General features: G+C 39.6%; 1 protein-coding gene and 1 long non-coding RNA gene across 5 annotated transcripts in view; one reads left to right on the top strand and one right to left on the bottom strand.

Moving 5' to 3' along the window:
- Positions 1-350: 350 nt before the first annotated feature.
- LOC140935443 (uncharacterized) lies at positions 351-33,198 on the bottom strand. 4 transcript variants are annotated; one of them, XM_073384991.1, is made up of 22 exons: positions 33,041-33,198; positions 29,959-30,156; positions 29,226-29,297; positions 28,489-28,614; positions 27,547-27,618; positions 26,575-26,683; positions 25,885-26,036; positions 25,005-25,049; positions 24,659-24,781; positions 23,619-23,735; positions 22,169-22,246; positions 18,234-18,300; positions 15,356-15,862; positions 14,630-14,722; positions 13,558-13,612; positions 12,941-13,053; positions 12,230-12,354; positions 11,253-11,400; positions 8,471-8,569; positions 3,601-6,239; positions 3,029-3,084; positions 351-2,618 (listed from the first exon to the last, which is right to left on the bottom strand). In XM_073384991.1, exons 2-22 carry the CDS (start codon positions 30,079-30,081, stop codon positions 2,378-2,380), a joined length of 5,160 nt encoding a protein of 1,719 aa, XP_073241092.1. In that variant the 5' UTR covers positions 30,082-30,156; positions 33,041-33,198; the 3' UTR covers positions 351-2,377. The 4 variants fall into 4 exon arrangements, with proteins under 4 accessions (XP_073241092.1, XP_073241094.1, XP_073241093.1 ...); XM_073384993.1 differs by having other exon boundaries at positions 13,558-13,609; XM_073384992.1 differs by lacking the exon at positions 33,041-33,198 and adding an exon at positions 31,905-32,221.
- Positions 33,199-53,457: 20,259 nt separating this feature from the next.
- LOC140932673 (uncharacterized) overlaps positions 53,458-55,432 on the top strand; it is a 3,667-nt gene continuing 1,692 nt past the window's right edge. The window contains exons 1-2 of the long non-coding RNA XR_012164982.1: positions 53,458-53,576; positions 54,332-54,376. This is a non-coding gene — a long non-coding RNA (uncharacterized lncRNA). The remainder of the gene's footprint in view (positions 53,577-54,331; positions 54,377-55,432) is intronic.

Here is a 55,432-nt window from a genome sequence, read left to right as displayed (position 1 = left end):
AGGGGAAGGGGAAGGGGGTGGGTAGACTCGAGTGTCTCTCTCTAGCGCGCCCGTTCTTTTTTGCGCCAACTACTTCCAACTATTTTCCCCCTGGGGGGTGGGGGGGATGGCTTGAATGGCTTGTTCCAGGCGTTCAGGTAGTGGGGACTGCGCAAAGAAAAACAGAGCGATAATGATAGTCTGTTTACTTTTTTCATATCGTGATACAGCACTTAACAGTATCATAACAATCCCTCGGGACGTCGTGTCCAACAGACGCAAACGTGCTGACTACAGAAAGAGAAATGCGCTTGTCAGCGAAAATCATGACACAACACAAAGGGCAATAAAACTAACAACAGGCAGCTAACAACTTGAAAGGTAGGCCTTTATTACATGCAAAAATAAATGATTGTTAAGTCTATCAAAAAGCAGATTAATTGTAATTACTGATTAACTTCAACTGCTAATTTGTTAAAAGAGGCTGAAAAAGAATCTACACCTCTTATTTGTTTTCAAAATCGATTTAAAACGTATACAATCAATTAAGGAAAGAACAATGACCACTAAAATGATTATAAACTGACGACAATCTGGATACTCGACGAAAAACATGGGACTACCATTACTATAAAAGGCCGACACTTTTGGTTGAACTTAATCATGATGGTTCCTAAATTTGCTACAAAATGTCACATGGCATGGACGTTTCCCCCTTGTAGACTACACATAGTTGGCAAATGCAGCTTCTATTTCTTGAACACACTGCTAATTCACCTTAGGTCAAGTGATAAATACAAAAATACTATACACATTCCCTATGCTTACAATTTCTGTTCGCCACGGTTCGATAAACGACGAATGCGAGAGTACATGAATATTTAACTTAATTAACATTTAAATTCTGTGAAGTGAGATTGAAAACTGCTTGCTTTAGAAGGCACATTTCTTAGAAATAAATTTAGCAACATTTTTCTCTCTTTGACGTACATGTCGATTACACACGTTGTCACTTAAGGTACGCACTAAAAACCCGGAACACCGGAAGAACCCGGAATACCCCCCTGCACCCGTAAGACTCAGCACGAATGAAAACGAGAGAGACCTACCCCCTAATCTTTGTCAACTGCTCTTTCTGTTTGTTTTATTCCTTTCACGTATTCTGATGTGTCTCGTGTTCCGCGTTTTAGTAAGTGCGGCCATTTTACAACACTTCACACAAACTATCTTGTGGATGACTGTGATATTCATTTCTAAAGTTCCCAACCACATTTATTATTGTTTGTTTTCTGCACCATATTAAATTCCCAGAAAAACTGACTTTTTCCCAATTACTGTATACTTAGACTACGAGCAATCATGGATGTTTTTTTCATCGGATCGATATAAAGCAATAAAAGAGGTAAAGGCAAAAGCCACAAGGAGCGAGGTAAGCAACCCAGAAAACAAGAAAGAGTGTCTAAGTATTTCTATTATTCTCGGTCCTCCGCCTTCGTTCCTCGCAGCTTCTCACTCACAACCGCGCACTTTTTGCGCTAAAGATTGTGTATAGTAAAAGTACGAGAGTCTAATGAATCCCGCAGGATTGTGATACAAAATTAATGTATATGCAATGGTTCGAATTTCTCCTTATTGAAACCTTTATCTTCCTTTTATTGTGTATGCTAATTGTTGATCATGATTTTGAAACAAATGAGAATGAAATTCAAACCAGGGGAAAAATTGAACCAACGCGTATACTTAAAAAAAGTATGTTTATCAGTGTTGGAATGAATAACATGAAACGCATGCGTGCTAGTGCCATGATAAAAGGCGACCCTAAATAGATATAATGACATATTCAAAGTTTGCGGCAACCGACGAATTTGATTCGTTTCTTTTTTCATTGTAGACTTTCGACAAAAACATTAATAGACCGGATTTAGAGTCACGTTTACGGCAAACGACAAACGTGAGTTTGTACCAGGTGACCAAGATTTTCCTTTTGCTTGCCGTTCACTGTCATTATAACTACACGAACATCGGTAGATTCACACCAGTTCTATCCATAAGAATTGTTTTGAGCTGTTTTTAGCTGCTCATTTCCTGTTTTGAATCTCACTTTTGCCGTTTGCCGTAACCGTGACTCTAAATCTATCTAATATCTGTTTGACCACTCCACAGCGTAGTCATTTTGAGAATCTGTGGATTCTCCCAACATTACGTTGCCTGAAGTAAAACACAGAAAGCCAAATTTGATTTGTCTCTTCTTAGAGTGTAGCATGTCAACAAAAACCATTAATATCTAAGTTGCACTTCCCCATCATACCATTGTATTCTTTCTGCGATCGTGGTGGAAAATCTGCGCGCTCTCGCACCATGGCGGAAACTGAAGCAGCTACACAGCAAGCCGTAGACGTCAACAGTTTGATTCCAGAGGTTGAGAAAGTTTTGCTATGGCATTTTCTAGAGTCATTCTATGTCCCAAACTTTTAACACCTAACTCTCTCAGTTCGGACTTTTTAAGGTCAGGCAGATGAATTCCTTGGATGTCGTTCTCTATGAACGTTTCCTTGTACTGTGACATTTGTATAGAATCCAGCCAGTTACAGACGTCACTGCAGTCCCAGTCTAACACTGCCTTCTCCATCTGAGGTTCCCTGAAAGAAATCCGCCAGAGAAAAAGAACTTCAGTACAGTAGAAATACCCGCAAAAACTAAATGGGATCTATGCACAAAACTGAACATATCACAGACGACCATCTGATGTAAATGAGAACAGGCTAACGAGCCGATTTTATCCAATATTGAATACTAGTAGTAAGCGACGTTGCGATCTACATCTCAAGTCACATCGTGAGAAAAACGATGATGCTTTCTATTTATCAGAATGTATATTGTTATCACCGATGTCATATGTAACAGGTGTTTAAACAACAAAATAGTCCTATTTTTCAACTTGGAATTTATCAAATAAATAAATAAATAAATAAATAAACAAAATGGGATCAAGATCACACCAAGGTTTTAAAGTATAATACGGCACAGAAGCCAGACTATGTATACTCACTTCGGCTTGGCATATCCACTGAATATCGAGGAAATGTCTGTATAGCCGACGGCACCCTGGAAAGGGAAAAATAATTTCAATGATATCAACCACATCTATCTCCATAGTATAGTTCGCTCGCCTCCCTCCCTTGATTTCAAGCAAGATTAGCCATATTAAAATAAGCAAGATTCCTCGACTAGATCTAAGCCCAATTTAAATACACAAACACCAATGAAAAACCAAGCGAGTTTTCGCATGAAAACATGGAAATAACATGTTATATTCATACGTCAAGATCACGCAGCCAAAAAATATTTTAGTGAAATAGTTTGGTATTTATAATTGGTGTTTATTTCATAAATAGAACATTACATGGCCCCGCGGAGATACGAAATTTCTCTTCTCGTGTTGAAAAACATTTCACAAATGAGCCGGCGAACCAGTAAAATTGTTCAGCAAGAGAAGAGAAATTTCGTATCTTCGTGCGGCCATGTAATATCCTCTGTACATTTTTTTCAACAAATAACCCCGCCCCCTTTTTTTTGGAAAAGTTCGGACTCGCGGCAAGCGTTTTAAAACAATTACTTTACCTTATCGCTATCGTCGCTTCTTGCAGATGATGGTGTACTGCCGGCGTTATCTTCTTCTGGGGTATTTAAAGACACCTTGGGCTCCCTTGGGGAAAACTCTGGTGGGGGAGGTAGCGGAGGGGAGTCTAATGCCGTGTATGGTTCATCGGCATCTGTAAATGACAGTGGCGGAGGTAATCCAAAGCTGTTATCCCCGTTATCCGAATTCACTAGTACAACAGTGTTCGATACAGTATCGGTTTCTTGCACGTTCCCTTCCTTTTTAAGAGGCACGTTTTCTGGCGTGCCTTTTCTCGCAGTAGAATCGGTTATATTTATTTTGACAGGTTCAATGGGATCAATATCATTGTAGTCAGTTTGGGGAGAAGTTCTCGTTGGGTTCGGCGATTCCGCGGGCTTCTTTGTCTCGAAAGTCAGCTGAATTTTAAAGCCTTTCTTGGTCGTAATAGTCTTGTTAAACTTTTCGGTTTCAGACGCTTTCGGAATGCTCTCCTCCGACTGAGACTGTGAGCTACTCTCGTACCATGCCTTAGGGGACGCATTTTCAACCTTCTCTTGATGATCTGCAGGCCATACAGGTGCAGGAGGAACAAAAACGTCTGAGCTCGAGTCACTGCCACTATTCCAAGAATTCAAACTCCAGTTTTCGCTCTCTGCTTCCTTCCGAATCACTTCATCTAATAACATTACAGTTCTGTCCTCCTCGGACAACACTGGAGCAGGAACGTCGAAAGGAACGCTACGACCCGTGTCTCTCCCGTGGGCGCTATGCCTCAAATCCGGTGACGTAAAACGTTTCTTGGGCGCTACAGGAGGCGAAGGCTTTCCACGAGAATTTACACCTCTTGCCTCCAGATTTAATCCTTGGTTAAGAGTCTTTTCAGAGGAACTGGGCCGTCTCTCGACACCAGCTTTGTTTACCCTTTGCAAGGTAGATGACGTCACACTCAAGTCAGTATCTGAATGAGGCTGGGCTGAAATGCGAGCTGCGCGCGCAGCAATAGCCTTGGCCAGAAGATTGCTGTGTTCATCGGCCAAATGTCGTGAGTCACCAGGACCCGCCGGTGCGGGATGCTTTCTTACTGGTGATTCAGCCTTAGAAACATTGCTGTCGTCTTTCACCGGTGATTTAAGCTTTAATTTACTCGCGGCCAACGCATCCGTTGTGATTAATCCGGTGGTAGCAGGTGTCCCAGGAATGTCCTTTTTCGCTGTAATTGGAAGAGTCACTGGTGGCGGGGGTGGAACCGGGCTACTGGTTGAGCTAGCACGGGCGCTAAGCTGGATCTGAGACGGAGGGGGTGGGGGTGGTGTAGGTGCAGCGGGCACTGCATTACTGCTAACAATGCGCTCAACACTAACTGGTTCTGACATCTGCCTCTCTAACCTGTCACTTTTTATTAAAGTGGTTTGACGTTTAGCCTCGGAGGAATCAAGCGAGAACTGTCTGTTCATGTCGCGTGTCTGGGAGGTTGGGTTTGTGCTGCGACTATAAACAACATTTGACGAAGCCAAGCCAAGCCCGTCCTTTTCCGAATCGTTACGTTCAACTTTCGAGGAAGAACTGGCCGTTTGTGAATTTATAAGCGTCTTTTCACTGTCACTTATAGGTTTTTTGGGCGAGCGTGTGTCAAAATCAAACCGTCCGTTCTTTAACGGTGATTTACACCCGCTCTCTTCTTCAATGAATGTCTCTTCGAGAGAGCTCATTATTTCCGTACGAACCTTCTCCGACGCTTCCAACTTCTTCCGGGGATTGACTTTTGTCGGAGCACTAGATCTCCTTTCTTTGCGTTCCGTTAATCTGAACGAAGAATCAACACTATCTGGAGCCGAATATTTCCGACTCCTTTGAACAGGTTCCATTTCCGTGTCCGAGGACTGCTGACTCATCCTCTCGGCTCGAGCGGCCACTGCTTCCTGCAAGGCATCAGATAAACTGGGCGGTTTTCGCGGCACAGGGGGTTTCTCCGGAGACCGGGGTGCGCTTTTTTGAGCTGCTGTGCCCGTTTCGAACACCTCTACAGGCGTTGCCACAACGGTTAGCTCGGATTTACTTTCGGATGAGTCCGCTCCTACGACGGTGGCTACAACTGTTTGAAGTTCGTTACCGCTTGGTACAGGTGAATCTGGCCCAACGTAACTGAATGGTCTATTATAGGCCATGCTACGATCCGCCTCATGCGGATGAGAGCCATACCCGATCATGCCATCAGCGTGGTTAACAGTTTTGTCTAAATTCGGTGTTGATTTGTAGGTCGAAGGATGTTTTGAAAGATAGCTATTGTCGATGGACGTAGAACGTGGGATCCTAAATTCACCAGGAACATGTGGAGTGGCCACAGGGATGACAGTTGAAACAGGGCGCTTGTTTAACACTGCGTCGTACTTTGGAGGCACGACGCTCTGCATTGAATGAGCTCTCTCACCAAAAGCAGCATTCCCTGTACTGAGATCAGTGGTTGACTTTCCGCGCAGCTTGTTTATGTTTTGGGGTTTTAGCTGTACACCAACCGGTCTACGAGAGTGAGGCTTCTGTCGCTGAAGAGTAGACCAGCGGTTCTCTTTTGACACTGTAATGACGCTGTCTACTCGGTAGGAAGCGGGGTCTTCGTAGCTGCTGTCGCCCATACTCATTTCTGTAGAAAAACGAAACAAACAATAATAATCAACTTCAATCAAAACAGACGGTATACACACAACGCCAAACTGATAAACAATTGGTTCTCGGCTCCGAAATGTACAGCTACTAAGATGGTGAAATCTAATGACAAAACTACTCATCCGAGGGCAAATTTAGGTTTTAAGGGCCTGGTAACATGGAGGTGGGGGACCCCAGATAGGTGAGGTAGCCCATTTAGGTGGGGTAACCCGCCTGTTCGTATAACCTCTCAAAATGGTCATCCCACCTATCATGTAAACATGATCAAATTAAAATGAGATTTTATATGGACAGGCGGGTTAACTCACCTACCTGGGGTCTCCTACTCCCATGTAAACAGGCCCTTATACTCTCTTATATTCTCTTGACACTAACTACAAGAAGGCTACCAGAAAAGAAGCTCAGAAATGTGTGATGACGGGGCGGGGGTGGGTTGGGTTTTTTCAGACTACCAGAAATGCGCACGCCCGTGCAAATTTAGTATAATAAAAATGAAACGAAGACTATAACAAAACTGTCAAATATTCACGGGTCGGTCACAGTGCCACGTTTTTGTCCTTAACACATTTTGACGTCATCTGTGATAAAGGCTGATTTGGCAACAGAACGGAAACGTCAGTTGACGACGGCGCGCGCAAATTAAACAACTAGCTTGACCAATGGCACAACGGCAAATTCGGCACCGGAAGTCGTGTTTTACTCCTTTCCGCGCGTTTTGCCGTCGTCAACTGACGTTTTCGTCCTGTTGCTACTGAGCAGGCGCGCGAAAACATAGAACCTACTATTTGTTAATTAACTGATAATTATTGACCCAAATTGGCTGTGAAGAATGAAAAATCGACGGAATAGCAGTTATTATTAGTTATTCCAGCATGCGGTCAATGCGGTCATGCGGCATGCAACCCGGTTCCCTGGACCCGGTTGCGTAAAACGCCCGTAACAACTACGGTATACGTACGTGCACTCGTAACTTAAGCGAGTTGCATTAAATCACTTATGTGGTCCACTTAGGAAATTCACTTAAGTGGTTGCACTTACGATTTTCGTAAGTGTTCACTTAAGTGTCGTTTATGCAACAGAAATTGCGGGTGTTGCATAAAACTTTTTTTACGGGAAAAATAGCATGTAAATTTACGGGACCTATGTAGATCCCGTATCCTTACTGTTATTACTAAAATTAAAGAGAGCTATTACTGAGAAGTGAAAAGAAAATAGCTTTTTCTTTACTTAATTAGTTCTTACGCACTTTATTAACCTCCGATGTACACTTTAAAGCCGTCGTTGAGAAAAAAGAACAATAATCATTTCGGTAGATATTGAAGTAAAATAAGGATTGCATGCAAATTTTATTTCAATGAGAGACTTACAAGTGTTAGAAACGACTAGACACTTTCTTTACTTTCACCAATGGTTAGTTTAAAAAATAGAATGAGTCATTCTAATAAAGTACTACATCAAAGTTACGTGTGCCCTTAAGTGAGCCCGTAAGTTACCAAGTAAAACAGAAACTTACTACACTGCTAAGTGTGTTCCATGCAACACCCGTACGTGTACCCATACCGGATTCGTAAGTGACGTACTTAAGTGGGCACTTAAGTGCAGGTTTTATGCAACCGGGCCCAGGGTTTCATGTAAACAAAGTTTACATGAAATCGTGATTTTACTTCAATATCCACTGGAAATGTTTGTTGTTGTTCTTTTTTCTTAACGACGGCTTTAAATTGTACATCAGAGGTTAACAAAGCGCATAGGAACGAAATTACGTAAAGAAAAAACAATTTTTTTACTCCTCAGTAAAAGATCTCGTTAACTTTAGTAAAAACAACAGAGAAACGGGACCTACATAGGTCCCGTAAATTTACGTCTTAACTTTCCTGTAAAAAAGGTTTTATGCAACACCCGCAATTTCCGTTGCATAAATGACACTTAAAAGGATACTTACGAAAATCGTAAGAGCAGCCACTTAAGTGAAATCCCTAAGTGGACCACGTAAGTGAGTTAATGCAACTGACTTAATAAGTTACGAGTACACGTACGTATGCCCGTAACTGTTACGGACGTTTTATGCAACCGGTCCCTGGTTCGTGCAAAACGAAACGACTCGTTTGCCTCTTTTCCATTTCTAATTTGCTATATACAGCCATTCCCTATTCATGAACGAGCTTCTAATACGGATGTAGTGAATAAAATGACAGGATGGCTACTAACCATAAAGCGACGGTCGACTGGACGAGAGTCTACTCATGCGACCAAGTGTCAGTGTTGTAGATGGATCACGGTCAGGGGGAGGCGGTGGGTGTCTGAAACCTTCAAAATCACAATGTATGACACGTAAGCAAAGGTGTGCATAATCATTCTTGCAATACAGGGGCTGTTTACAGGGGGAGGGGGGGGGGGAAGATCCTAGCACTACAGGGTGTCCCAAAAGTTCGTTACTCTAATTTCAAGCACTATAACTTTTGTGCCAAACGTTACTTCTCTATCGAGTACATGTATTCAGAATTTTAGTACCTGGCATGCCTTTTTTTTTCGCACAATCTGTAGCCGTTGCGGCATGGAGTCAGATGATCCTTTTTAAGCTTTTTATCACCTGGTGCGCACGAGCCAGTTCAACCCTCAAACAATATTTGTTTAGTTTAGGCAGCTAAAACATATATGTATATATATTTTGGGCATTCATCCGAAAAAGATAATCATCCCAGCCCCCTTCCTTAACAAGGCTTTTGTACTTCTTTATAAATTTGAGACGAGCTGAGCGTTACTTGGCAGACTAAGCCGAGGTGTTTTTTTTTTTTTTGCCATCGCAGGGACCTCTGATTTTAAAACATTCGCTTTTCATGACCCTTTCTGGACTTGGCTTCCTCGTCGAGTCTCCTTTTTTGTATTTAGCCTTCCTTAAAACTATTTTAGCTGCTTTATTCAGGACTTTTGGTCTTCCCCTTCGTTTCTTGCCTTCAAAACCTTCATTTCTCAACGATCATTTTACCACCCAACATTCGCATTTTTCCAGTTTTTTTAGCCGTTTCTACGACCGATAAGCCAGTACATCGAGGTATACATGCTTATGCCATGACATAGCTGAACGGTTTTGTGTTAAGGGGGTTTTTCTCTTTCATTATATTCACAAAAAACAACGAAGGAGTTTGAGCAATTCGGGCTACTGAATACAAAAAATATGGGGCTGGAAAATATACTCGCGCACGCGCACCTTTGGCGCGGAAGTACACAAATCGAATATTCAAGTCAAAAGATGACACAACAAGTACAAATAAATAAATAAATATCGTTTATTCCACTCTCTTGAATTAACAAGCAGTTATAAATAACAATAATACTACATTAAAGCTATGTATTAATTATACAACTACAAAACTACTTAAAAAGATAATCATGACGGATACATAAACGACAAACATTTAAAAGTAAAAAAGTTCTCTGATCTCCTAGTTCTCGTGAACTTATTGAATGGTCGAGAAGAACCAGGCCTAAGGTTATAAGGATTACTGAGTTCTTTGTACAGCAGTGGACACCAAGCAGGATAATGGGTGGTCACGGGTGTCTGTCATCTCAGCCATAAATTTACGACATAGGAGCTCGCGTCTGTTGGAGAGTGTGGTTTCGTTGGCTAACGACAATCCTTGACTGGGCGAACTGTTAGGATATGTGATTATAAGGGCCCTTTTTTGCACGGACTCTATTCTATCTGACAGATAGTCAGGAATGTCTTGCCACACATGCACGGCATATTCTAAAATCGGTCTAACACTACTTCTAAAGACTTTCAACATGTCTTGTTCTTGCACGCCAGCTCGCTTAAATAGTCTGAAAGCGTAAAGTTTCTTTGATGCCTTAGCTGTTGTTGCAGTTCCATTTCAAGTTCTCATTAATGATTACTCCAAGCAATTTGTATGATGAAATGCTTTCTACTATTTGGTTTCCTATATACAGGGGTCTCATTACCGTGTTCGGATTTCCCATAAAGTTCATAACAATCTCCTTACATTTTTTGGGGTTAAGCCTCATCCTGTGTTCTATACAATAATTATGTATATCTCTAGGTAAGAAATAGTGAATTAGACTGAAAGACACTTGTTTAAACGATTTGCTTACTTACTGAAATACAGACTTATAAAGTAGAGGAACGAACTTTTGGGACACCCTGTGGAAGATCCCAGAAAGTGGATCATCCAACTGCTTTCTGTATTCACTGTTACATGCAAAGGGTTGTTCTTCCTAGCAGAGAGGCGGGAGGTTCCTAGTACGAGGAAGATCCTAACACCATGTAACCTGCTTTCGCGGGAAGATCCTAGTACTACAGACAAACCAGACAAAAAAATGGCGGCGGGTCGTTCAGTGGTTAACCACGGCAATAAAGGCTTCTTCTTCTCTCCTCTTTTTTTAAAGACGAAGTTTACGAAAAATAATGGACCACTTCCTGAGGCCCTTTTCTTTAAGCGCTGGCGTTCAAGTGATTCACAGTTAGTTTCTAAAGCGCCCTGGTTTAACAGTTTGAGCAGCGTGATCCCGCGCCTTGTTTTGATCTTTGCTTTCTTTGGTTCGATAGACCCACCAACTCTTGCCAAGTTTTAAACAAGGCGTTTTACTTCTGAAATTTAATAAACCAAAAGTGCATGGTGTGAATTAGAAACAGGCCACTTCCGAGTTACCTCTAAGTGCGGAGCCATTGATACAAAACTGATTTTTATTCTCATGCAAATTTCCACAACAAAGGTTTTGCAATTAGTGAGAGTTTTCGGAAGTCGGGAATGGCCTATTGAGTAGTGAGGTACAAAGTGGAAGAGTGTAAAACGATATTCGAGTTTGGTTAAGAAAAAATGCAGAAAGTGGGAGCATATCAAATTCTGGTCAGCTGTAGGTCAAGCCTCTACTTTCGCTCTTAGCTCCTCACGCAATTCCTTTTTGTCAAAAAACGTCAGCTCTAAGCACAAAATTTAACGCTTGCAATAACTGCAGATAGAATGTACTCTACCTTGCCCGTCCACATGGTCTGTTCCATTAATGGAAGGACTTGTCTCCTTCGTTACCGTTACTATTTTTAGAGTAACTGATTCACCACTCTTTTTTATAAGATCCACCACGTGGCCATGAGTTGCAGCGGTAACATCCTCGCTGTTAACCTGAAACAGTTCGGTTTGGAAATAAGAAACCTATCGCCGATCTTTGGGCTATTTTCTGCTGTATCTGAAAACAGCGCTTACTTTTGATTTCAATATACAGGTTCAGTCTCGTCGACTGAGTGAAAAGGATACAAGGAAAACAGCCCGGTAGGGGGGTACTTCTGGGAATTCTTGGTGGGGGGTGTGCCGCCCGGTTCTCCAAATCCTAACCCTATTTCAGACCAAAAAATGTCATTTTCCAGACCCGTTTTCAGAACTGACCTCTAAAATCCATACCCGTTTTCATACCTGGCCTTTAGGAAGAAATAAATGTTATCATAACTAAGGTTGGAGCGCAAAGAAAAAAATTCTTCAAATACATTTCGAATTCGCATACCTTACTTGTATTAGAATTAAACAAACCAAAAAGAACGAACACGGAAAAGTACTTGCGCGAATAAGTCGAGCGATAATGAGTACGACGCGAATTTTAATACAAGTACGGTATTTCCCTTTCTTTCTTACACATCTGGAATTGAAGCGATAAATTCGTTCATACACTCCTGTAGTTCCCTCAAAACCCATATCCGATTCCATACCAAAATGGGCAAATCAGACCAAGACGGCGCAAAAACCCTACCCGATGGGGCGGCCATACCTACATACGTTATACAAGGGAAAAGCCCCCTTCCCCCCCCCCCCCCCTCCCGGGAGAAAAACCCGCTGCTGTCCTCCGATGAGCGGGGCAGATACATGTATGGTGCAAACTTTTACCTGCCTACATAGCCTAGATTTACCATGCTCAGATGCAAAAAGCGAGCGGAAAAGTGTAGACAACTTGGCTACTAACCTCTAGAATGAAATCACCAGTTCTAATCCCCTTCATTTCTGCTTGACCACCTTTCTCTAGTTCTCCAAAATATTGAAGAGCCGGAAATTCAGGAGTTGGCTCGAAATTTAAACGGGGCACTTGAGCTACAGAGTAAAATAGAAATACAGCAAGAGTTGTGGTTTGCTTTTATCCTTGGAATAAATAACATTTTCCATTCTATCAAAATAATTATTACACAGTTCTATAGTATACCAATAATACGCCAAGACAAAGAACATTAAGATTTGAAGAAAGCATAAAATTGAAAGGCCGGAAATTCAGGAGTTGGCTCGAAATTTAAAGGGGCACTTGAGCTACAGAGTAAAATAGAAATACAGCAAGAGTTGTGGTTTGCTTTTATCCTGGGAATAAATAACATTTTCCATTCTCTCAAAATAATTATCACACAATTCTATAGTATACCAATAATACGCAAAGACAAAGGACAATAAGATTTGAAGAAAGCATAAAATTGAAAGGCAATATTAAGAAAGATGAGGTAAAACTTCACTGCTCTTCACTTCACTTAGAAGACGCTCCTTGCGAGCAAGGCACTTGTCACGTGACAACTAAATTATCGTGATTTAAACAAGCAAATATCTGCCACTTTTCTAAGGCAAAAAAAGCCAAAAAAAACCTATTTATTCAAGCGCTGAGCAGTTCACTTCCTAGGACGGTGCCGGTACTTACAGTTTGCTCCTCTCATTTGAAAGCCATAGCCAGCAGCACTTCTTTGAAGTGTGACCAGCCGTGGAGGATCAGGTATGTTGTTTGGACCCATATGATTTACGCCATTGGTATCACTGACAATAAAAAGAAAAACAAAAAAGGAATAAAATACATGAAAATAAAATAAAATAAACGAACAGAAACTATTTAACAATAAAAGTGAACGTAGACTTATGAGTCTGTTACGACCTTTATATCAAAACAATTATCTTCCTTCTTCGCCACACATTTACCCCCAGCGTTACCAAGAAAATTATTGTACAAAACAAGATAAGGAAGTCTTTTACGGTCATTTTTTTTTTCATTGTCAGAAGCGTCAAGTATGTGTAGGCAGATAAAACCCCTGGCCAGTTGTTGTCGCCGCCGTCGTTTTTTTGTTTTGTTTTGCTTTGTTTGTTCGGTTTTTTTGCGCTTCTTTTACCCGCTCTGGAACGCAAGGAAGGGAGAAAAAGCAAAGGTATAGAAATCGGAACTTTTCATAAATGCACCTCGCCTTTTTGTATTACAAGAAAGGTTGTAAGTGGATAGGAACTACTTTGTCTTCAACGACCTCTGTCGCAATAAAAGGTCAGTCCTACCTTTTGGAAGGCCATAAACCAGACGTGGGACGACCAAACAGCTTCGGTTTATCTGCTTTGATAACAAGAAAGAAAACAAGTTTTAAATTAAAACGCATGGGATTAGATCGAGCAGGATACGTTGGTTTCACAGTTTTGTGACAAGAGGATTACAGGCTCACTATGTCTGGGGGCACCTCCTTTAACAAATCCAATAAAACGTTTTCCGGAGCCTGCTAAAACCGAAAGTGAGAAACAAGTTTTATTCTTGACTGTAGCATTGCAGCACTTCCGTGATGTGAAAAGGATCCTTGTGTAAATTTACATTGGAATGGCAAATATTGACAGGTTGTCCATTTAGTTTGCAATGTTACTGCGGCAGTGTTAGCTCAGTCGGTAGAGCGTAATGCTGCAGAACGGGAGGTCGCAGGTTCGATTTCCGGTGCCGGACCAATACTCAGGGTCTTTAATGAAGAACTCCCTTTGCACTGCAAGCGACTAGGCCTTCGAGTGGCTCGGATGACAACGTAAAATGGCGGTCCCGTCTCCAGTACATTTGGAGACGTAAAAATAGTGTTCCCAATTAGTATTCTTTCGTGCTAAATACATTGACACTCAAATAGAGTGCATTTATTTTATTTTATTTTTCATTTTTACTGCACGCGAAACTCAAGCATGCGAGCCGAGACAAGGCGGACTGCAAGCAGTCTACATTTATCGGCGATGCCACATAACAAACAGTGAGAGTTGCTCAAGGAGAACTGGATGGTACTAGGACAGACAAGAAAAACCCCGGTACTCATAAAACCAATATACTTTGCTTTACTTTGCCTTTACTCATAATGCACGAGAAACAATGTGTGCAGACAATAAATTACAAGATATGCGAGAGCCGAAACCGTCAAATCACACATAATATCGAAGTACGACTAAATGAAAATCTAAACCTAGAAGATCCGTCCAAGCAACATACTATATGTAGTACTCCTAACACCTAAAAACAGTTTTAGGTCGCGAGATTAGCGCTCCTTTGAGACCAGGAATATGCATCCACCTGACTTATTGATTTGAGTGTCGGTAGGCGCGTACTTACCTTTCTTTTTTTCTTCCACGTATGAATGATGAAACCAGCCTGTTGAATTTCCCACTCGGCCTTCCCAGTATCCTTTCTCCCCAACATACAATACTGCAATCACAAGAAGTTTGTATTGTTACACACAACCAGAAAGTGAAGGGAAAATTACAAAAAACTAAGAAAATAAAATAAAATAAAACAATAACTTCAGCTCACTAACACCTTCAAAACATTTTACATAAGCCAGAAAATAATGAAAGTCTCTTTTCTGCTCGCTGTCAGCAGACAAGGCAACTAAGAGGTTTAAGTCAATGAAACTTGCTGTTAACAGCGAACACTTCTGCTTCCGGGCTTCTACATGCTTCTACTGTAAAAACAAGCCGACAGAAAATACACTTTCATAACTTACACCGCACTCACTTGATAGTGTTACAAGGGATCAAGTTAGTCTGACCTATAAATTAAAATTTCATCACGACTACATCTACACATCATACCGAAACGATATCTTTCGTTGAGCCAGAAACGGAATTTATGGTCCACTAACTTAACCAACCAATCACTTTTTTCCACTCGAGTGATAGGCATTAAACAAAACAACAGTCTTGGTCGTAAAACATCTCATACTGTAATAAGCAAAACAACACGTCCAGACTTGTACTTGGAGTGAAATAATTAAACTCAAAACATGTTATCTTAACACAGTGAAATTAAATCCCTAATATGTTAATAACGCAACGCTACCTTCAACTTCATCTCCTTTCTCTAGCGCCAATTCACCAGCCATAAAAGGTCTATAATCCCTGATGGCCACAAACGTTTTCCCAGGTTTGCTTGCGTAGAGACGTTTGCGAATTGTTGCTGCTCCAGACACAGCTTTTACCGGCGGCACAATGGTTTTAGCCACTTCGTCTGAGCCGGGAAACTGTGGCCATCTCTTGTTGTGCTTAATTTCTCTCGGGGACAGCTCGCCTGAGTCGGATTCCGACGAGTCTGAAGCCGTAGAGCTCATGGAAAATGTACGCTTGTTATTAGATATTTCAATTTCTCCGTTCATAACTGAATTCGGCTCATCAAAGTCAGTAACTGATGGAAAACTGTAGGTTGAAGAAACAGGCGAAGGGGGCGTTACGTCACTATTGGTTGATAGCTGCGACTCCGAAGTGGTCCGAGTAAATATCGAGGACACCTTCGGCTTAGAAACGGATTTCCGACGCCTTGTGCTATAGGTAGGCTTTGCGGAGAGTTTCACTGAAAGGAAAGGTGAAACAAAAGAGAGCTATTACCAATCACGAAGCGAAAACATATAAATGGCTCGTGCCGACTACCTGAAAGCTTGCAACAGGTTACACCGACATACACTATCTGACGAGAAGGAGTGACAAACTCAAATCATCAGGGAGCATACATAGCCAAGATGTCTGTGTGGGGTTATCGCGCGCGCACATTTTCGTGTAAATGAACCTACGCACTTTATCGGGATGGTACTCTGAGAATCAGACTCTCCGAAAGGAAACAAGACTGAGAAATACTCCAAGTTAACACGGAAATGAAGCAGTCACCAATAGCCGACTGCAATATAAACAAGAAGACCCTACAGACTCTTCTTTGTGCACTGTGGCCACAAATAGCAACACATATAATTTTTCCATTCATTGCGGGGGTCTGAGGGAGTCATGTCTAAATTCAAAACCTGGCAACACTGAATACAGGAAGATCTTATAGAGACAGTTATTATGTCCGTTTCTAGCCAAGTCCAGGAATGGATCGACTCCAATAAGCATTTCTAAGAGGATGATATCGTGCGCATTGCCCAGAACCGAGCCAGCTGAAGACCTCTTATGGTCGACAGCTCTTCGGTGGATCGATGATGATGATGATGATGACTATGCATGGTAATCACCAACAGCCGACGGCCACACCGAGCGTTCATACTGCGAGAATTTTGAATAAGTCATATCTAAATTCAAAACCTAGAAACGGCACAGGAAGATGTGACAGAGATACTTATGACGCACTGTAATCACCATTAGAAGAATTCAACACACGTACACAGCCGCATAGTTCTTACATTCATCGTAGGAATCTTGAATTACTCATATCTAAATGACGCATATTCAAACCTAACAATTATAAAGGACGATCTTACACAGCTATTGGCACTTTTAATTTTTAATGTACATGTCGCGTCTCCACCGGAAGACAAATTTAAAAAAATGCCCTAGTTTTTATTGCAAAGGTTTAGAGCGAATTATCCTCAAATGCGTTTTTTTGTTTTTGTCAATGGCTACGTCTGCTGGAAATAGAAGTCACCTAAGTATTTTTAACCCAAAAAAACACAATGATCGCAATATGCCAATCCAAATGACAGCTGTGTAGTGAATCAGTCGCCAAATATCACTTATTTTAAGGAACATGTCGCGTGTATTTTAAACGGCTAGAAACATTTTGGCGTGTGTAATTTGAAACTTATTGCCAGCGGTTTGCAGGTGTTGTTTTGTGCGGAAAAGAAAATAAATAGAACTGATATTGAATTACACTTTCTACGCTTAACTTATAAGACAATGAATAGTGCCTTGTTTTTGTCCGGGAAAGTACAGCGAGCGAAAATGCTTGTTAAACGCGAGGAGATTATAGAAAGGAGAATAAGAGCAAAAACCACTATACAGCCATAATCCCCCCCGCCCCTCACCCTCCCCAATTCGAGGTTAACTCTCCTCGCAGGAGACAACTTCGTACGCACTTGCGTATTTCTCCCGCTCTCCCGACCTGAAGGAAGGAGGTAACTAGGATTACTGGAAGAGGAGTAAAAATTCAAGCGAATCTCTAGCAAGCCCCGAATGCGTTAATGTCTTGAGAATAAATGTCAAAAAAGTTCTTATCGTGGGCATCGCCACAACTACCCTGCGAGCAGAGATTTCTGCTCTTGGCGTTTACGCAGTCTTACGGCGTCGTTCGCGTCGCTTTGTCAGTCGCGTAACCAACTACGCAACTGACAAGCTACGCGAACGACTTCGAAAACACTGAAAGCCATGCGAGAGAGAAACCAATGGTGGCAGGGTACGCAACAAATCTAGCAGCGGCGAGTTGTTCTAATTCGCACGGTATAACGTAAAACCCTCGCTTTCGTTAGTTACATGTATTTGATGGTAAAACATATCATTTCAGTGCTAAGGGAAGTCGAAGCTTATGATATTGTCCAATTTGCTTGCTAGAAGACCACAATCCAACAAACGAGCTAAAAATAGAACATGTTTTCTATCCTGAAACGGAGTTGAGTGTAGACGAGGCCTAATAATGTTTATTAGTGCGCTTCACAAATTTATTAGCGACTAGGAAAACGGAAAGTGATCATTGTAATAGAAAATTGTAACAATCAGCTAATATTTCAGCGAAAGAGGACAGCGAGGGGTCTGCAATAATTGCTCCACTGTCGCCAGTTTCACTTACACTCAGCTAAAAATGGTTGTCAATTAAGAGCCGAGTAGTAAATATGCCTATGCTACCCGACCAAAATCAACCCCAGAAAAGGAAAAATTTAACTGAACGCGTAGAAACTGTTTTACACAATGGCCAAACCATCAAGAACTCACTTTGCTTTCTCACAGAAGTCCCAACCTACCTATATCTCTCTCTGTAAAATTTGCGATCAATTCAGCAAGTCCTTTGTTACCACTCACAGCGGCTACCTGAAAGATCAAACACATAATGATCAGAGTTACGGTCAACATTGAGCAGAGAATCTTGTTACCCATTATAGATTTATATCGATTGTACTCCCCTTTAGCCGACTTAGTAGTATGAATTTTACACGTACTAAAATTGAAGGTAGAAAATGTTTTAGTTGAAGTCGCAGGATCATATGTCTCTGATCATAAGCGCAGGTGTAGCGATACGCAACCACATGAGGCATAGGCGTTTTTGTTCTCGTGTACCGATACGCGTCGCCACAAAGGAAACGCATTCACACAAAGTTTCCTCGTTCGCGCTACGTCCATACGAGTCCGTTAAACTAGTTTGTTTACGCTTAGGAGGATCCACACTAAAACGTTACACATATCAACGAACTTTATATCCAGCAATGCGGAAATGTTCGTTTACCTAAAACAATTCAAAATACTGGTTGTTTTTGCGCCGCACTTTAACAGTTGTTCACTCGTAGGCGGAAGCAGTAAAAACGCTTAGGACCGAAAAGTAGAAAAAAACAAAACCTCATTTCACAGACAAGTGGCCTTCCCGAAGTAAAAGAGCAATTTCTCATTCTTAAAGACAGGAAAATAGGCAAAACAGTGTTACAAAAAGAGGCTTAACATTTACGGGTCTATTTAAGAAACTGTCTTCTGTCCCAAACAGTTCTATTTCTGACTCAGATTCGGCCATTCGCATCTTCATAATTGGCATTAAACACGAACTAAGAACAACGATGCGGTATCAAACTACTTGCAGGCATTTATAAAAAGAACAATTACACATACCACGAATGTATAAGTATAAACGTAGAATATCTATAAGGAGCTTAAAAGCTACTGAACTAGTTGAATCCCAACAAAACAAATGGCCCGGATAAGTTATCAATAAGAGTGCTAAAGGAAGCGGCAACCGACGAGAAATAGCACCCATCTTGCAAGTTATCTACACAGCATCCTTGGATCTTGGTGCAGTCTCTCAAGACTGGCGTCCAGCAAATAAAGTAGAAGTTCACAGGAAAGACGATCAGCCTTATAATCCTGCAATTTAGCGGCCCGGCCTGTATCGCTCAATTCGACTTGCTGTAGAGATATAGATATCAGACACAATAGACAGCACTGTAAGATTCATAACATCTTGGTCGAGTTCCAACATGGTTTAAGAAAGGGTCGATCATGTGAGACGCAGTTGATCACTGTTCTTGATGATATTTCTAAATGGAGGGATGATGATCGGAATGTGGATGATGTGCTGATTATGGATCGCAGTAAATCCACCACGTCTTCTCGCAAAACTGAAGGGGCACAATGGGAACTTAGGATCGGGGATATGAGAGTGGCTTACTGAACTGTCAGTGTGGCCTCAGCACTTTTGAAAGTTAGATCTGGGGTTCCTCCAGGTACTGACTTGGGCGCTCTCATCTTCCTGACAATGTGCTCTCTAAGATCCGACTCTCCACTGACAATTGTTTGCTATACAAAATTGTGGATAGTGCGCAAGCTCCAAGGGGATCGTCGTGGACTCGATCTTTGGGCCAACAAGTGGTAGATGGCTTTGAACATGAAGTTTCATCGATTGACTATCCGTAAAGACACTAGTGATGTAAACACCAGATACACCCTGAAGGAAATAGACCTAGGCGGTCATTAGAAGCAGGACGTAAGTGCCGGCGTCTGAAGCTCTTTTGTGAGTCATTGAGACGCAGTGCTGTGCTACTAATCCCATTACACTTAAACGTACCACCCAATGGTTAGAACACTCGATCACATGCATCCATTACAGTCCAAGTTTCACGAGCAACATCTATGAGAAAAGTCAGTTCTTCCCGAGATGAATCAAAGAGTGAAACGCACTAACGTGATATATCAGGAAGACAGAGACTTTAGACCTTTTTATGTGTACTGTTAGGAACATGTTCTGTTGTATTTTTATCTATTTATTCATTTATCTATTTACTTATTCTGTTGTTGTTGGCGCGATGGGCAACCCTGGCCATGTATAACCGTAGATTTAGATGTTGTTGTTATATTAGAAGGCGCATTCATTTTGTACTTTTAACCATTTTGGCGCCAGCTTTGAATCCATCACGGCTGATTAAGCGGGTAATGTGTCCGGAGTCACATTGTTGTTCACAGGGATTGTACGTTTTAAAGAGCGTCATATCACTCCGGTCAACCAGTTTGACAACAGGACGAAAACAGTAGTAAAAGCACGAGGAAAGAAAATAGTTCCGCTGTATTGTCATAGGCTTGTGCATAAAGCATAGCATCAGGAAAGTTTTCCCTCAACTTCAAGTGGGCGCCATCTGTCTACTCAACAGTATCGGCGCAGTTTATTATTACCCCTGTACACGTATATTTTAGTGGACCGTGAAAAAGAAAATCGGAACAATACCGAAAATCGGCCGCCAGATAATATTATCGAGTAAGTGATAGAAGAGTTTCAAATTGTGTCTGATAAGTAGACAAGCTCTCCGAAAGCAAGCTGTCCGAGAGAACACACAGTCAAATGGCAATTATGAAAGTGCATGTTGAATCGTCTGGTCCAAAGCGGTGTCAATTGAAATAAACCACGAAGCAGCAGAATGCAGAAGCGCAAGTAAACACCTGTTAAAGCTAGAATTCGTATGTCTTTATGCATTTACTTTGCGCATGTAGATAAACCTTATGAATGAAGAGATAAGGGACCTTACGACCCGACGACAGCAACGTCTACAAGAACGCCAAAAAGCAATAGTTTTCACCGCACGTGCATCACGCCTTTTTTGTAAATTTCTTTGCCGTCACTGCACAAATACGACGTCAAAATGCTTAATGTCACGTTTTATGAAGGACGTAAACAAGCAACTACAAAATTTTCTTTTTCTTTTTGAAATCGGACATGGTTCTTGGGCATGGTTCTCCTGGAGTTTCAAGTTGTTAATTCAACTCCAAGAGAGCTCGCCTACATTATTTTGACAATGTATGTGACTTAAAATAATCGCAATGAAGATTGAAAGAATGCGAATACATTTTTCAAGCGACGCTTCCGCTGCCTAGTAGTATGCGGACATGGCCGGTGCTCAAACACATAACACTTACTACAGTACTAGCGCTTGCACTTGTTTCACTCTAATGCATCACTCCACGTTTAGGAATGCTTTTAAGAGCAAGGCATAACATAATAGGCTAAGGCATTTTGTGGCCGGATATTCTGAAGTTTAGCCCCCGTTTATGTTGAAAGGAAGAAAAAGGAAACAACCATCTCACGCTGTGGTCTACCAAGCAGGGATGACGTTTGTATTCACTAGATTTTATGACGCCAAACTGTTTTGATTAGTAAACCACGGCAAGAAATAGCTGTAGGGAACGTAAAACCCGTATTATGAAAACGAATGCTCTAAGGAAAAGAAAGACACAAATACTATAACTTCCAGAATAAACACTTCTGAGGTTTCGTAAACTGACAATGCATAAGTAAATTAACTTGTCCTTATAATTATGGAAGAATTTAAAATTTCAATCGCGTATTGCATTTAATGTCACGCGAACGAATGTATTAAACAAAAATCCAGCTAACACCAATCTTCGACTAGAAATAAAATCAGTGACAGTTGGTTTAAAGGAAAAGACAGGGGTGTCTTGATTTGGGAGAGACGAATTGAAAACAATTGCGACGACAGCCTTGCAGTGTAATTCAAATGCAACCCAATATAAAACAGTTTAACCATCCTATTCAATTTTACACAGTCACGCAAATTTCTTGCACCTGGACGAAAGCTCACGCGAAGAACTTTCTTGTTTACACAATTTGAAGTTAATACGCTGGGAATAAGAATTGTATTCAAACCCTGAGAAAGGTTGACGAAGAAAAGCGCCATGATCTTCATACCTCGTAAGCTGACTGGTTAGCGTAGTTTAATATGTCCTTCTTCGCTCCCCTGAACAGCAATACTCGAGCACACGCATCCTAATGGAAGAGAAAAGTGTTTAAAATTCATATCAGTTGAAAATAAACTCCCATCGAAATCACACCTAATGGCCGACCTGTAGATATTTTTTTTAAAAATCGCATCAACAATATCATTTGTAGTCTTAAATGCAGGTTAATTAATTCCAATCAGCTAATAGTCCTAATAGACTTCAAGATAAAAACGGTTAAAAACCTTATCATCTCTTCAAAGCATTTTAACCAGCTTCGTAAGTCAGTAAGTCAAATAATTTTTCATGGTATTAAACCACGTGGCGAGCGCAATGTGATATCGATTGCTGACTCTAAACTTTCAATATTTTTTAAGTCGGAACTGGAATGACGTGATCAATGAACCATTCTCTTGTGAATAATGTTTACATGAATAATGAGAATGATAATAGTAAAAACTTAAAACATGACTTGGTATTAAAACGCATGAATACACATTTGACAAGGAAAACTGAAAGAAGAAAAAAAAGGCAAACAAACAACTAGGGTCCTGTTTTTTAACGTTTGACAGTTTCGACATAAGCCTTCTTGTCAACAAAGAGAAGTCACTCAAGATCCGGTTTGTGTTAGGGTTACAAAGGAACTATTGAATTACTGTTGTGTAGTCATTCCAAAACTAAACCGTGAAGGGCGAAGTACAATCATATACATATACAGCTTCGAGAAAGATTGTCGGAAAAAGTGCACGCGACAATCCCGAATGGTATTGTGGGTGGTTTTGAGTTCACCGTTCTTCAAAGAAATTTGAAAGAATGGCAGCAAAGGCCATGGATATACGTCGGGTGCATATTTTTTTCGACAACCTTCCTCGAAATAGCTGTATGTAGATGGTTAACATGGGACTAACAAGGGAGTTGGACAGGTTTGTGTTTGTTCGTAAAATTGCAAGCAAATTTCAGACCTAATGCGCTTCTAAACAACAAGGCAAGTTGAAAAGAGACGGTTGGTATAAAAACTAAAAAGAAAGAAAAAAGACAAGAAAAGAAATATTGGCGAGTAAAGCAAGTTCTGATGAGTTTGGTTTTTCCATGGCCAGTCTTAGAGTTTCTCTTATAATAGTGAACAGAAGCAAGGAAACTGAACCAGACTTTAGGAAGCAGGAAGAAACATAGGCTCTTGTGCAGCCATAGAGTTTCAAAACAATAACTGCTTGCTTGAACAGCATTGTAACTGCGTAGGAAAGAAGCCACAAGACAAACCAAGACAAGACCTTGTCTCTGCTGCATTGCATAATTATAATCGGCATGTAGGACTTGTACTTTCTAGTGAAGGTGGATCTAAGCAGGTATGATGACCATGCTGCTCATGAGGGACATTTAAATTGTCACAAACAATAGTTACTATTATGGTACCCTCCTACCTGATTATTCAGAGCAGCCACATGTAAGGCTGTATTCCCTGAGGCAGTGCGTGCATTGATTTCTGCTCCATAAAACAACAAGTGCTCCAAGTGTTGAACAAGGCCATTCTTACATGCCTGGTAGACAAAAAAAATACAGAAATAATAAAAATTAAATAAATATAAATATTTACAGTGTATGTTCACTACATTTTGTTCAGTAGAAAAAAAAAATCAAAACATTGCAAATTTACCTGGCCCAGATGTTAAAAAAAGGGAATGGCACTGTAGCCTATCCACCATGCCTTAGTTGTTCACAAGGTCGGTGTATGGCGCTATCCACCGCTATCCACTGGATAAATCTCTATCCAGTGGATAATGCAATTACTTCCCAAATTCTTATCCGCCGGATAGTGATTTTCCCACTGGGTAATGCTATCCAGCTTTTGAACAACCAGGACCACATAAATCACTATCCAATGGATAAGTATTAGGAAAAAAATTAATAAATTGCATTCTCCTCTGGATAAAGATTTACCCAGTGGATAGCACTTCTGGCCTTTTGAACAACTGCCTCCTTACGGATAGTAGTATTAACTCAAGATGAACAACAAGATCAATAAATATTGATCTACAGTGCACACAAAAAAGCGATACATTTTCTTTTTTAGGTGACTTATCAGTATATGTTATTTTCAAACGTCAAAAAACAAAATTCTACAACAGAACCAACTCAGTAGTGGTTATGCATCTCTACTAATACATGTATACCAGTGTAGCTTGCAGTACATACAAGTATCTTCAGAAACCTTCTACTTATTGGCGTTGTCAACTTCTACTCAACTAGTTCTGTAATAATTTCTTTAATCTCTTTGGAACTTAGAAGTGATGGTGGTGATGGTGGTGGCAGTTGCCTGTGTCTGTCTTCCACTTGTTTGTTTGTTTATTTGTTCATATTGGAAAGTCAGAAAGATAAAATTAAAATGATTATAAAATTTAGAAGTACAGGCGCCCTATTGTCAACAAGCAGTTCGCAGCAAAAATATTTTAAAGATTATTACCAAGTGTATCTCCTGCATGCCCTGGTGATCTGCGATATGCACTTCAGAATGGTCATTTAGCAGTATCTCACAACAGTATGGATCTCCGCCATTCAGCACTGTATGAAACAATGGAGTAAGCCCCTAAAACAAATGAAAGCCAACATGAAATAAGCTTTTATTTCGCTTTACAAATGACCATGTACAGGTGTAGTCTCCACATTTTTTAGCGTTAAAATAAACGTACATGTAGTTGCATGTATGATTCACAACCTAAAAGCTAATATGAAGCAAAAAAATCACTTCCTCAATCAGTAAAAATAATCAATTTACTAAAAACAGGTAGAAGCACTTTATGTATCTTTACCCTTGAATCTTTGTAATTTGGTGATGCTCCAAAGTCCAACAGTATCTACAAAGTTTAAATGACACAATGATATGTGAGCATCCTAGAAATAATTTTAAGCACTTTGATGTACATGTACATGTAAGTGGTTGAGGAATATTTTCTCTAGCTTTAAGGTTTAATCAGACTCTGATTTAGTGGCACAAATATGCCATAAAGTACAATGTTCATAATAGCTAAGGGTCAGGAGATCCACTGATGTACATGTAAGACCCTGCCTATACATTTCCAGGCCTGAAATTGACCTTTAAATATACTTGTCTAGCCAATTCTAAGAACTGAAGGAACATGTGGTCACCAGGTATTATAACTGCCAATAGAAAATCAAATTCTACTACATACTGTATGTTATTTTAAGGGTTAGACCCTCCAGAATATATATATATATTTTTTATCCCAAATGATGCTAAATCTATCTCAGAGTAAACAGGTGGTGACTAATTTTTTTACAAATTCTAGAAATTTAGATACACTTACAGTGTACATTAGGTACAATTTAATGCACTCTGTTACATGATTGTAAAGAGTGTACATGTACACCTAGCGGAAACAGCTCTGACCTGTTCATTTTTTAGAGCAACACATGGAAAAAATTGATCATTGTTTAAGGTTTTACAATACGTATCTCTTTATTGTTTTCAAAGCCACCTTTTCATCAAGAGGCCTGATACTAAGGCCCTAAGTGACTCCTGATTTAGTCAAAAATTAATTCTCTCTTTGATTCACAAGCATTATACAAGGCAAATTGAAAGGAGAATCTAGCAACTGATCATAAGTCACCTAGGGCTCTATTCCAAGCACTGCTTCTATTGTACTCTATTTTCATCCTAAGATAAGTTACCTTAACAGAATTAGCTTGACCACAGACAGCTGCTTTGTGTAGTGGTGTTAGTCCCTCCCTTGTCCTGTAGTCGAGCTGAGCTCCACCACTCACTAGTGTGGTTATCATTACGCGAGAATCTGCCTTGCTTGCAGCTACTGACAAAGGAGTTTCTACAGGTCAAGCAGATAAATCACGTTAAAATACAGAAACTCTTTTAATTCAACTACATGTACTTTATGCTTAACAAAAGCATGTTGCATGCTACTGTAACGCAGCCAGGGTATTAAAATAATAATTCACTGCACGATAGCAATGTTTCACCGGCTCATAATATAAATTGTAACATCCAAGAAACATCCATTCTTTATTCTTTGGCTCTACAGACTCAGTGCATGAACTAAAAACTTTCATACAACCACCTTTCGTCACAACACCTCTGTACTGTACATGTACGTGAAACATCCATTCTAATTAAAATAACAAAATCAATTTTTCCAGTTTTAATGACACTGCAGATTGAGCCTGCCAAATGAGAGCACTTCCTCCAACTACTCTTGTTACAGTTTGTTGCTGTATTGTTTATACTGCTGTTTTCTTCTTTTTCCTTTTTTTGGGGGAGGGGGTGGGGTAGGTTGGCATGAGGAAGGGTGACAATTACAGGAGGTTTGGCAGTATTATTACAATGTGCCTCAGGTGTATAATTTTTACCTCCTGTTTTTTCGTCCTGAAAGTTGGGGTCAATCCCTTCTTCTGTCATTTCAACAACCCGATTGATTGTATTAGAAGAAACCAGCTCAATAAACTTTTTCTGTTTTGCCTGAAAAAAAAAAATGACAAATTTCACACAATTAGTTGTAAATACTTATAATAACCAGGGTGCAAAGACAGTCAGTTCTACAGCTTGCCATTCGGGCTAGCTGTAGCTACATGTAGCATGTACTAGCCCAAACATCACTTTAACTAGCCCTTAAAGCTCTTTGATGAGCAGGTTTGAATACACGGTCCTTCTGTAATTTGAATTCTCAAAAAACTTCACTTGCCCATCGGGCAAGCTAAGAACAAAAGTCATTAGCCCGACAGCAAAATCCTCGAGCCCCAGGCTATCCGACAGTACATTCTTTGCACGTTGCACGCTGATGATAATAATAGTAATACTAATAAATAGATAACAATCAGGTATCCTTCATCCCTTTTTTGCTTGGGAGACGACGGGAAAAGGACACCTGATACATTCACTTTACGCGTGGTCTGCCCATAGTCCAGAATCTGCACTTTTGTCTAATTGGTCGGAAAACAAAAGATCCTTCGGAGCCCTGCACCGATTGGTCAAGCAACATATCTGACTTCCGGTGCAATAATTAGATAGATTTTGTCACCTTCATCTCTTCATGAAAAAACCATGAGGTGATGAAGGAATTCTTGATCACGGGTAAATAAATAACTGACTGTGGCACTAAGGTATTGACTAAGACTCATACATCAACAATTCAGTAGAACACCAATGAGTAACGTATTTTCAACAGACAAGTTTACATGTACTTTTACAAAATAAGTTTTAATTTGTCCCCGCATATATCAACACCAAACAGGGGTTAAGTTAGAGAGCTGTACAACTGAAAAATAGCTTTTTTGTATAGCACGACTACTGCTAAAATTATAGCAGCTTTTTCGTTAACTCACCTTTGAATTGACTTTCTGCAAAGTCTTTGGATCATAACCCACAGAACGGTAGATTCTTCCTTTGCGCTTAAACTGACAATGCAATAACAATGAACATAAAAGTCCTCTTTTATTCTAAGTTAACTCACTTATACAGACATTATCTCAAAATAATTATAAAAACTTGTCATTAGTGCAAACTAAGATAAAACTAAAGATAAAAAAAATGTAAAGATAAAAAAATTAAAAAATGAAATTGCATGTACTTTCTTCAAAGTTTTGCTACTATCTTAGATGAGATACAACAGATTGCCCTTGATTTTAACTAAAGAATTCCTTGAAAACAGCAAAAATCCCCATGGCAACAAAATTAAACAGATTTGATAGCTAAAATTATACCATACAAACCAGAATGGACCCTTAAAGAATATTGTTTCTTAAAAGCAAATATAAATTTACAGGTACTGTGTAATATGCATGACCTATTCTATTCAGGCAAGATATACAACAACAGTTTGCAAAAATCAATAGCCAAAGGCCACTTCCAAGTTGCCACAAGCTTCTGTTTCAAAGCCAGGCTAAGTGTGTGAACCACTGATATGAAAATGATTTTTTATTCCCATGCCAAAAAACTCATTTTCCCAAAAAACGGTTTTGCACTTAGCCTCATTTTTAAGGTGAAAGTTTTGGAACTCAGAAATGTCCTATTCAATAAAGATAATAAATAATTTATTATATAAACGCCAATGAAATACCAGGTGAGCTTTCGCACAAAAACTTGATATCTTCACATGTGAAAATATCACCGTTGCTATGGCTACATAATAAATCGCGCCTTTCACACCAAAAAACTATTAAAGTGAAATGGTTTGGTATTTCATTGGTGTTTATTTATCCCTGTGTGGCCATGTAATATCCTCTCTGTATCAAGCTTGTAAAAAATTATTAAAGCCTGCCACTAACCTCAAGAATTGGTGGAGATCCGTTAAGTGGGTAGTCAATGAAAAGCCTCTCCTCCTCAAGAAATTTGCCAGACTTACCATTGTAGGGTGGATCATAGAATGCATAATTCAAACCATCTTTAGCACCCTGAGACACAACCAGTTATATTCAATATCTTGCCTGCTCAAGTCCAAAGACTAAAATGTCTCTTTACTAGTTAATGCATGTGAATTGTAGGTCAGGCATGATCATTACCTCACTACAGCCTGTACTTAAATCATAGACTACATGTTGCAGTTGATAATATTAACATGAATTTCAAACGCTTTTTAAAAGTCATTGGCATACACTGTACATTACCATACCCAGGAACAAGAAAAAAATTTATGGGAAATAAAAAAAAAAACAAACTCCAAGATACATGTTAATGTACACATTAAAACTGTGATGTTGAAACCAAAAAAAAAAGGTTCCGTACAGTAAGTCCTTTATTAATGAAGTCCCATTGGCAGGAAATGGTTTCAGTCAAATGCCAGTGATTTTAGCTGTTGTTTATCTTAGCAGGATGTCTCAGATATAGTGTAGCAAGTGTTGGTGTTGGTGTCTGCCAAACCAGATTTGGCTGTAACAGTAACAAGTAAAAAAGAGCACCATGTTCCATTGCATGCAGTTCATTTCATTTTAATTACTGTACTGTACTAACTAGACATAAAGACATTTTATAAAATAATACCATCAATAAGGCTACATCTTCTTACCTTCATTAACTCACTAATCACAAGCAGTTTAGCAGTCCAAACTTTGTCATGTTTATCAAAATGATACAATTTCTAAAAATTTGACACAATAAATAAACTGAAATAAGACACCGAGAAGACAAGACAAACAAAACATTTACATTATTTTTAAAGCAAGTCCTCTTGGGGAATTCATCATCTGCAAAATAAGCTTCACTGTAATCATCAGAATAATCAATATTATCATACAGTGTAGATGACTTGTGCAAGAACAATTTGCACTTGGTACATGTAAACAACTGTACAATCCACATGATTGGTATAGCCAGCTAATAGAGGTGTCACTGTAGTTGTTTTGCCAATCCAATTGAAGGGAAACTCAAAACACGTTTCCAGTAATTTGTTGGGGGCCCAGAACTAAGATATCGGCGCTGCTTCACAGGTACTAATAACCAGGGTTAGATAGGTGCCACTGGAACAAACAATCTGAGGGTGACCCAGCACCTCAGTCATTTCAAATTTTAGATAGCACTATCCACCATTACTATCCAGCAGATACGTATTGGGGAAACCTATTGTGGAAAGAGATTTATCAAATGGATAGCGTTATCCATCTTTTGAACAACTACATGTACATGTAGGCCTGGGTGGATAGCACCGTCTGTAACTACTGAACATTTGGGGAGTGAACCAGTTTCATTGCTTCGAGAGTTTAGTACATGTCTGCTTTTTTTTCTTCATCAGCTACTTTTACCTTGACTCTTCCGTCTGGTATAGAAACAAGCACCTCCACGGTGCCTTCCTCTTCTTCGTCATCATTACCACCATTATACTGCACTACAGGATTGTCCTTCATTATAAGATCACTTGTTCGCATCGTTTTAACCTTTATAATTTCCTATTCATCACATACAATCACACTACTTGCTTTGACACCGTCAAGTGATTAGCTCTGTAAAGAAAATTATTAAGACAATGAGGTTTAAACGTTGAAACAAGACATGGACTTTTATGGATGGCTTTAGCATTTAACATAACTATATAATGTGACAGGTCAAATCTGATTTCAGGTTAAAATGTTTTTCACCTGGCTTGATTCTCGATTTCCTTTGTCTCTTAGGGCTTGGAGACAAATGAAATTGAGAATCAACCTAAGTTAAGTCAAAATCAACCTGAAATTAAATTTAACTGTAACACATACATTAAATAGCTGTAAGCAATGTATAAACTGAACATTTGAGGCCTTGTTATGAGATCAAAAATAATAAACCTACAATTATCTTTACTGATGACAAGTGTGTTACATTGTAACTATAGAGATACAGTGGAAGCCCGCTTCACGGACACTACAGACACCTGTATATAATACTGAAAGTTTCCTTAGTCCCAAAACTGAAAAGACTGATGTCTGATATAAGCGGGTTGTTTTTAGAGAAAATATGATTTTCTCTAAAATAACCTGCTTAGTACAGACACCAGGCCCCGGTTGTTCAAACGTTGGATAGCGCTATCCACCGGATAAATCACTATACAGCGGATAAGTATTACAGAAATCAATTACGCTATCCGCTGGATAGTGATTTATCCGGTCGATAGCGCTATCTGACGTTTGAACAACTGGGGCCAGGATAATAGGGACACTATGGCATGTCCCCTTGGTGTCCATATTAACCAGGTTCCACTATATAGCACTTGTTCTGAATTGAATGCAAAAGACATAATTGGATCTGGTAAAATCACAGAAAATAATTTTACAAATACCAACTTTGTCCTTAGTTAAAAAGTCAATGAAACAATAACCCAAACTATATTTTGGTTAACTAATAATTATTGTAAATTATTAATTAATTATTGTAAACCTTTGTGAGGGGGTAAGGACAATACTCATAAACGGCTCTTTTTACATCTATAGGGACATCATTTTTTATCACATACAAAGAGGAACTTTTCCAGCCTGCTTGACAGAAACAAAGTATGTAAAAACTTTTATTGAACACTATTGAAGAAAAAGGACCTACAGTAAATTATTGTCAATCAATGAAACACAACAATGTACCAATACTAGTGCACTCAATCAAAGTGATCAGTTGTTGAATAAATGCCAATAAAGAAACAAAATGCCTGCCAAGTGCTCAAAGAGGCACTCGCCCATGGTCCACGATAATTATGTACATACAGTCCAATGGGTTAGAAGAAAGCAACAAGAACACTCAGTTACAACATGCACAATAATGTAACGACATGAGGGGCATATATTGATCCTAACACATTACAAACAGGTATCAAGTATGGGCAGGAAACATGGAAATTTCTGTGTTCAGTTTGGTTGGTGTTGCTTCAAATGTTCAGAAAGTTCAAAAACTCAAGAAGAACATCATGTAACATACTGTAAAAGCTACAGTATTTTAATATAAGGGACAAGAAGCCAGTTTTAGTTCCATTCACTTTGGGGTTCAAGAAATTAATCACTCGTTTATTAAAGGAAGTGAAAAACAAGACAGCAGATCTGTACAGGTGCAGTATTGAATAAAAACCAATATTACTTTGGTGAACTAAATGTATCAGGGACATGATTTCTTTTATCATGATCATTTTGTTGCACATGGCCACTACACAATTCAGATAATTTGCTCTTGTAATCAACTACTTAAACTAAATTTATCTAACCAGCAAATTAAAAAATAACTTCGTTGAGCTTACCTGAAAGTGACTGAACTGTACAATTTATATACTCGTCAGAATGAATTTGTGCACTTGAGCTCGAAAAGATATAGTAAGCAGGTTGTAACAGACTATTTAAACATATATCTGTGATATATATACACTTGTATCTCCGAAATGGTCGTAATTCGACTCATCAAACAATTCAGTGGCCTAAATGAATGGCATTGCCTTATGGATTATCCTGAAAATATTTACAGTGTTGGTATTGACTGAGTAGTACTAAAATAAGTGGTATTTTACGCTTTCAAAGCCACACTTCTTCCTCAATATAACGTGTTTAAAGCCGCAAAGACGACAATCGTACTTAACGAACTTAGGGTCAGCTTTAGTCCGCATTCTAGAAAAAAATAACAATAAGTAAACTGAAGCAGTTTCCTGGGGAAAATTCCTTAATCAAACTGAACAATACGCTTTTATCGAAAGAATTTTGAATCAAAAGTTATAGAAATCTTAAAGGAATCTCATCATTGATATAAGCCAACATTTAATTTTGGTTTGAAAGAAAACACGCCAATATCACTCTTTAAAAATTTTTATTAACCGAATCGACCGCCTTGATGAATGAATCACACGCGATCAAATAAATAATTTGACCTTCCAATTTGAATTGCCTGAATCAGCTATTCAATTCGAGCCAAAATAGATGCATTGCTCCTACAAATTACAATAGAATTTGAAGAATTAAGTTATTCGTTATATAGACAGGAAAGATAATCTGACGAATGAGTTAAAAGTTGCAGGAAAAGTTCTTCTACCGGTGCTATCGCCTTCCAGCGTGTTATGAAAGACGAACTTTCCGTAAGGTTTGGTCCGGAAACTAGGAGTTTTGCGTGAAGGAAATCAGGAGCACATCTCATGCAATCAAGCAAAACATTCGGTGCAGCAATAAACAAAAGTAATATTCATCTTTTACAGATTTCTCGAAATCTTCCATAGATATCTAATATCTGCGCTGAAAACTTAAAAACCCGCAATTAGCCTGACCACTTGGATACGTTTGTGTACCACAGTTTGGCGAGATGTATTCGCAACTTCATCTGTGCAGAATGCAGACTTAAGAGTAAGGATATCTATCCTAAATAGCCCAAATCTTACCTAATTAATAAACCTACCTTTCTTGTTTCATCATCGATAACTCGTAACGCGAAATTATTCCAGAAGTTTCCGGCGTTTGCCCCATTCGTCAAAACCGCGCTGCCACAAATTTTCCGACGCCATTTCCAACTTCATCACAACGACCACAGCTCTTGCAAACCCACGTGACAAAAATAAAGTAAACTGATTGGCCAAGAGGTTCGTGACCTGACAAAGTGCTGTGTTCGTAGTGTGTTATTATTTTGCCGCGAAATTTTCACTACATTACGCTGAATGTCAACAACAGAACTTTGAGTAAATACGAAATTCATTCAACTTGAATAAATGAATCAATGTTGTTATTAGTCTTCGACTGCGTCACATTTCATTCGTTTCATGAATTACATTTTTATCCACATGCCTTAGATTCCTTGTCGAACATCACTTCCGGCGATTTAAAAATCGCACTGAATCAAAACAATTTCAAAACAAAAGATGAAAAGACTAGAAAAGCAAGATAAACGCTTTTGTGTCCTTAAAAGACAATAGAATTTATAGCGGTCAGGTGGAACAACAATCTTCTGGACGATATCCGTTGGAAACTTGTGGCACGTTTGATTTGTAATGGGAACAGTGATGTAGAAAGCTATTGACCCCTCACTGGTATAATTGTCTATCTTTAAACGCAGGATCATAAATGCTGGTCTAGTCGCAGACTTGGCGACTAGGACTTCAAGTGGAATGCACGAGAACGAAAAAATATAAGAAAGTCTAACTAAAAGCAGGCTTTTTGTTTTCTAATCTTTTTCCGCTTTTTAATTCTCTGACGAATAGCCTGCGAAGTTGGGTACGTATGTCTAGAGCATTTGTTACCTGTGAGTTCTTGCTAGCAAATAGAGCTACTGACGGAAGATCTCCACCAAAAAAGTCACAGAGACAAACCGGTTACCTCAGTGAGTGTCCAAGTTGGTTATCTGTCTTCTTTGAAGGTCGGGAGTGGGAATTTTAGTAGAAAAGAGAAGCGAGATTCAAGACGTGGGTCGGGACTACTTGTTTAGAAATGATATCCAGGGTAATGAAAGTGTGCTATATTTTCTTAAATGTGTAAAAAAGAATTTTCTTCTGACTTAACTCAATTTAACCACATTTTCCTCAATCCTACAACGTGGCGATATTTTATGATCATTTATTTTTTATTACGCTTGATCGACCTGACTATTTGCCGGGTACGGTCAGGATTCGGCTTCTAGTGCGGTGTGTGCAGGGTCGAGATTTAAAAAATTACCGTCGAGCCTCAGTAAGCGTGCGGGGTTGAGGGAATATTTTGGAGGCGATAGGTATTGAATAACGCTTCTGGGGACCCTTCTTAATGAACTGATTTATTAAACTTTGTTTGTTTTCACGGCTTTGAATATATTTATTCACGGTTGTACTGTTGAACAGTCGAATGCCGTCTTGAGGATTTTCTCTAAGGCTTGGGACAAACTCCGGCTGCGCACTTAACTACGACAGCAACCATAACCAAGCAGGGCGCCGCGGACTGACTGTTACGGCCAGTACATCAGATCGGATTTTATTGTTAGCCTGCAGAAAAAAAATCTTCCCTATTGTTGGCCTGCAGAAAAAAAATCTACCCTCAAACTTCCTCTTTCACTAAAACTCTGCCGATTAAACAAGCAATTTTCACAATGTACTTTTGGATCTGCTAACCATCCGAAGAACCTGAAGCTTAAATTTCAGGTGGAGGAAGTCAAGAAAAACTTTTAATTTGTGGGAATCGCTGAGCTCGCGCTCGTAGTAAAAAAGGACAAAGAAAAAGACAAGGAAAAACAAGAACTCATAATCATCAAGCCCAATTATAAGGTGTTCTTTCAAAGCATGAAAGCAACCGCTGGGGTTCAGAATAATATCATAACAAGTAAATCTGAGACGGCCATAATTATGATCCTTCTCCGAAAACAGAGAATAATTACTCTGCGGTCTTTTCGGTTTAAATATTTCCCAAGTCCAGTACGAAACACTCTAGTTCCCTGGTAATGCCTGTTGTTGTTGCTTCCATCGACGTTATGAATAACATCTATAACCGGGGTTTAATGTCGTCACTACGATTTTGTTTGGGCTTCCTTCTAAATAGGACAGGGAAAAACGTAACTATGATGCAACTAATAATGGGCCATGAGGTTTCCGTTTTGCCCAAGCCACTTTTACATGACCATTGTTCCCAATTTCTCCTGGGTATTACAGTCGTCCCAAGTGAAATCGAAAACATTTGCATATAGAATGCGAAATTCTCAGCTTTGGGATCTGCATTAATACAGCTCAAGGAGCTTTGGAGTCCCAAAAACCACTGGAATCCAGAATCCAAGTTATTTTATTAAAAATAAGGATTGTCGATAACAATGAGAATATCATTGATTGTAGAAAATAAGGGTATAAAATTGGGAGTTGGAAACCCTTTCAGTAATCTTTTTGTAACAAAAAAAAATCTTCAAGAAGGCATCAGTCCAAATTCGTTGCCATGGTTTTTTTAATATACTTAAAAGTATATATGGTTTAACTCTACCAAAAATCACAATAGGCTTCCTACACAGGAAGAATGGCTAATTGTCTTTTTAAGAAAAAGAAATATAAAAGAAAAGAACAGACCTAACACCCATTTTGTTTTTAATGTCAATTTTGGTAACCATGGGAACGAATTTGGACTGACGCCTTCTTGAAATAATTTTTTTTTACACGAAAAGATTACTGAAAGGGTTTCCAACTCCCAATTTGTATACCCTTATTTTCAACAATCAATGATATTCTCAATGTTATCGACAATCCTTATTTTTAATAAATTCAATTTCTCAAAGTAGCAAACTGCATCGAAGTGATAGAAATTGCCATAAAGGGGGTATTCAAATCATAAAGGGGGTATGTTTGAACCCTCACAGCTCATAAAAGAATAACGGTGCCTCCCTTTTTTTTATTTTGACTTTAAAGTTCCAATATGATAAATAGTTAATACATATAAAAAATTAAACAGCTTTGCTCTCCTTCTCCCTCAGCAACAATTCTGTTTCTCAATTCGTCTTTCTCTTTGCTTGCTTCATAACGAACTTTTTCTTCTCGATCTGCCATTTCGACTGTGGTGCTGCTGTTGAAGGAATCTATATATTCTCCAATGTTGAGGCGTCTCTCGTCTCTGGTAACAGAAAGCACAAGACGGAACAGACGAAAGCAAACAGAACATGAAAACGAACCTGAAAAAATATATGTATTAATTAATGACGGTGGACGGATCAGATCATATTTGAGACTAAATGAACGCCCCGAGTCAGACATTAATCTGTAATCCAGAACTCGAGTGGAGCGAACTGCTCTCTGTCTCCTTTCGGCCTTTCCGCGTGCCTTCGCATCTTCCTTGTTTGTGTGAGTGTGTGCGTTTGATCGTGAAAAAATGCTGAAACGGTAGGAAACGGAAAAAAAAAAGAAAAAAAGACGCACACTCAGTTGCCAGGATTCGAACTCGCCCTTTTCCGCCAGCTGTTAGCTTCGCGTGCCGGAAACTTAACCAAGCAGCTAAGGAAACAAAATACAAGATCCGTCTTCATCTCTGAATATTATGTAACGATCACGTAACCCACCGTCTGAAAAAAAAAAACTTCTCACGCGGTTGCAAATACAAATATAGGTAAAAGGAAACTGTTAAGTTAATCGTGCAAACATCTTTTGCAGAAAAAATTAATTAAGTAGAAGGGAGCGTGACCTTCCAAAACATCTTTTCTTCAATGGCCGACTTTCGTGCTGTAGTATCGATGCTGCTATGCAGCCCGACTAATAAAGGCAAGAAGAATCTTTGTGGCTGTGCGGAAAAGGCTAATCGACAATGAGCCTTCGCGGCTTTTTGACTGCCTGCTGTCATCGTATGTCACCATTAAAACAGCGGCTGCGTTCGCAAATTGATTGGCGTCATAAAAGGACGCACTTTTCAGTTTAATTTATTTCTTTGGGTTATTCTGCATATATTAAATTCCACAAAATTATGTCATTCCGCAAGCCATGCCACAAGCCATTCCGCAAACTCATTCCGCCCTTTACCCTGACCGCAAATGGAGAGCTCGCTCCCAGGCTAACAACAAGTTAACGTGCCAGCCAAACGACATACGGTGACTGACATTGATCCAACGCGTGAAAAGGCGGATGATACTCCTATACCGATATTCCTTGGAAATGAAGGAGAACAGTTTGATCAGTGGAATGTGCGTACAGCAAATTTGAATGTATAAATGATTTCAACAGTAATTGCCAGTTTCGTAGAGAAGGAGATTAACCCTGGTACAAGGGGGGGGGGGGGGGTGTTGGATGGAACCCCTCCCCAGAGTATTTTATATGTTGCAGTATTTCGAAACGATTTGCCTTCGTGGTAAGCCTTTCCTTCTCAAAAAAGATGAGGTGTATTTTATTGGTGGTGGCGCTGCTGGAGGTCTGTGACGTCACCAAAAAATGGTCGCCATCTTGGATTTTACAAAGAATTAGAAATTAGGTTAAAACCGGCATAAATGCTAATTTTATGCGCTTGACATGTGAAATAACACATAAATAAGCACTTAGCATCATTTTGTCCACAAGCTTTACCTTAATTGTTGAAAGAAGTTGATAAAACATGCATTTTTACTGAAAAATGGCTTGACCGCCTGCTCGTACCAGACGTCGTATCTCGTAACCATAGAAAGTGACCATCACTAGACTTTTCTTAAAATTCGCCCGAGGGATAAACGAACTGCTACTAAAAACGTCAGGTGTTGATGTCTTATCGTCTAGGGAAAAACTCAAAGAGTCCTCGGAGGGAAGAAGTAACAGCCCCCCCCCCCTCCCCCCACCCCCACTCCTGTACGTCCGAGGGTTAAGATATGTTTAAATTTGAAAGTTTGAGTATCATGCTTACGTTCATACGTACGGCATAGCACTATGCACGTCCAGTTAGAGGGAAACTCTATGAGGCTTGTTAAAAAGAACACCAAATAACTATTGCCACCAAACGTTCCCGCCCTGAATGAAACGGCGTGGTAAATCAGTGATATCAAGGTGGTGATGTGACCGTCCTGATATTGATAAATAAAACGCTAGTTAGAAATTTTTATTCAGACAGGGCAGAACCTATAGTAAAAGAATTATTTTTTCATTAACTGGAATTCTGTACAGAATTTTTAACCTTTAATCAGTAGACCGGTGTAGAAGTCATTTGCAATGGCCAGTCGAGGGGGTAAAACTTTATAAATTTCAGCTAACCTGTTGGAGGAGAAAAAAAGAAAGAAAACAAATGCAAGACATTTGTTATTGTTAAAGACTTTGTTGTGGATTATAAGGTGGATTTGTTGGGGATTACAGAAACATGGCTGCATGTGGAAGGTAGTGAAGTGACTATTGGAGAGCTTTGTCCGAATGGTTATCGTCTCCTGCACTCCCCACGGTCGGCAGGGAGAGGCGGAGGCGTGGGCCTTCTTTACAAGCAAGGTATTGGCTCTAAAACAAGGTTATTTGAGCATTCTTTTACAGCGTTTGAATGCATTGATGTCACTTTTGTTGCTCGTAAGAGTTTGAGAGCAATCGTTGTCTACCGTCCCCCGAGGGGTGCGTCACTTGGAATCTTTCTAGAGGAATTTTCTAGTCTATTGCAATAGACTGTAATATGCCCAGAAGAGCCTTTGATATACGGGGATTTTAACTTCCATATGGACGAAAAGGCCGATTGGGACGCGACACGATTTGGAGAGTTACTGGATTTGTTCAATTTAAAGCAACATGTGTGTGTACCCACCCATAAACGAGGTCATATATTGGACTTGGTCATTAAAAGGAATGAGAGTGAGAGCGCCTTAGGCCTAAAGAATGTTACAGTCATGGAACAGTTTATCTCGGATCATAAGGCTGTTTGCTTTAATTTGAATTTACGGAAACCATTAAATGAGAGGAGGACTGTTGTCTGTCGTAAATTAAAGTGATTTGATTTTGATGCTTTCAATGAGATGATTGGATCGTCTGGTTTGTCAGACGGGTGTATCTCGCAAAGTATTGAGTCATTGGCGAAGGAGTATGATGAGGTGTTATGCAAGGCTTTGGACAAGTTGGCACCTAAAAGAACTCGCACTATTGTCATTCGACCTAATGCTCCTTAGTATATATTGAGGAGATCGCTATTCAGAAGAGGAAAAGGGGAAGGTTCGAACGTAAATGGCGTTCGAATGGTTTTGAAATTGACAGGGTAAATTACTTGGAACAGTGCAATGTTGTAAATGATATGCTCTATAAGGCGAAAGAACAGCATCTTTCAGCAGTTATTCAAAATGCCCATGATAGTAAATTACTTTTTCGCACAGTTGATAAATTACTGCAAAGGAGTATAGACAAAAGATATCCGTCTGCGAACAGTGACCAAGAACTCGCAAATGCCTTTACTGATTTCTTTAGTGCCAAGATTGTGCGAATTCGTGATGAGTTGCTGGTTAGAAAGGAGCAGCTGGGGGAGAACACTATGGAGGATTTTGAGTGTACGTCATGCTTTAGCGAGTTCACAATGGTAACAGATGAAGATGTCTTAGGGTTGATAAGGGGTTCAACTATTAAGACATGCGCACTGGATCCACTTCCAGCGAATACGATGCGGAAATGTTATTCTAGTCTTGTCCCTATATTTAGAAGGGTGATCAATTTGTCATTGTCATCTGGATTGCTGGCCAAGGAACTTAAGGTCGCGCTGCTACCACCTATTCTTAAGAAATTAAATGCAGACTTTGAGCAGTTTAGTAATTTTCGCCCTGTATCAAATTTAAAGTTCCTGTCTAAATTCATAGAGAAAACTGTGTTTGTGCAATTAAATAGCTATCTTGGCGATAATGATCTACACGAGCCTCTTCAATCAGCGTACAAGATATTTCACAGCACCGAGACTGCACTTCTCACTGTTACAAATGGTATTATGCTGTCATTGAATAAGGGCGAGAATGTTTTCCTTGTTTTATTGGATCTGTCGGCAGCATTTGATACCGTTAACCATTCCTTGTTGCTGGCACGACTGCAGAAATCATTTGGCATCAGAGGAACTGTACTGCAATGGTTCGATTCTTATCTTTCTCAAAGAACTCTGTTTGTTAACATCAATGAGGCGAATTCTACGGTACGAGATCTTCCCGTGGATGTTCTCCAAGGTTCAGTTCTGGGACCTGTACTCTACCTTCTGTATACTGCGCCACTTGCTAAAGCTAAGTGATAAGATCTTATGGCTTGGATTATCATCTATACGCCGACGATACTCAGTTATACTTTGCATTCAAATCGGTGGATGTGGACGCTACTAAATCGAGGGTCGAGAACTGCATTTCTGCAATATGTCGCTGGATGGATCTCAACGAATTGAAGCTAAACCACGACAAGACGGAGGTCATGCTCATACACTCAAAGTGTCGTCCCTCTCCATCCTTTCAGTCCTTATGCATGTGTTGGTGATGAGAGCGTGGCTGCCTCTCAGTCGGCTAGGAGTCTTGGTGTTATCTTTGATGAGCACATGTCTTTTCATGCACATGTGTCTAGCATCTGTAGATCATCATTCTATCATCTCAGGAACCTATCTAGAATTAGGAAGTATTTCACTAAAGAATCAGCAGAAGTTGCTGTTCATGCATTTGTCATATCGAAACTAGATTATTGTAATGCATTACTATACGGCCTACCTAAGTATCAGTTACAAAGATTGCGGTATGTACAAAACACGGCGGCTAGAGTTGTGTTGCAAGTGAGTAACTTTCAGCATATCACTCCTGTTTTGTGCGAGCTTCACTGGCTACCAATTCAATATCGTATTATTTTAAAGATTCTGCTCCTCGTATATAAATCACTGAATGGGACATTGCCTAGCTATTTAGCTCAGAAACTACATTATCGTTCTCATACTATCATTGAGGTCTGTTAGTAATGAACTTTTAATGCAACCTACATCGTATACCAAGACCTACGGAGTTAGAGCATTCGTAGTTCATGCACCCAGAGAATGGAACTTAATACCCTATGAAATTCGGAAGTCCAACACGACCCGAGTTTTAAAAGATCACTTAAGACGTACTTGTTTAATAAATTCTGTAATAACAAATCATTGTTTCTATATATAGATTTGTCTATATTGCGTTAGTTTTAATTTTTCCCTTTTTTAATCATTATGAATAAAATAGTTTAATAGTTGCTTTAGTTTTAATTTTTTTCTTTTTTTTTTACCCATTGTAAATATAATTAGGGTATGGTTGTAAATTTGTAAATATTTATCAATAATGTTGTTTACATGACTGTAAAGCGCCTAGAACATAGGAGAAGAGCGCTACAGAAATAAAGTTATTATTATTATTATTATTATTATTATTATTATTATTATTATTATTATTATTATTGTTATTCGACGCCGGGTTAACGTTCCTTTCATAGGGTTATCGGCAAATCTTTCTTACCGAGGGTAAAAACAATTGATGCTTATGCCACATAACGATTGATGAGTAGACGTAATCATTACAACACAGGATGAATCCCCTCAGTCTTGTGTGAATACCCGAATTAACCTTGCGATCTGATTGGCCACAAAACAAGAGCGAGATTTCCCTCGTTGGTCTTGCAAGAAAAAGTTCGCTTTCTGGCATTATGATAATTATATAAACTCTTTACTTACCAAGTTTGTTCAGTCAAGATGGCTGGAGACTGGCCTTGCCTTTTTTGCGATTTGACTGACCTCGACTTTGTCGCGGTTCATAAAAACGCAAAAAAGGACGTTAGGCAGAGTCCAGCCATCTGGACCTCACGCTTGCTTGATCATTGTACGTATAGAAAAATGTTTACCAACCAAGAAAAAAAGGATATCAGAGTTCTTTTTGTCATGATGAAGGAACTAAAAACGATGAATTGCAAAAATCGGCTCCATCAGATCCTCTACGAAACCCTAACAATGAATTCCAAACATCGGCTCCAGTAGATCCTCTACGAAAGCCTAACGATGAATTGCAAACATCGGCTCCAGCAAATCCTGTACAAGACCCTAACGGTGAATTCCAAACATTGGCTCCAGCAGATCCCGTACAAAACCCTAACGATGAATTCCAAACATTGGCTCCAGCAGAACCTGTACAAGACCCTAACGATGAATTCCAAACATTGGCTCCAGCAGATCCTGTACAAAACCCTAACGATGAATTCCAAACATTGGCTCCAGCAGAACCTGTACAAGACCCTAACGATGAATTCCAAACATTGGCTCCGGCAGAACCTGTACAAGACCCTAACGATGAATTCCAAAGATTGGCACCAGCAGAACCTGTAAGAGCCCTACGATGAATTCCAAACGTCAGCTCCAGCAGATCCTGTACAAGACCCTAACGATGAATTCCAAACATTGGCTCCAGCAGATCCTGTACAAAACCCTAACGATGAATTCCAAACATTGGCTCCAGCAGAACCTGTACAAAACCCTAACGATGAATTCCAAACATTGGCTCCAGCAGAACTTGTACAAGTCCCTAACGATGAATTCCAAACATTGGCTACAGCAGAACCTGTACAAGACCCTAACGATGAATTCCAAACGTCAGCTCCAGCAGAACCTGTACAAGACCCTAACGATGAATTCCAAACATTGGCTCCAGCAGATCCTGTACAAAACCCTAACGATGAATTCCAAACGTCAGCTCCAGCAGATCCTGTACAAGACCCTAACGATGAATTCCACACTTCGGCTCCAGCAGATCCTGTGCAGGACCCTAACGATGAATTCCAAACATTGGCTCCAGCAGAACTTGTACAAAACCCTAACGATGAATTCCAAACAACGGCTCCAGCAGAACCTGTACAAAACCCTAACGATGAATTTCAAACATCAGCTCCAGCAGATCCTGTACGAGACCCTGACGATGAATTCCTAACATCAGCTCCAGCAGATCCTGTGTGAGACGACCCTGACGATGAATTCCAAACATCAGCTCCTTCAGATCCTGTGCGAGACCCTGACGATGAATTCCAAACATCAGCTCCAGCAGATCCTGTACAACACCCTGACGATGAATTCCAAACGTCAGCTCCAGCAGAACCTGTACAAGACCCTAACGATGAATTCCAAACATTGGCTCCAGCAGATCCTGTACAAAACCCTAACGATGAATTCCACACTTCGGCTCCAGCAGATCCTGTGCAAGACCCTGACGATGAATTCCAAACATTGGCTCCAGCAGAACCTGTACAAAACCCTAACGATGAATTCCAAACATCAGCTCCAGCAGATCCTGTGCGAGACCCTGACGATGAATTCCTAACATCAGCTCCTTCAGATCCTGTGCGAGACGACCCTGACGATGAATTCCAAACATCAGCTCCTTCAGATCCTGTGCGAGACCCTGACGATGAATTCCAAACATCAGCTCCAGCAGATCCTGTACAACACCCTGACGATGAATTCCAAACATCAGCTCCAGCAGATCCTGTACAAGACCCTGACGATGAATTCCTAACATCGGCTCCAGCAGATCCTGTACAAGACCCTGACGATGAATTCCGAACATCGGCTCCAGCAGATCGTGTACAAGACCCTGACGATGAATTCCAAACATCAGTTCCAGAATCTGCTGAAGCGGAATCCTACTGCAACAAAAGCATTTTTAAAATCAAGAAGCTGGAACAACTTTACAGTGAAAGAGTTGGGACCAGAGGAGCTTGGTGTGTCTAGCTTTAAGGAGTATCTAGAGCAGTTGTTGTAATTTCCATCGTCAAAAAGAAGCAGTGAAGAAAGATTACTTATAAACAAAGATTCATCGTATGGCATCGGCCACTTGAGTAATTGGGTGAGAATTTTTCTTACTCTAGCCTTCCCACCCAACGTAGCCTGCAAGAAGGCTGCCAATGTCAGTTATCCACCTTAATTACCTTTGTCAACGATGTAATGCCGCAGTTCACTGCAGTATGTGGCCAATCCCCAAGGAATAGAACAAGAGTCTCGATCAAATGTACGATATGCCCTCATTACGAAGCTGTGTGCTTCAAGCGATGCATGTTCAATAAACTGTCCAAGGTTAAACTGTAAAAACTGACCAGTTATAGTCATTTCAAAAAATGGTTAAGGTTTGAATTCCAGGTAACCGTATTTTATTAGGTTACAGTAACCAAAAAAATATAGTTCAGGTTAACCATTTTTTATTCCCGTTGAAATAACTTTTCTTTATGGGTTACATTAACCCTTAAAACTGGTTGTTTCTACCACAGCCCACGCCACTTCTCACAACGTTTAATAATTGTTTGTCATAACCTCTACTTTTTGGTTAAACTAACTTTAAATTTTTAGTCGTTATAATAAATAAAAAGATAAATGTGTTTCGACCCATACAGATAAGTTATAATAACCATTTTTTGTGGTCATGGTAAACCAGTTTTTTGGGTACTAGTCATGAATCTGTGGTAACCCATTTAAAATAGTCAAGAGGTGGTAGCTGTAACCATTCCATATGGGTTAGAAGAAAACGGTTGTTTAAACTGATAATAATGAATTACATTAACCTCACAATAATAGTCTTCAGCAACATTTTTAATGGTTATGTTAACGGTTCTCTACAAACAACAACAACATAGTTGACCACTAACTTCATAGAAATGATAATCATACAACATTGCAAGTAAAAAATGCGTATATTTCTTAATACAAGTATTTAAAGCAGGACAAGAAATGATTAAACCATCAGCTCTGCTTCCTAAACTATAGCAAATTTAAACTGGAATACTGCATGTCTCTCACAAGACTGCAAAACAAGACTTTGTACATATGATTGTAAAGCAGAAACATCCTTAAGCAGAAAAAATTCAAGTAACTCCAGGATCAATAGTGATACAGTACTGTGATTAAGCTTAACTCTTAAGGTAAGTGCCTTTTCTGCCAAAAATGCTTTGTCAAATACATAGTGAATTAAGAATTTCGTGAGATTCAATGATATAATAATTGTACGATCTGGCCAATGAAGAGTCAACTCCTCACCTACTGTACATGTAACTTTCTTTCTTTGGCTACTGATTTAAGCGGAGCATAAGAACTAAAAACTATCAGTGCCCTTCATTGTTCTACAAGCCATATTTTTCTACTAGAGAGCAAAAAAAGATCCTATTCTAAGCAGTGGCCCGTTGAGGGTAACTCATCCGCCGGATCAGGACTTGTCTTGTTTGTAATAAAAATATGGGTACTCGCCGAGCTTCATTCAAAGTTGTTTATTCCCTCAGTCATTCAAATTTGGTAATATTTCTGAAATAAACGAAAATATTTCGTTTTTAAGTTCACTGGTTAACGCACGAAAAATTACAGTCTTTCAGCAATACGCCTGTGCTTTAAGTTAATGTGGGGAACACGCACGCACGCGTGTGCGTGGTCATCGTGAGCAACGCGCGACTCAAAGCTAGATTTAAAAAAAAGCTTTGTAATAGCGTATGATAGCTCTGTAACAGCAGTACAATATTGCAATTAAGATGGTCATCCGAAGACTGGAAAATCTATGCAATTGTACTGAAAATTTCGAAAACTTTAAAGGGCCACGCAAGTGCGTGGGGTTGTCTCAAAACGCGTCTATTTATTTGCATGAAGATAATTTTAAAAACGATTTAGAGTTCTGTTTTAAAATAACCAATACATACCGGTCATGCTGTTTCAATGAGGGTCGGTGAAGCAAGTCTTCGAGATTTTGCCTGTGTTCTTTTGTCTTTAGTCGACGGGGCAGATATTTTGTTTATCTATTTCAGGCGGTCATCTGAAGTAAATTCTGCCATTATCTTCTTATCATCCTCCTTTGAATAAAAGATTTGCAAGGTATTCGTTACCTAAGAATTTTGTAGAAGCAGTGAAGAACTGAAATTCAAGTGAGAGATCTATTCTGAAGACGTTGTCTCGGCGGACTCGCATAAATTTGAAATCACATTACCTTTTTACTTGCCACATCTCCATTGCTGTCCGTGACTAAGAAACGAGCTCCCATTGACTTTTAACTGAGGGGCCTTATCCAGGCGAAATATAAAATGTTTCTTTTCGCAGCAATGAACCAAGAGTACTGAATTCAACTTGGCGCAAGGCGGTTAAAGTAAAAAACTGAACTATGAAAGTCGAATTGGGCATTGATTTTGAAATTCCAAGTCTCTCATTGGCTAGCTAAGTAGATTAGCGTCAAGGTGTTAAGTAACATACTACAGTTGACAGGAAACAATGCAACATTTTCTGAAACCTTTTAGTTGTTTCTCGAGTAAACTCGCCTAACATGTTTCCAACCATGAAATAGATTAGGCTTATAAAAAGGTTACTGAGTAAAATTTTTGATTTACTGAGAACATTTAACGCCATTTAGGGTTCGTGACGTGACGAAATAGAGTTACTTTAGGTCACTTAAGACAAATACCGGAAACCCGCTGGAATTTGTGACCAGCGAAAAACACGAAAGTGTTTTTTGAAAACACGCGAGGATAGCTGTTAGCTTTTCGAGGCGCACAGCATTGATTTGAATGACATAACCTGTACAGGACATCTTGAAGAATCATTTCATCTAGATGACGATTACTTCTCTCGGCTAGTCCGTCGAGGGAAACGTCAGAGAAGAAAATAGTCCTCGCGTCACGCGGCTTCGCCTCTCGCGCGCACGTACCAGCCCAGTCATTGAAGCAAGACGCGAGTTGGATGCATGTCATTTAAAATATTTTAACTGTTGAGGAACGTTAATTTGGCTATTCAGTCTTAACCTATCCTAAATCCCATTATAAATGCTGATTATTTGTTCTTTCTTAAGTGTAAGGGAAATGGCTGTGTTGATTCGAAGGTTGGGTACAAGGTAGACTGCAAAACAGTCCGTATTTTGCGTATTCAAGTAAGCGAGAGCAGTCAAACAAAAGGTCTGGAACGAGGCTGAAAACGGAGAGTGAGACTGGGGAGAGTTTTTCTCTCGCCTCACACGCCCTACGGGCGTGTCAGGCACGCGCGCTTCGCGCGCGTAAGACTCGTACGCCACGCTTTACCGATTTCTTTACTGATTTTGAGAAAAAAACCGACTATTTTGCAGTCTAGCTACAAGGCTTTTATGATCTGTTGTTGTAAACTCAAACCGCCATTTGTGTATCCATTTCCTTCTGCGGTTTTCTGTTCATTTTAACCCCTAGCCTCGGGAAAGTCAGTTTTGACATTCAGTGTTTAACCTACTTCATAGCTCTAAATAACAGATCATTATTGGTTAGTCATGACCAAAAAATAGTTAGAGATTTTAACCAATTGATTTCAGGTTAGATGCACATTTCTACCATTTGTTTAACCATTTGGTTTCGTTATTTTGACTGTCATGAAAAGTTATTTTGACCAGTCAATGATCTAACGAAATTATAACTGTCACAATAACTGCTGATCATTGGTTAATCTAACCAATAACATAAAGGTTACGATTTTAACTAGTTTATTTTAGGTTAAAATTACCTTTTACAACTGGTTATAACCTTTTAATTTAGTTACCATAACTGGTCAGTTTTTACAGTGTAATCATCACCACTTTGATGGTATCGCACAGCAGGCTATTGATAATCAGAAGACAAAGGTACGCCAGATGGCTGTATTATTCCTTACTGGCTCTAGTAAGGAGGACCTTTTTCTGTCTAAGGAAGACACTTCTGCTTCAAAGCAGAGAACCATCCTTGAGGCATTGAAGATCAACGAACGTGACAGTAGAGTGACTCAGTGCCTAGGGTTTTACGAAAACAAACAAGTTGTGGTGAGGATGTGATGATACGCAGAATTTCATGCAAATTGCTGTTGAGAGAGAAAGAGAAAAGGGAAAGCATGCAGTGTTATTTAGAACAGTGGCATAGAAATTGTGTATCGTGGTACAGGGACCGCGGAGCAAGGTGAAAAGTGGGAGGGCTGACAATTGAAAATATTTTTTTTCATATTGAAAATCGAAAAAACGAATAAAAGGAATAAAATCATAGTATTTGTATGTTTACTGGTCAAACTCAAACTCATCATTTTCAATGCAAGTAGTTGTCGTCTTTTCTACACAGCTTACAGACTTTGACGAAGTCCCAGATAACTCTAATAAACGACCAACATACTCGGTCAAATCAGATTCAATGCAAGAAAAGACGGGATTACAATTTTAGTATAGAAAATACTACACTGACGTGATCTGAAAAATTTCTGACTATGGCCCTTCACTGTTCAAGTAATGTAATTCTTCTTGCCATCGAATATTTCATTGATTCGAAAGGAGAAAGAAAAAATATAAAACTTTTATCAACTCAAAACAACTACTCACCTTCGTTTGGCTTGAAAAAGCTAGTAATTCTCTTCATTTCGTCTGATAAAACTGATAAAAAAACTCTGCAGGAGCTGGAAGTACAAAACACGCTGTCGAACGAAGCGAAGGGGTGGCCAAGGTATGGTGTTTAATCAAGGGGCAAGTCGGCCTAAGGGCACAATTACTGCGAAAATTAAAGCACAGGAATCCCACAAAATGCCTGGCCTTTGAAATTAAAGAAAATACAGAGAATATAGCGGAATATGGACGGAAAAAACTTGTTTCAAGTCTTTTTTTTTTTTAATTTAATTATTTGTCCTTTAGGGCAAAAAGTGGGGGTGGGGGCGTAAAAAAGTGGTGGGGCTGCGGCCCTACCAGCCCCTCCCCCTCCGCGGTCCCTGTGGTAGTGGGTGGAAAGCAAAGCACCCCGGAAAAACACAAAGACTTTCTGAAACAAGGCCAGGCAGGGCAGTGTATTCACTGTTTAACAGAGAAATCATCCATGACGCATGGAATAAAACAAAAGATAGCTGGCACCATAAAAAGTCTTGATCCACCATGTACTGGAAAACCAAGTGGAAACTCCAAACATCCATTGACCTGTGACAACTGCCACAAGCAAGAGCATTATCTGGTTGATCTATTTAACAAGCGCTCAGACGCAAAACTGAAAAACACTGCAGGCGCCTCAAGGATAGGGGAAACGGGATTTCGGCATGACTATGCAACGAAGACTGAAGTCAAACTCCATTCTCTCAGTCATGAAAACAAAAATGCATCAAGAGCAGTCTCTGCACTGAAGAAAAGGGAAATGAGTGTCCAAAGCTGGGAGGAAATGCTGCACGAAAGCAGCTGAATACCAGGAAAAACTTATAGTTGACCTTCTCACATTGCTCAAGCAAGACGTTGCACTTGCGATGGGTTTTGTGGAGCCAGCGAGCAAGAAGCCGGAGAACACGTTACCTGCAGATTAGCCGATGGCAATTTGGAGCGGATTCGTCGATTATTCGCGAATTTATAGGGCTTCAGCGTGAGGGTTAGTTGGATTGCACCAATAGCTATGATTGCACATTCTGCTGTTTGTATAAATTTATTGAGCTTTTGCCATTGTTTTCAGCCCTCACCCTAACCCACAAAATGCACAGAGTCGAATAGATATCCACAATTAGACGAAATTGCGAGCTACGATGCCTGGAGACTTCCCGCCGTCTTTCCCAATTTGTAGGAGACGAGATGTACAACGTTGTTCCTTGTTCTCTTTTTATAAATTATCGTATTTAAATGGTACTCGATGAGACAATGAAAACGATTCCTATTCACGTTTGACGTAGCAAATACTGAAATAACCTGCGATCAGGCCTCCCAAAGAAAATGGGAAAATATAAGGACCGCCTGATCGCAGGTTAATTAAGCATGTTTGTGCTCATTTATCCTTTTACGTCGAGCCAGATATTTTGCATAAACAATGACATCATGCAAAGATTTGCCTATAACAAAAAAATCGAGATGAACTTTTACAGTATAATTGAATCAATTTCACATCTCGGAAAAACGCCCGGGGAGGGTAGTCCCTTATGAGAGGCTAATTGGGAAGTCCCGTTGGATGGGGTCGTATTTTCACGACTGGATTGACTATAATGGGGTCGCATTTTCAATAGAGTTACTAGAATGGGGTCGCACATTTTCTGATTTTTGGGGTAAGACAGTCTTTCATATTAGCAGTTAGCAAACGTACCAGAATGTTTGTACTGTTGGTGTTTTTCATTCAATATAAGGTAGATACATAAATAGAAAGTGACTAAGTTGGGAAAGCAAAAATTACATTCTTGCCCCAAAGCGACTGAGATGGGGTCTATAATTGGCCACAGAATAGACTATAATGGGGTAGGGGCTCTAAGAGGCCAGCGGCACATATCCAGCAAAAATTGACCCAAGTAGCCCCCCCGGGGAAAAATGGCTCGAGCTTCCGCTAAATCGGAAAACCCTATTGTGTATTTGCTAGGATAGACCGTAGTAGACTGCTATAAGCAAGCAGAGCATAATTGGCACATATTTCAATACGCAAAGAAAGGTAAAGATATTTCGTATTCCGTAATTTAAACTAAAATTTATTCGGCGCGCTTAGTTTTATCTAACTGCCCGTCTGCTGCTTCGGGTTCCCCCTTGCGATCACTCAAAAGATTAGCCTGTTCCAGGCTCTCAGATAGTGGGGAAGACGCGAAAGAAAAAGGCACGCGAAAAGTTGGCGGGGCGGGCTCTCCCCAGTTTCCTTCAGTTTTATTTTCGTTTTGCGCTTTCTCAATTCAGCGGACCCGGCTATCTAAGAGCCTGGAACAGGCTATCAAAAGATACACGTCTCTCCCTTGCTAAAAATAATCTAAGGAGGTCTTGAAACTGACTGCAATAGATTAAACAATTTATTTTTCTTCACTACTATATAGATTTAGCCAGGGCTAAAAGCGAAGCTCCCGTTAATAAATTCATAATTTAAATCAAACAATAAACTTGTAATCCACAGATCAGGGCACATTCATTTGACTTTTGAGGCAAAAGCTGAGTGATTTTAGAGAAAAATCAGAATTTGACCGTCTAAGAGTGAAACAAATTTTACATCAAGTTATTTGTACACCGAAAAATAGCAATCATGTTCGATCACAGTAGATTAGGCCTGGAAAACAGATAGACCTATTCGTGTATTGTATTTGCATTAGCTATAGCATCATAATGAGGCATTCACCAGTCTCTCCAACATTGCTCCGTTAGAGAGACTATGGATAATTGGACAATCCCGAAATATAATTTTAAGAAACACATGCGCCACGATAGTCCTTGGTGGCAGCCAATTTGCACGTTGCAATCCTCTGTCTAAACGAGACGCCAAAATAAAAATCAGGCCGGATTTTTTGTGTTCGACAAGTTTAGTTTACCAGTAAATCTTGGCGACGAATGTGGTAGCGTGTAAACCAGCCTTTTAAACATACGTTTTCTCATCACGTCTCAGGTAAACAGTACACAGACCTCGGACAGAATTTGTTCTTTTTTGCCCTATTTAAACCTATAATTCTGCAGTTTTTCACAATTTTGCAAGAGAATTTGCACTCATTCAATACCCACGACGATCAAAGCACGCACTTCCTTTGCACAACAAATTATAGCATTGAATTATAAAACGTTTTCTGTTAGAAAAATCTGGTCCTATGTGATATGCGGGGTAATAATTATGGGCTTTTGATGAAAACGATAAAAAAAAATTCCCAAAATCACTTTTCGGCCAGCCGGATGGGTTCTCACTTTTGACAGGCACCAGATTTGCAGTGTGATTAATAGAGTTACCATTTACGCTTCAACATGATAGAGAAATTGTTATGTTTAGGTTTTATTTCCCTTTATTCATAAAACTGTGTATGATTTTCTTATGCGTAATTTATGTTCGACTGGAAACAACCGATGCAGCGATGAAAATTGCGAGAGGGACTACTAACAATCAATAAAATAAGTTTAATTCGGTGAAACATGTACAGAGACAATAATTTTCATTCACGAAGAGAAGTATTGAGAGTAAAGTGTCTCAGAAAGTCATGAGTCAGGCAAGCATAGGCTTATTTATGTTTTAAGCCGGCTTCCCGGCCCGTTGTTCGCTCTTTTTCAAGATGAACTCGAGGCAAGAAAATCGCTCAGAGCTTTCTGTTTACAGCCAAAATCATAACTAAATAATCTTCGGAACCTTTCCTTTGAATTTGCGGGTCAAAAAATGTCTAAAGGCTTTTTAAACCTGATACTATTGTAGGTTAGATCATTGTTCGTGTTTTAACTTAAGCCGCATAAACCATACGCTCGACTTCAGGAAACCGAAAAAAAAACACATCAAAAACAATAATGGCTCAAGCTTACCAGTCGAGATGCTGCTTCTGAAGGTCATCAAGTGTTCCAGAATCGCTTGAGGCTTTTCAACTTTCTTACGCCTCAAGCAAGGGCAAGTGAGTAAGCTCATTTTTGAAAACGATGCCATCCGAAATCGGATTTCCAATGACTTTGACAAGCGGTGCATTTGTCAACTAAAAGCGCAATAAACAAACCAGCCACGAATTACAGAACAATCTTGATAGCAGCTGTATTTCATTTTGTACAGCAAGTAGAAAAAGACAGTTTAAAACATCACAAGATGACACAAAACTCTCTCAGCTACAGCTATCAGTAAGCAAGTTTCCAGACGCTGCAAAAATTTTCCGCATAAACTCACCTGTCAAATTTTGACCAATCAGAACATAAAAATTGGACGTAGAGCGTGATCAACGCGTGACAGTGAGAAAAATCAAAGTGATTGCCTTCCCTGCATGTAAATGTAAAAGCCGGTTGAATTTTCGTGTCCGAGATCAGTTCGAAATCAACATTTTCAAAGAGCGGCTCATGAAACACGACTTATTTCATATGCATTTTAAAAAAATTGAACTTGAGCCTGTGATCATTTGAAAAGTAGCAACTTGTCAGCGAATACCTTCAAAATATTACTCGAACTCAGAGGGTCGATACCTGAGCCCGCGATACGGTCAGGCGATACTGGTCAGCAGAAACACTATTTTGACAGCTGTCAATTAATCAAAACATGGATGTACAATATCAGGCTGCAGGCTCCCAAAATAGCTAGAAAGTGTGAGATTAAACATTGGTATGCCTGTGGTGCGGACGGAAGGTCGGGTGGTCGGTGTACGGTCACGTGATTGCCGAATTTTCTAGGATGGATAGATTTTCTATAAAGCTATGGGCCTTCGAATTGAGCCCGTGATCAAATAAAATATCAGCGCAAAATTTTAAACACTACGTGACCTCAATAGATAGAAAAATGAGCCCGCGATCCACTCAGGTGATGATGGTCAGCGTATACTCTAGTTTGACAGCTGTCAATTAACCTTCATTAGAATGGCGAATATTCGAGTTAACAGACTACGAGTGTGAGTAGGACATTTCCGTCCAGCAAGTAGTGGAAAATGCCAGATCGTGTACCTGAGCGAACCTGAGCCCTCGTTATTAGTTTTCTGATAGCGGTCTGCCCATGTCCCATTTTGACAGCTGTCAATTGACCTTAATTTGGCTTGCCCGGGGGGGGGGGGGGTGATGAACTCGTCAATCGCTCCTATAGGGATCGCGCGGCGGATGATCTTGGCCATCGTGACGTCACGAGAAATTTATCCCGGGAACTTTAAATGGCTTCATCGAACGAAATTGTTTCGTGGTTTCAAGTAGTAAAAGTCGAGACGTTGCGATGAAACGACCGAAGGTATGTGTTTATCTATTAATGCTATATAGTAAAATTGCAATTTATTCTAGGAAAGAGCATTTCCATCGTAAAAAATCAAGATCTTCCCGAGATCGACCAGATGGTACAACTCATACCGAGGCGTCTTTAGAGACGCATAACTAAAAAGCCCAGCAGAATTTAGTCTCGAGAAAAACAAATGACGTTAATATGGTATAGGTCTCTCAATTAGTGATAGAAGTGAGTCATCTAATAATTAAGCAAAAATGATCAGTGGGATAAAAGTCGCAAACCTCAGGGATGTTTACAAAAATTACGAAAGTGGCGTGGACAGGTCACGAAACATAGCGTCATGATGTTCATACTAGACTATTAAATTGTGTAAACAATTTATTAAAACTAAACAAATGTAAGAAGCAAGTGTTTTTTATAGAATATGGGCTATAATCTTCAAGGATTTTGAAAGGATTTCCTGTTTTAGTCAAACGTATCAAAATGTTAATAAAGCGTATTGAATCTAATCGTCGCGCGATAACCAAGGATATTATTATAACTTATTTATTTATTATATTGCAACTTTTCACTGTAAATTACGATCATTTTGTGAAAACATTCATTGCTCATGATGGAGATAAATTCACATTGCCTTTCTCTTTGCTTCTTCGCCCCACAAACAAAGGAGAACATGGTTTTTATCCAGTAAATAGTCAAACAGAATCTATCACTAGGGTAAAGTGCCGTAAGCTAAAGTTTTTGATCAACATCAACATTTTTAGGGCTTTATGCAGAGAATCCAGGAGGAGGAGCCGTAGAAAGGATGGGTATGTAGCTTTGTCTTAATCGCTTTACAGAGTTAATAGGAAAAAAAACTAGAAAAAGCCAAGAAAACGGACACTAGTAAGCGTTTCAATTGTGGAATATTGAAAATGTGTTTCCTCGGGCGTCCGCATCTTAAAAATGAGAGGGGGAAAAAAATTTCTAAGGATATTAAAAATTGCAGGATTTTCATGCGATGAATATCATCACCCTTCTCACACTTTTACATATATAAAAAGAGACTTTTTTATGTTACATTTTTTCGGTTTTCCTTTTTGTGTAGTTCAATAAAGACACCAAAGTTCAAGAATGATAATATAGTTCATTAACTACACGAGTTCATTCATTGATGCTTTTTAACTTACTTGGACTCCATGCTATTGTCAGTTACATCAAGTGACACTGCCCAGTTCCAACAATTCGAGGCCTGCTCGTACAGTTTTATCACCCAGCTGATGTAGCTTTGTGGTAATTTCTTGGTAGGCGTAACTTAGTAAAGACAATCATTCCATGACTATAGGTGTTCCATTATAATAGCTCTAAAGCCTTTCTTAAAAATTTGCTGTTGTACTGCCTCTGCTAATATATTTCACATAGCCTTGCCATTGCTATGGTATGATTACAGTTAGGCTGACAGGTATTCATTTCGCTATTGGTTTAAGATTAGAAACCAGTCTTTGGATTATCTTGATAGGTAGCTTGAAGTTACAAAAATTTATAATTGAAGGGAGAAATATTTTTTTACCGTTGCTTGGGGGGAGGGGGGTGGTGGTGTTTGTGGTTTAACTCACCTATATTAAGGTGGCTCGATACAGTTTTTCAGGGTCAATACCTCCCAACTTCGAGCATAAACTACGTCGCCAAAAACAAAGTTTTGGAAAAATTGCCACCACAGTTGTATTAAATAAAGATGAAAATTTGTTATGATCAGGATTGCAACGGCATCGGAGTTGTCATAACAACGAAATGACGCTATTACCTATTTTACTTTCAGCAGTATATCTCGGCACTGGGAACTGTTCTTCGAGGATCATTCACGGGAACTTTTTCCTCCAATAGCA

Source organism: Porites lutea, chromosome 4 (genome assembly GCF_958299795.1).
Source record: "Porites lutea chromosome 4, jaPorLute2.1, whole genome shotgun sequence".
Lineage (NCBI taxonomy): Eukaryota > Metazoa > Cnidaria > Anthozoa > Scleractinia > Poritidae > Porites > Porites lutea.
Note: the sequence above shows the minus strand (reverse complement) of the source record. Positions and strands in the feature narration are given on the sequence as shown.

What these genes read in the sequence shown, in the direction of transcription:
- LOC140935443 (XM_073384991.1), bottom strand. Translation starts at nt 30,081, where the DNA reads ATGCGAACAAGTGATCTTATAATGAAGGACAATCCTGTAGTGCAGTAT. An exon ending in TGCAGAAAGTCAATTCAAAG is followed by an intron (nt 26,684 to 27,546) that starts GTGAGTTAACGA and finishes TTTTTTTTTCAG; the next exon opens with GCAAAACAGAAAAAGTTTAT. An exon ending in CGTGGAAGAAAAAAAGAAAG is followed by an intron (nt 13,613 to 14,629) that starts GTAAGTACGCGC and finishes TTGTTATCAAAG; the next exon opens with CAGATAAACCGAAGCTGTTT.